Source organism: Martes martes (genome assembly GCF_963455335.1).
Source record: "Martes martes genome assembly, chromosome: 10".
In the NCBI taxonomy this organism is placed as follows: domain Eukaryota; kingdom Metazoa; phylum Chordata; class Mammalia; order Carnivora; family Mustelidae; genus Martes; species Martes martes.
In genome coordinates, this window is record NC_137898.1 from 15,642,656 (window position 1) to 15,695,848 (window position 53,193).

The 53,193-nt window shown below is 37.5% G+C and overlaps 4 protein-coding genes and 1 pseudogene across 5 annotated transcripts; all 5 read right to left on the reverse strand.

The window, feature by feature from the left end:
- Nucleotides 1-3,856: 3,856 nt before the first annotated feature.
- On the reverse strand, nucleotides 3,857-9,768 carry LOC308350732 (uncharacterized protein; the record flags this gene model as incomplete). The annotated part of the gene is made up of 2 exons (XM_080816240.1): nucleotides 3,857-4,799; nucleotides 8,837-9,768. 2 exons carry the CDS (start codon nucleotides 9,766-9,768, stop codon nucleotides 3,857-3,859), a joined length of 1,875 nt encoding a protein of 624 aa, XP_080672366.1.
- Nucleotides 9,769-21,778: 12,010 nt separating this feature from the next.
- On the reverse strand, nucleotides 21,779-22,717 carry LOC308351099 (olfactory receptor 5D14; the record flags this gene model as incomplete). The annotated part of the gene is made up of 1 exon (XM_080816578.1): nucleotides 21,779-22,717. One exon carries the CDS (start codon nucleotides 22,715-22,717, stop codon nucleotides 21,779-21,781), a length of 939 nt encoding a protein of 312 aa, XP_080672704.1.
- Nucleotides 22,718-28,840: 6,123 nt separating this feature from the next.
- LOC308350733 (olfactory receptor 5D13-like) lies at nucleotides 28,841-29,812 on the reverse strand (the record flags this gene model as incomplete). Its single annotated transcript, XM_080816241.1, has 1 exon — nucleotides 28,841-29,812. One exon carries the CDS (start codon nucleotides 29,810-29,812, stop codon nucleotides 28,841-28,843), a length of 972 nt encoding a protein of 323 aa, XP_080672367.1.
- Nucleotides 29,813-37,551: 7,739 nt separating this feature from the next.
- LOC308350734 (olfactory receptor 5D13-like) lies at nucleotides 37,552-41,214 on the reverse strand (annotated as a pseudogene). The gene is made up of 3 exons: nucleotides 41,164-41,214; nucleotides 39,781-39,919; nucleotides 37,552-38,471 (listed from the first exon to the last, which is right to left on the reverse strand). The product of its transcript is annotated as an olfactory receptor 5D13-like (transcript).
- An 8,164-nt stretch (nucleotides 41,215-49,378) lies between these two features.
- LOC308351056 (olfactory receptor 1165-like) lies at nucleotides 49,379-50,329 on the reverse strand (the record flags this gene model as incomplete). The annotated part of the gene is made up of 1 exon (XM_080816539.1): nucleotides 49,379-50,329. The coding sequence occupies one exon, from the start codon at nucleotides 50,327-50,329 to the stop codon at nucleotides 49,379-49,381; it is 951 nt and encodes a 316-aa protein (XP_080672665.1).
- Between the last annotated feature and the right edge of the window lie 2,864 nt (nucleotides 50,330-53,193).

Below are 53,193 nucleotides of genomic sequence, written 5' to 3' on the forward strand. Positions count from 1 at the left end.
TATATAATTATATATCCAAATTTGTGAAATCAAGTTGGTTTTAATTCATTACTGTAAATTTAAAATCATGTCACCATCCCAAATTACTTCATGAACCCATATAAGACTACCATGCACTTTATACATTACCTTCAACAAAAAAATAGTCTTTTTCTCTCAATAACTTACTGAACTAGTTTGGAATTTATCCAAAGATGAGTACAGAACAAAGGATATATACATTTTCAAGCAAAATTAATGACAGAAGAAAGATAAATGTGATGTCATGAAGTTTTCGAAAAGTAGGGACCTGTACCTATGAGGCTATCTTATAATAAATATTACTAGTACTAGAGAAATTTAATCCTTCCTAATAGTCACAATAATCTAAGTTTGACCACTTATTTGTATAGATTATAATTAAAAATAACAGTTAACTTAAAATGACATTTAAGAAAAGCAAATGGCTCTCAATATTTTTTAAATTTTTGTTTATTTATTTGAGACAGAGAGAGAAAGAGAGCAATAGCTGGGGGAGGGTCCGAGAGACAGGGAAAAGTAAACACCCCCCTGCTCAGGGAGCCTGAGACGGGGCTTTATCCCAGGACCCTGAGGTCATGACCTGAGCCAAAGGCAGACACTTAACTGACTGAGCCACACAGGCACCCCTGAATGGCTCTCAATATTTAAAAGAAATCTACTTAACTATTTTATGAAGACTACCTAAGGACTTCTGATGAAGGGAATTGAGATAGGAATTTTATCAAATGGCCATATAAATTAATAATATATTTATGTTGATTGATAGGTGATTAAAAGGAAGCATAAAACATAGGGCATGAATAGATTTTATTTATTTAATTCCCGATATTCTGAGAAACAAGCCTATATTTCTAAAATTCTTGTCAGTATTTGTATCTTCCACACTAGACTTTTCTGAAAGAATTAAGAATAATAATTTTGTCTTATGCAAATTTTCATTCCTTCAGGTGCCTATCATGTTACCTTGTATGCTTATGGCACAAAATAGTAGTTCAAAAATATTATTGAATCATTGACTTAACTGTATATGCTCATCTCATGAACATTGTTCATGTTCTTTATTCCCAAATAAATCTTGTGTGTTTCTCTTTTGTTTCTCCTAAAAATTTGCCCACCCTTCAAGGTCAAGCAAAAGATGCATGCAATGATGAAACAATATCTGATATCCACAAATGATTTTGAACTGTGTCTCCCCACCAACCACATTGTGATGATAATACTGGCTTGTGAGTTTCTTGAACATGAGACAATGTATATCTTTCCTTGTCATCTATTTCACTAAATTTAAAATACAAAAGTGATTATTTAACATCTACAACCTATCAGTTAGCAAGGAAGAAAAGGGAATAGAACTAGAATTTATTGTATACATTCAATATGCCAGATATGTTGTCTACATTTCATCTTCACCCACATACCACCTTATGAACTACATCATATTATATCCCTTTTGTAGATGATAAAAACTGGCTCAGATAAATCACCTGGTCTGGTTCATATTATCAGGGCCAGGTATAATTTCTCTGACCTAAAATTCATAACTTTCCATTGTAAATACCCTGCAGTGATTTTTCTTAAAATCTGAAGCGATTTTTTTTGAAGTGATTTTTTTAAAAAAATTTTATTTATTTATTTGACAGAGAGAGAGATCACAAGTAGGCAGAGAGGCAGGCAGAGAGAGAGGAGGAAGCAGGATCCCTGCTGAGCAGAGACCCCCGATAATGGCAGGGCTCGATCCCAGGACCCTGGGATCATGACCTGAGCCGAAGGCAGAGGCTTTAACCCACTGAGCTACCCAGGCGCCCCTGAAGGGATTTTTTTTTTTTTTTTTAAATAAAAAATGAGCTTGAGGTGCCTGGATGGCTCAGTCAGTTGAGTGTCTGACTTGAGCTCAGGTCATGGTCTTAAGGTCATGGGAGAGAGTACATGCTCCCAGCTCAGTGGGGAGTCTTCTTGTCCCTCTGCCCCTCCCCCTGCTCATGCTTTTATGCATGTGTTCTCTTTCTCTCAAACAAATAAATAAAATCTTTTTTATAAAATGAGCTTGATGCACAGGCTATTCAACAATCACAGAAAGATGGTCTATAATAACAGAAGTAAGTTTTACCAGTACATACATTCAAAATGAAAAAAAAAATGTGTTTTTATTATCTGACTGTGTCTTTGATGTCCTTATTTCTCAGGCTATGATGAGGGGATTCAACATGGGGATCACCACTGTGCAAACACAGATACCACTTTGTGTGCTCGGGGTTTTAGAGTTATGGCACACAGTAGAAGAGAATGGTGCTGTGGAAAATGCTGATGGCAGCCATGTGTGAAGCTGATAGGTCAAGAAGATTTTGTGGTGCCCAATTGCTGGATGCATCTGAAGGCAGGTGGCAATGAAGAACACATAAGACAGGAGAATGAAGAGCAGTGTGTTCACCTCATTAATAGTCGTGGCAGTGAAAAGAAGTAACTGGTTGAGATAAGACTCAAAACAAGAAAAAGACTTTAGTGGAGAGATGTAGCAGAAGAAGTGATGATTTTCAACCACAAAAAGATCATTTGAAAGCAGAACATGTGAGGATCAAGAGACATCCTACTCCCCGTGCATGTGATATGGCCACTAGTATGGAACAGGGTTTCTGGGACACAGAAACTGCATAGGGGAAAGGGTTGGGGATGGCCACGAAGCTGTCATATACCATTATAGCAGATAGAATTAGTGCAATAAGCACAAAGATGACTAAAAAACAAGTACATCATGTACCCTGAAAAAGCATTTTTACCTTTTTCTTCAAGTTTTTTTTTTTTTTTTAAGATTTTATTTATTTGGCAGAGAGAGCAAGAGGGCACAAGCACAGGGAACAGCAGGGGAGAAGGAGAAGCAGGATCCCCACTGAACAGGGAGCCTGAGGCAGGGCTTCATTCCAGGAACCTGGGATCGTGAGCTGAGCGGAAGGAAGGCAGACGTCCACCAGCTGAGCCACCCAAGCGCCCCTCTTCTTCAAGTTTTTATTTAATTTCCAGTTAGTTAACACACGGTATAATATTAATTTCAAGTGTAGAATTTAGTGAGTCATCACTTACATACAACACCTAGTGCTCTTCACAAGTGCCCTCCTTAACACCCTTCACACATTTAACGCATCCGCCCCACCCCTCCCCTCCAGCAACTCTCAGTTTCTCCTCTTTAGTTAAGATTCTGTGTTCTGGTTTGCTCTCTGTTTTCTTCCCTTACTATGATCACCTCTTTTGTTTCTTAAATTGCATGAGTGAAATTATGAAAATAATTCATATGAAAATATGAGTGAAATCATTAGATATTCATCTTTCCTTGATAGACTTATTCTGCTTACCATCATATATTCTATCTCCATCCAAATCACTGCAAATGGCAGTATTTCATCCTTTCTGATGGCTGAGTAATAGTCCATTTTACAGATATCCCACATTTTCTTTATCCATTTATCAGTTGGTGGGCAACAGGGCTCCTTCCATAATTTAGCTTGAAAAGGAAATACGTATGTTTTCTACAAGTAGGTTAGAATCCCAGTGACATGTGACAGTATTTTTTCCACGATGGAGAGTTAGAATGGAGAAACAAAATAAAAGCAAGCAAAAAACCAAAATGTGTGATGCGCGACCTAAGTCAGAAATGCGGGTACTGGTGGTAGTGGTTATTCAGTGATGGAAAGTTTGAAGAGGCACAAATGCAAGTGAACTAAAAGGAATCACTCAGAACTCTCTACTTCCTGGCTTTTCCCTCCACTCAAACACTATAGGCTACCCATTAACCCTTCCACCAGCCTCCATTTTGGAACACTGAGTTCTATTTAGAAAATATTTTCTAGGAAAACATTTTGGAGCTCAACAGTTTCCTGACAGCTTCTTTCACATCCTTGTTCCTCAGGCTATAGATGAGGGGATTCAGCATGGGGATCACTATGGTGTAGAATACGGTGGCCACCTTGTCAGTATCCACACTGTTGCCAGAACTGGGCCGGCAGTAAATGAAAAGAATAGTTCCGTGGAAGACAAGGATGGCTGTGAGGTGGGAGGCACAGGTGGAAAAGGCTTTGTGCCTTCCCTCTGCAGAGCGCATCCTCAGGATGGTGGTGAGAATAAGTGAGTAGGAAGTGAGGATGATCACGATGGTGGTGATCTCATTGAAGGTGGCCAGGATGTACAGCAGTAGTTCATTGACAGAGACATCAGAGCAAGCAAGTGATAAGAGAGGGGGCAGATCACAAAAGAAGTGGTTAATCACATTTGATCTGTAGGATGGGATCTCAAGAACTAAACACAAGTGGATCAGAGAACACAGCATCCCAGAGAGATAGCAGAAAGACACCAGCTCCATACAGAGATCCCGGGACATGGTGACCATGTACAGCAGTGGGTTGCAGATGGCCACAAAGCGGTCATAGGCCATCACAGCCAGCAGGAAGACCTCAGTGACCACACAGGTGCAAAACAAGTAGAATTGCACCATGCATCCCAGGAAGGAGATGGCTTTGTCCCTGTATAAGATATTGGACAGCATCTTTGGTACGATGATCGTGGAGTAGCAAAAATCCACAAAGGACAAATGGCTGAGGAAAAAGTACATGGGGGTGTGAAGGTGAGAGCTGACCTGAATCACTGCAATCATGCCTAGATTTCCCAAAACCGTGACTCCATAGATGAGAAGGAACAGCAGGAAGAGGAAAACTTTCAGCTCAGGTGCATCTGTTAATCCAAGAAGGATGAACTCTGCCATGGAGGTGCAGTTCTCCTTCTCCATGTTTCCACTTTATCGAGGTTGGAGAAAATATTAATAGTTACTCTCCATTATATGATCCCAAATTCATTTTTTGACTGTCTTCCAAAAAAGTATGATAACAAGTATGATAGCTAATGTTTTCAGTGAAGAAATAGGACATTGCTTTCCTGCAGGCATTGTGGCAAAGATGCACAAGACACCAGTTTACTTCACAGATCACACAAAGACATTCACATCCCGAACCGTTGATATGACTCCTTAAACGAGGCCTACACAATTCAGAGCTTGAAATTGAATCATTGGGAAAACATCAAACATTATTTAATTAGCCATATTGTTTTATGAAACTCAAATCCCTCTTTCCAAGCAGAATGTTTAATGAGTACTGGGAATATTGAGATCTCAGGAAATAATTTTTTAAAATACACAGAATTCTTCTGTTTTCCACAGAAATGATGAAAAGTCTATGTATTTAAGGTTGTTAATTCACAAGTGTTCATTTTTTTATCACTATGTTTTAGATGGAGAAGTAGCTTTTATGGTCCTTACTGGCATTTTTTCTGTAAATTTAACATAGTGATTTTGTTAATTATGCTATTCAATGCCAGCCATTGTTCAGGGAATTGGCCCTGGATTCAAACTTCTTATAACTATGACTCTGAAGCCTTATAATGACCTCTGACAAATACGTTCACTGCTTTAAATCTATTTGAAGAACTAATCAGAGATGTACCATGAAAGTCTTAAATGTTTAGTGGTGCATTGCCACATTATTTGTGACAGTAAAACTCAGAAAGAGTCAAACAAGAGGGAAATAGTCAAAGCTATGGTACCTTATATTATGCAAAACTATGCAGCTATTAAGGGGATATTTTTGAAGAACATTTAACGACCTGACAAATAACTATGATAAAATGGCAAGTTAAAAAACAGTAAGCCAGATGGCACAGATAGAACATTATATACATGTATACATAAGTTGCTTTGAGTTTTTAACGCTCATGAAATCCATGAAACCTAAATATTTTATTCTAATCATTTGAAAAAAAAATGTAGAAACTTGCCTTAATTCACGACATGGAGACACATTGATTATTCCTGGAGCAAACAGAGTCTACACTAAAATTCAAGGAGGTCAGGCATTTCCTCTGTCTTTTGTTTGTTAGTTTGTTTTTCAAAAAAGGTTTGAAATTTAAAATCATTTTTTTCAAATGATTTCAAAGAGGTAAAGCATATGTGCCTTAAGAAATCCTAATTTGAAAACAAATATTATTCTAATAATAGGGTTTTCTCTTTTCAGTAGCCAACAGAAGTCAGTTGTCTCTTTCTCAGTTCAACGTAGCATATAATTTTGAAAACCCCGCTCGTTTTCGAGACTAAAGGTGGAAAATCGAGCTGTTGATTACTATTTATAGAGAAGTGCCTCTTTAATCAGCAGTGATTTTGATCCCTCAGGGACATTGGGCTCTCTGAAGACATTATTGGTTTTGACAATAGAAAGGAGTGCTAGTGACATCTAGTGGCTAGAGACAAGGCTTGCTGCTGGACATGCTAAGATGCCCAAGGCAGCCCCAAACCCCGCCTCCCTTCACACACATACCAAGAACACATGCAAACACAAAAATAGTATGTGGCTCCAAAGGTCCATAGTTCCAAGGCTAGGACACCTGCTGTGGAAGGACATTTCTAAGTGTGGTGCCCAAGAATGAAATAATTCCTTTCCTTTCTGCTTCAGAGGTGGTCCCTAGTTCTGTGTCCCTCCACAAACAGTCCGGAGGACCCCTTCCTGCAGTTCTCAGCATCAGAGTGACTGTGAGGGGTATCTCCCTGCGGTCTTTGCCAGGTTCCGTGGATGGAGTCAGTGTGAGCGAGGGGAAAAAGAAAGGGGGGGGGGACAGACATTCTTCCCTACTTGCTTATACCCTTTTCCCTCTTATTCCAGCACCTATTACAAGGTATTTGGTCGTGCAGATTAGACTGTTTCCATTCCTCATTGAGACTGTTTCTCAATACACAAAGAAAAAAAAATGTTTTCATAAGGGAATAATCCAAACATGGCATTTCTTAAAATACTCTCTCATTAAAAAAGAGCAAAACACAGGTTTATTTTAATTTTTATTTATTTATTTAATTTCTTCTCAGTGTTCCAGAATTCATTGTTTATGCAGTACACCCAGTGCTCCACGCAATACGTGTCCTCCTTAATACCCACCACCAGGCTCACCCAACCTCCCACCCCTTCCCCTCCAAAACCCTCAGTTAGTTCCTCAGAGTCCACTGTCTAACATAGGTTTTTTAAAATATGTTTAATACTAGTGTCCTCCTCTACAGTTCCTTGTTCTCGTATACATGCCTACAATAACTTATTTTTTGAGAAAAAAAAAAAGAGAAAAATCTTCCAGCTTCCAGAAAACATCATTTAGTGGAGTGCAACTAACCTGTGTGTAAATATTGCTTCCTCCCTTTCTGAAGATGCTGTCATGGAAAGGTTTACGCTTTTGTGTGTATGTATCTCTGGGACTCATGTTCCTTAAGCTCCCCAAAATAATTACTGATATCTGTAGCATATAAATGAGATATCAAGAAAACCATACTATCCTGACACTCAAACAACTAATGACCCCTATGAAGTATAAACAAGAAGAAAGGCTATCCCAGCTTGGTACATATTACAATTAAATAAAGTTCCTTCCAGAGTTCATGATAAATTGCAGAGAAATGCATGCTGGATCCAAGCATTGCTCTGAGAACTGGGCATCATGCTGTAGTTATGAGATATATGAATACACCTTATAAACTTTGCCTGTGTTGTAGTCAAAAGCTCTTTCTTGGAAGGCATGGGGTCTGAAGTCAAACCCGGAATTCTGCCAAATGCCAGAAATGGGTGGGAATAACGAGCCTCCTTTACTGAGAATAGTAATAAATGCTCACATACACTGAACACTTTCTATGTCTTAGGTACTGTTCTGAATATAACTATTAACACATTTTGTTTATAAAAATAAGTGAAATCAGTATAGTTATGCACATTTACAATAAGGTGACTGAGACCCAGACTGTTTTAACTTGCCCAAAGTCACACCCAAAAATCGTGGATAAAATGAGGCCGTATGCTGCTTTTTGATCTGTGGCACCAATATGACCATGTGAGGAAGAGCAGAGCTTCTGACCGTGCTGGGACAGCATCTCCCTGCTGGATGCCAGACGCCATTAAACAGGACTGGCTCAAGGATTTCCCCAAGCTCTGCTCCTTTGCTGGCTGTAGAATGCCTCCTAAACCAAGGGGGTACAAACCACTGCCTGTGTTTGTACTCTTGCATATAATCACACATTTCAAGAACTCCATGGATGTAATTAGTTACAGATAATCAATTTTCAAATTTTCATTATCTTACATGCATTTTCCTAAGATGGATTCATCTGATAATTCCCTGAGTTTGAGGTATTTTTCTGGGTGTCTTTTCCACCTACCACTCATACCCTGTTGTCTCCTAAAACTCTGTCCATCCTGTCATCCAAAGTGAAGTTCAAACAATAGCTATTTTTTGAAGGCATTACTCTAAAACCCCAAAATGGACATGAACTTTTCTTTCTTTCAAACACTATGGCCTCCTTCACTGCCTTACTGTCAACACTGGATTTTGCATTCCTTGAACATGCAGACTGTGTCTCATTTTAACTGCTACTTGTACTTTTATGATATAAATTCACATGTTTATTGAGAGCCAAGTGTACTGCAGGTATAAGAAAGGGGAATTAAATTTATGTTTACTGAGATCATACAAAGTATTCCAGGTGATATCTATATTATTTTCTGGTCTTCACAATAAGATTAAGAGCTAGATTATGTTACAATTTTGTAGATTAAAAAACAAAGGTGAGAGATTTTTTTTTTTCCAGTAAGCAAGAGACAAGGGTAGTCTCTTTGAATCAAAATCCACGTCCTTCCCTTGTACATTAACTCTTCATTAATTTTAAAGTTACCTTTACAATCAACCTTCATATGGGCACACTGTATTTACATCTCAGGGATAAATGTTACTAAAATAATATGCTCAAAAAGAAAAGACTTTAGTGCCCATTAACTTGTTGACTGTACCCTTGACATCCTTATTTCTCAGACTGTAGATCAGGGGATTCAACATGGGGATCACCACGGTGTAAAACACAGATGCCACTTTGACTGTGTGTCTGGAGTTCTTGGTGTTAGGCACACAGTAAAGGAAGAGGATGGTCCCGTGGAAGATGGTGATGGCAGTCAGGTGGGAGGCACAGGTGGAGAAGGCTCTGCGTCGACCACTGGCCGAACGCATCTTGAGGATGGTGACAATGATAAATACGTAAGACAAGAGAATGATGAGCAGTGTGCTGACCTCATTGAAGGTGGCAAAAATGAAAAGCAGCAGCTGGCTGATGTAAGTATCAGAACAAGACACGGAGAGCAATGCAGAGAACTCACAGAAGAAGTGATTGATTGTGTTGAAACCCTGAAAAGATAATTTGATAGCAGAGCATGTGAGTATCAAGGAACATGCTACTCCCCATGTATATGATCCGACCACCAGCATGGCACAGAGTTTCCCGGTCATGGCAACTGTGTAGAGCAGAGGGTTACAAATGGCCACAAAGCGATCATAGGCCATCACAGCTAATAAAAAGGATTCAGTTACCACAAAGGTACAAAAGAAAAAGAATTGTACTACACATCCTGGAAATGAAATGGTTCTGTCTTCTACAGTCAGGTTTTCCAGGGCCTTGGGAGCAATGATGGAAGAGTAGCAGAAATCCACAAATGAGAGGTGGCTGAGGAAGAAGTACATGGGGGTGTGCAGTTTGGGGTTAATCTTGATTATAACTATCATCCCAATGTTCCCTACAACAGTTACACTGTAGATGGTCAGAAAAATCAAGAAGAGGGGGACTTGCAGCTCTGGATAATCTGAGAAGCCCAGGAGAGTGAATGTAGCCCCACTTTTATTTCTTTCTGACAGTAACATGATGGTTTCTGCTTGTCAGAATCTGAATTGGTCCTGAAAACAAAATTAAGGAGAGTGAGGATATGAGAAGTTTGCTTAGCTACCCCTTAGCAAGAGTAGAAAAGGAAGCAAAATATCTTTTCACAGTTTCTCTATGCTATGTGTTTATTATGCAAGGTATGCTAAATGTCTAAGGTTTGTTTTTTTTTTTTTTTAAGATTTTATTTATTTATTTGACAGAGAGAGAGAGATATCACAAGTGGGCAGAGAGGCAGGCAGAGAGAGAAGGGGAAGCAGGCTCCCCGCTGAGTAGAGAGCCCAATGCGGGGCTCAATCCCAGGACCCTGAGATCATGACCTGAGCCAAAGGCAGAGGCTTAACCCACTGAGCCACCCATGTGCCCCCAATGTCTAAGATTTTAAAACATGAAAATCACTTTTAAAATTTTCTTTAGGTAAAAAAGCAATACAATTACTAACTTAAAAATTTGTAAGTTCTCAACTGCAATATTTAATATTTACAAAGAAGAATATGAGATAAAGGGATTTATGGTTATTTTAAATCAAATCTTCCTATAGCACATTTAGCTGTCCTTGAACATTATAAATTCATAAACAGTATGGCTAGCATAATATGATTGATTCTGCTGGTCCTAAAAACAGTACAAAAATGAAAAATTTCCAAACAAATTAATTTTTTGTCATAGGTTCATACTGTGACATGAAGAATAAACACCCTCTTTGACCTTGACCGCAGGAACTTCTTGCAAGACAGGTCTCCAAAGGCAAGGGAAACAAAAGCAAAGATAAACTATTGGGCCATAATCAAGATAAAAAGCTTCTGCACAGCAAAGGAAACAGGCAACAAAACTAAAAGAGAACCTACAGAATTGAAGGAGATATTTGCAAATGGCATAACACATAAAAAGCTGGTATCCAAGATCCATAAAAAAACTTCTCAAACTCAACACCCCCCACCAAAAAAATAATCCAGTCAAGAAACGGGCAGAAGACATGAACAGACACTTCTCCAAAGAAGATACACAAATGGCTAGCAGACACATGAAAAAATGCTCCACAGCACTTGCCATCATGAAAATACAAATCAAAACCACAATGAGATACCACCTTACACCAGATAGTGAAAAGAAGGGACACATGTACCCCAATGTTCATAGCATCGATATCCACAATAGTCAAACAGTGGAAGGAGCGGAGATGTCCATATCAGCTGATGATTTATGTATATTGTATATATATATATGTAAACCATAAGATGTGGTTTATATATACAATGGAATATCACACAGCCATCAGAAAGGATGAGTACTGACCATTTGCATCGACATGGATGGAACTGGAGGGGATTATGCTAAATGAAATAAGTCAAGCAGAGAAAGACAATTAGTTTCACTCATATGTGGAATATAAGGAATAGCACAGAGGACCATAGGGGAAGGGAGTGAAGACTGAATGTGAAGAAATCAGAGAGGGAGACAAACCATGAGAGACTCTGGACTCCAGGAAACAAACTGAGGGTTGCAGAAGGGAGGAAGGTGGGGGAATGGGGTAACTGGGTGATGGCCATTAAGGAAGACAGGTGATCTGATGAGCACTGGGGGTTAAGCAACTAATGAATCGTTGAACACTACACCAAAAACTAATGACATACTATATGTTGGCTAATTGAACTTAAATTTAAAAAAATAAGAATAAACACCCCTAACACTTTATATTTGTGCCTTTATTTTTCATTTCATATAACACTTAAATCTTTTTCTTTCTGACTCAGTAAATCTGATATCCAAAATAAATTTTAATGAGTTTTTTCAGAGTAATCCTCTCAGCTGCTGGGCTCCTGTCAACCCTTCTGCATTGCTTGATGAATAATAAAATTATAATAGATGATAAATATAATAATGTCTACTTCCTTATTCTAGAGGTGACAAAACAGAAGCTAGAGAAAACTTGACTTTTCCAATGACATGTAAATAAGGATCAGTCTACACATCTGTGACTAGAGCCCTGATTGGAATCCTAGCCCATTCCTCCACATCAGACTCTGACCCATGTTCTAGATCTAGATACTAAGATATGTCCTTTATTAATGATCATACTAGTAATTATGACAAACCAGAGTCTTTGGACCTCTGGGAGAGAGTCTGCTGACAGTATTCAGACAACAGAGCTACACTAGAAAGTAGCAACAAGATGAAATGAGAGGGGCACCTGGGTGGCTCAGTGGGTTAAAGCCTCTGCCTTTGGCTCAGGTCATGATCCCAGGGTCCTGGGCTCTCTGCTGGGTAGCCTGCTTCCTCCTCTCTCTCTGCCTGCCTCTCTGCCTACTTGTGATCTTTGTCTGTCAAATAAATAAATAGAATCTTTAAAAAAAAAATTAAAAAGATGAAATGAGAATGGGATTTAGGAAAATATTTTTTCCCAGAAATAAGTAAGTGTAGTAAAGACAGATTTAGAAACTTTCCTTGCCTAGGATTCTCTCTCTCTCTGTCCATCTCTCCTCACCCTTCAAGACATGGAGGATATTCATTCTGTCCCAATATTATCTGTGAAGGAGGAAAAATTTAAAAGCTTGAGATAAGAATGCACTTTGAAGACATTTTAGGAGAAAATAGTAATACAAAAGAATCATCATATTTCTCCAGTTGGTGCTCACAACCTCTGAAATCCTTCCATACCAGGAAACTCTTTCTTTTTTTTTTTTTTTTTTAAGATTTTATTTATTTATGGTGGAGGTGTGGAGGTCTTGAGGTCATGAAATCAACAATTAAAATTCTCCCTCCCATGAAGGGAGAGGGAGAAGGAGACTCCATGCTGAGTGGAGAGTCTGAGAAGGGCTCGAATCCAAGACACTGAGATCATAATCTGAGCCAAAATCAAGAGTTAGATTCTTAACTGACTGAGCCACCCAGGTGCCCCGTATCAGGAACTCTTTTTTTTTTTTTTTTAAAGATTTTATTTATTTATCTGACAGACAGCGATCACAAGTAGGCAGAGAGGCAGGCAGAGAGAAAGAGAGAGGGAAGCAGGCCACGGAGCAGAGAGCCCAATGCAGGGCTCGATCCCAGGACCCCGGGATCATGACCTGAGCTGAAGGCAGAGGCTTTAACCCACTGAGCCACCCAGGTGCCCCCGTATCAGGAACTCTTAATCGTCTCTCCGGTAAGGTTACTTCTGGTCCCACAACCCAAGAAACACTTTTAGATGGTCCATCAATAAAGATCATCAATAAAGATCATATTGGAGACTGAGAACTCAATGACCTTCTTTGTCCCTACATTCATATATCTGAATATTAAAGACAATCTCAAAAGACAATCTGTCATGAAGACAGACATTCTAATTATCACATTTTTTTTGTTTAACACAATATTTTTTTAAATTTTATTTTTTTAAATTTTATTTTATTTTTTCAGTGTTCCAAGATTCATTGTTTATGCACCACATCCAGTGCTCCATGCAATACTATTTAACTCATCTAAAACATTTAAGAAGTTATTTTAAACCAATGTTCCATTTAATGTGATGGTCCTGGTATCCCAAATGCTATTATTAAATTGTTGGTAAAAATATCCTGTATCACTGAATCCAAGAAACATAAGAGCTGTAATCTTCTTACCTGTTTTTCCCCCATTTTGTTGTAATTTTTGCTTAGAGACATGTGTTTCCTGTTTTATAATCTTAATTAAAGCTGGTCCCTTTCAATTTTTTTCACAATAGAGTCTGTTCCAACTCTGCTATTTTCATTTTATTTAAATCTTCTCTATTCTACCGTGCCTATTTATTCAGTAAACATCCCCAGTTTTCACATTTCTTCTATTCTCCCACCACAGGTACTCCTTGTTCATATGAGCGAGCCCCTCTAACACAAAACTGCGTGAATAAATGCACTTTCTCTTCCTTGAATGTTTAGATATGTTACTCTTGCAGTGACTAAATATTTCTCAAGAACTATCTAGATCTAAAGGGTAAATTTCCACCTCCCATGTTGTTTTATAGATATCCTACACTGAAGTTTATATCAATCTGTCTCTAGAATCTTGAAACAAACCTGCTGATGGCACATGTAGGGCCTCTCCTGGCTGGGGCTGATGGATACACGCTTATATCTATAGTACAACCTTTGGGATATGAACTCTAGGGATTATGTCTTGCCCATTCTCTTGAGGTCATGAAATCCACAATTAAAATTAATCACCTTTCTCTGATGTAATTCTTAAAAACCTGGAGAATCACTGGGAACATTTCAGGTAAAAATTTTTATTTTATTTATTTTTAAAGTTTTTTTTTATTTATGTGTGTGAGAGAGAGAGAGAAAACACAGAGGGAGAGTGAGAGGAAGAAGCAGACTTCCCAATGAGCTGAGAGCTCAACATGGGGCTCAATCCCAGGACCCTGAGATCATGACCTGAGCCGAAGGCAGATGCTTAACTGACCAAGCCTGCCAGGCACCCCCAAAACTTATATTTTAAAATCACTTCCTCAACCTCTGATTACTCCCATACCATCTTGCAATTATCAATATTATGGAATTATAAAAATCCTCCTTACCAAATACTGAGTGACAACTATATGCTGGGCATAACCCTCTTCCTACCATCCACTCTAACCTGTTGGGTAAGTGTGAAGATTTATGTTTTAGGTCTTTATGATTCATTGAGAATTAAAGCAGAAATATTTACAAAGTTAAGTATCAAGTTGAGAAAATGACCTAGCCCCTTCGAAATCTTGTCCTATTCTATTACTTTTTCCCACCTCTGCCTCCTGCAGCTAGTCTGACCTCCTTGCTTTTGTCCCTTGCTTTGTTGTTGTTGTTGTTGTTGTTGTTGTTTTAATATTACCCACTCCTTCTCTATGGTCTTTTCTACCCATGTTTCCTGCACGCTGAAATGCTTTCCCTTAAGTTTTTGTTCAAATACCTTTTCAGTGAAATCTTCCAGGAACTTAACTATTTTCCTGCAGGACCCACTCCATTGCCTAATTGAGTGTTTAAAGTACTTCACACGGTTCAAATATATTTTAACCTTATTTATTTCTTTTTATTGTATATTGCTTGTTTTCCCCTACTAAGATAAAATTTCCAGGAAAGCAGAGACGGTTCATTGCTTTGCTCACTAATATATTCCGAGCTCCTAGGTGAATGACTAACATAAAGTCAGTGTACCATGAATTTTTATTGAATAATAAATATGACTTTCCAAAGGAACTGGAATAGAGCCAAACTACCAGAACTATGAGGAATTTCAGTGCAGAGAGGAGAGAGTTCACAAAGAATAAGAATGTTTCAGAAGTAATTATTGAAATGGTGGAGTCAAAATAAAACAAAACATAAACAAACCTAAATAAATGTCCACTCCACTGAACTTCCTATCTCTAATCAGGTTTATTATAACAAAAATCTTGAAATTTTCAAGATCATGTACCGCATGGTAAAATTTTATATAGATATACACATCTTTTTTTCCCCAAATTTTCATTTAAAATCTAGTTAATTAACACATAGTGTCCATATAGTGTAATACTGGTTTCAGGAATAGAATTTAGCAATTCCTTACTTCCATGTAACACCCAGCGCTCATCATAACAGGTGCTCTCTGTAATACCCAACACCCATTTGGTCCGTTCCCCACCTACCTCCCTCCATCAACCCCCAGTTTGTTCTCTATCATTGAGAGTGTCTTATGGTTTGCTTCCCTCTTTTTTTTTTTTCCCTTCCCACATGTTTAGCTGTTTTGTTTCTTAAACTTCACATATGAGTAAAATCATATGGTATTTGTCTTTCTCTGATTGACTTATTTTCCTTAACATAATACACTCTAGCTCCATCCATGTCAATGCAAATGGCAAGATTTCTTTTTTTGTTTTTTATGGCTGAGTAATATTACATTGTATATATATATATGTATATATATATATATATATATATATATATATATATGCTACCTCTTCTTTATCCATTCATCATTTAATGGACATTTGGACTCTTTTCATAGTTTGGTTATTTTTTATAATGCTTCTATAAGCATTGGGGTTCATGTACCACTTTGGATCTATATTTTTGTGTCCTTTAGATAAATAGGCAGTAGTGCAGTTGCTGAATCACAGAGTAATTCTACTTTTAACTTTTTGAGGAACCTCTATAGTGTTTTCCAGAGTGGCCTCACCAGTTTACATTCCCACCAACAGTGTAGGAGGGTTCCTCCTTCTCTGCATCCTTGCCAACATCTGTTGTTTCCTGTATTGTTAATTTTAGCCATTCTGACAGGTGTGAGGTGCTATCTCATCATGGTTTTGATTTGTATTTCCCTGATGGTGAGTGATGTGGGCATCTTTCCATGTGTCTGTTAACTATCTGTATATCTTCTTTGAAAAAAATGTCTACTCATGTCTTCTGCCCATTTCTTAACTAGATTGTTTTATGGATATTGAGTTTGATAAGTTCTTTGTGATTTTTGATACTAATCCTTTGTCAGACATGTCATTTGCAAATATCTTCTCCCATTCCATAGGCTGCCTTCTAGTTTTCTTGATTGTGTCCTTGGCTGTACAGAAGCTCTATCTTGATGAAGTCTCCATAGTTCATTTTAGCTTTTGTTTCCCTTGCCTCCAGCTATGGGTCTAGTAAGAAGTTGCTGTGGCTGTGGTCACAAAGTTGGCTGCCTGTGCTCTCCTCTAGGATTTTGATGGATTCCTGGCTCATATTTAGATCTCTCATCCATTTTGAATTTACTTTTGTGTACGGTGTAAGAAAGTGGTCCAGCTTCATTCTTCTGCGTGTGGCTGTCCATTTTCCCCAACACCACTTATTATTGAAGAGACTGTCCTTTTCTCCATTGGATATTCTTTCCTGCTTTGTTGAAATTTAGTTGACCATAGAGTTGTATATATACCATATCTTCTTCATCTCTTCAATAAATGGACATTTAGGCTCTCTCCATAATTTGGCTATTGTTGATAATGCCGCTATAAATATCAGGGTGCATGCATGCCTTCAAATCAATATTTTTGTATCCTTTGGATAAATACCTAGTAGTGTCATCACTGGATCATAGGGTAGTTCTATTTTTAACTTCTTGAGGAACCTGCATACTGCTTTCCAGAGTGGCTGCACCAGTTTGTATTCCCATCAAGTGTAAGAGGGTTCCCTTTTCTCTGCATCCTTACCAACACCTGACATGGATGAAGCTAGAGGGTATCATGCTAAGCAAAATAAGTCAGCCAGAGAAAGAGAAATACCATATTATTTCATTCATATGTGGAATTTAAGAAACAAAACAGAGGAACACAGTTGGGGGATAAAAGAAGCAAACCAGGATACAGACTCTTAACTGTAGAGAACAAACAGAGGGTTACTGGGTGGCAAATAAGTGATGGGTGTTCATGAATGCACTTGCAATGAACTCTGGGTAGTCTATTTGAATGTAGAATCACTAAATTCTATACCTGAGACTTAAATTACACTGTATGGAAATGGAATTCAAATAAAAACTTGAAAAAATATACACTCAGTTTTATTATGCATCTCAATAATTCTGCAATTGAGGTGATGTTCTCTGCTGTCTAAACCTGCTTGCAAAATTATAACTTGGATATTTCAAGGTGACATTATTTATGGCAGAAAGGAAAAGAAGGAGACCTACTTGGGTATATCTGTGGGTGTCCTTTAAAGCCCTATTTATGCCACTATGTTGGTATTTCTTAGAAAGATAAAATATCAGATGACATTTGTTGAGTACTTCTGTAGTACATTTTCACTAAAAAAAAAAAACACTGAGTAATTTCAGGTCTGCAGAAATAATCTGAGACAATAAAACATAAAAAAGACTTATTTGTGAAATTTTAAAACTTTAAGTCTTTGGGACGCCTGGGTGGCTCAGTCCATTAAGCATCTGTCTTTGGCTCAGGTCATGTTCCCAGGGTCCTGGGATAGAGTCCCGCATTGGGCTCCCTGCTCAGTGGGGAGCCGGCTTCTCCCTCTGCCTGCTGCTCCCCTGCTTGTGAGTGCTCTCTCTTTCTCTTTCTCTTTCTCTGACAAATAAATAAATAAAATCTTACAAAAATTAAGTCTTTTGAAAATATTCAAGGAAACAAAAATGTGAAAATATGTACCCATGCCAAAATAGCACCTCACAAAAATATATTCTTAAAAATTCCACACACATTTAGCTGTTACAAGGAATTTCCCTTTCTTATGAAAACAGTGTATTATGTAACATTATGTTGCATATATTATGTAACAGTTCTGTGTGTGTGTGTGTGTGTGTGTGTGTGTGTTCAGGCACATGTGTACTTACATGTATGTGTGTTCAGGTAATTTTGTGCAAAAATTGGACCATTTGTGGAATGTTGCATGTCCCTCATTTGGTTTACTGCTTTGTTTGGTGTCTTTTGACTTGTTCCTGATCCAGCTCTTTAAAACTGATACACCAAGAAATATTACTAGTTTTGGTCACTCTTGTAGTTTCCGTTAGGCAAGAATTCTTCATATGTGGTTCTGACGACTCCCATTGCATCAAATTTCAAAGCACCTGTTCACTGATTATCTGACTCCTAGTGATTCTCAGTGTGATCTTTGAACTCAGGTAGTGTTAGCTAGATTACTTCATTTTAGCATTTCCCACCAACATTTTGCTTAATGATTTTAATACTTATTGAAGCCATTGCCTTGATCCATAATTTTTATTCAGAGCTCAGAAATAGTGATTTTCTAATTCCATCCTATTTTCTACTTTCATTCTTTCTGAATTTCCCCTCATAGACCATTAGGTGACCCCAAAATACAATTCATAAAGGAAAGACAGAATAAATATTTATCTCTCTATTTACCAGTTTTAAGAGTAATACCTTGAACCCCCCAACAACCTTTAATAGTAGTCAATGACTTTTTTTTTAAGTATCTAGATTTTAATTTTTAGGCTTAAACACATTTGATGGCTTTAAATTAATTGCAGTCAATATTTATTTGCATGTCAACTATAAGCTAGTTGGAGCCATTTCAAATCGCCTCCTATGTCTCTTTGAAATGATCCAACTAGCTGTTAATACCATTCTTGCTTTCTGGAAAATCAAGTTGCTCAACGTTCATTAAATCTCTGCCTCGGACTTCAAATCAGCTATTTGTCTAAACAAACAAACAAACAAACAAACAAAAAAACCTACCACCACCACCAACAACAACAAAAAAAACAGTTCTGTTTAGAAAGCAAATATTTCCTTTCAGAGAAATTTGGGGAATAAGGACACTCATTGCTACTGAGTTGTCATTATTGGTGGTATTATTTAGAAGAGCAAAAATAAATAAATAAAAATTAAAATTAAAAAAGTAGTTTCTATCTATATTTCTAATTCAAATTAAGATGAAAAGTTTTTTTTTACTTACCTTTTCATACTTTAGAGCTGTAATTTTCCCTCATGCTGATAACTTTTGTTCCAATGGTGTTTTAATAGTTACTTATGTATATTAAAATAAACATCGTATATAGTGGGAAGGTATACTCAAAGTGCTGTCCTTTAGAAAAAATGTTTACACCGTTTGATCATGTTTCAGATATTATAAACAGATTCATTATCTGTTTTCAAGTTTTAAATATTTATTTTTACTTTTTTAGCTAAATATATGTCTTTTAAGACATGTCCAATATCTAATTTCCCCGAAGTCAAAGCTAAAGTAGGGGTGCTTGGGTGGCTCAGTGGGTTAAAGCCTCTGCCTTCAGCTGGGGTCATGAGCCCAGAGTCCTGGGATAGAGCCCCTCCTCCCCACCCCCCTGCCTCCAGCTCTCTGCTCAGCAGGGAGCCTGCTTCCCTTCTTCTCTCTGCCTGCCACTCTGCCTACTTGTGATCTCTGTAAAATAAATAAATAAAATCTTAAAAAAAAATAAAAAGCTACAAAAGTACATTCCTCAAAGTTTCCTTTCACCTCTTCCTATTTTTATTAATTTTGTTTTCTTTCCCTCATCTAGAAAAAATTTTCTATGTCTTGTCTTTATTCCTTTAAGAAAATGAACTGGAGAACATGGAAATTGTCCTTCACAACAATAAATAGAAACGTTCCTCTTTCCATTTTCATGACCCGAAACTTTTTATTATGACACATAGGTTACTCAGCTACCTTTATGCTGGATTGCATCCTATATGTTGTTATTATAAATAATGCTAGTGAGTATATCATTTACAGTTTATCTGCTACTGTCTTTGGGAATGATTCCTAGAACCATCAATGTTAGAAGAGGATGAGTGTGTATGTAAGGTTGCTTGTAGCTCCTATCATGTGAAACATGTGATTTTCCTGACCAAATGTATAAAATGTCTATTTCCCTGCAGATTCACTTACCTGATATATCATTAAACTTTAGGATTTCTGTCCTTCTAATAGGTGAGAAGTGATACCTCAGGGCAGATTTGCTTTGCATTTCTATTAGTTTGAGGCTAAAAAAGAATCCTCAAATATTTAAAGGGTATTTTTTATTCCTTTTATATAGACTACTTAATTATATTTCATGTCAACTTTCCTTTAAGACTGTCATTTTCTTCTCTACTATATGTGATATAAGTAGTGACTTTTTCTCAGTTTTGTCATTTTAATTTCCTTTATGTTGTTTTGCCAAGAAGTTTTGTATATTCATGTAATCCAAGTTTCAAACTTGCTTTTAGAACTCTCTTTTGGTGTGTGAAATAAGGAAGAGATCTAGTTTTATCTTTTTCTTCATGTGGTTCTCTATTTGTCCCAATATGACACTGCTTTTAATAATAATGACTTTAAATTTAGCCATCCTATTACCATTTAATTTAATTTTTAAGGTGTTTGTTACCAGATATTAGTTCTTGTTTAGTCACTCATATAAACATTAGAACAGAAACTTTGAAATATGATTCTTCAGTATGCCCAAATACATATGAACTAGACTAGATAATGCTTGTAGAGATTTCCAGACCTGATAATACTGAGAATGCAGCCTTCTGAGTAATCCTATCCAAGCATAATGAAAGAATATTGAAATGACTCTAGAGATTGTCCCAGACAATCTAAGAGAAAATGAACTTCTGTGACCTCTCAGACTAATAGCCTTGATAATACTGTGAAAGGACACTAGATTTATAGTCAACAGAGTTGAGACCCTTTCATCATAGATCAATCATTTCAATCATTTCTAGACTAATTTCTTGAAACTCTGTGTCATTATTTACACAACAGATATAATTGTCCTTGCCCTGGGTACTTCTCAACACAAGCTGTTTGAAGTGTAAGACCATCCATTCATAGAATTCATAAAGCCCAAGGTGTCAGAAAAGAATCAGCACCCTCTCCTTTTATCACACAGCATATCCATCTGCATCTCCCAAAAAAGACAGTGCTTTAGTGACTACACACACATAACTTTAAAGGCAAGTAACTATGATCTCTCTGAAATAAGGAATTTGAGAGGAAGGCAGGGGTCGTGGTGGGTAGAGAGGGAAAAAAATGAAACAAGATGGGACAGGGATAGGAGACAAATCATAAGAGACTCTTAATCTCAGGAAACAAACTGAGGGTTGCTTGGCAGGGGGATGGATAGGGTGACTGAGTTATGGACATTGGGGAGGATATATGCTTTGGTGAGTGCTGTGAATTGTGTAAGACTGATGATTCACAGATCTGTACCCTTGAAGCAAATAATACATTATATGTTAATTAAAAAAAAAAAAGGCAAGTAACTAGTCTTCATATGTAGTAACAAATCAGAAAGGCATTTTCTATGGCAAGTTAACATGATCCTTCAGTACCTTTATTCCCCACATGGAATCATCTCTTGGCCTTTGTAATATTTTATGTGTTTGCTTTTAGGCAATTTGAAGAAATAGAGGCTTTATGAATCAAAATCCAAATTATCTTGCATCTTCAGGGGATTTGAGTTTACTGATTCACAATATAGTAACATTAAAGTCATTTAAAAAACTTCCTGCAAATGTATGCTAAAGGTTTTACAAGCCTCTGTTCCCATTGTTCATTGGGATTAAAAACATCTGTTGAGATTAGTTCAGTGGAATGGGACTTTTGTGTCTATTAATTTCCGGAGGGCATCCTTCACATCTTTATTCCTCAGGCTGTAGATCAGAGGATTCAGCATAGGGTTGACCACTGTGTAAAATACAGAGGCCACTTTGACAGTGTGCCTGGAGTTCTTGGAGTTGGGCACACAGTAGAGGGAAAGGATGGTCCCGTGGAAGATGGTGATGGCAGTCAGGTGGGAGGCACAGGTGGAGAAGGCTTTGCGACGCCCGCTGACAGAGCGGATATTAAGTAGAGTCACAAAAATAAAAATGTACGAAGTGAGGATGATCAGGAGTGTACTCGCCTCATTGAAAGTGGCAAAGCCAAAAAGCAGCAGGTGGGGAATGAGTCTGTCAGAGCTCGAGGCAGCAAGGAGAGCAGTATATTCACAGAAAAAATGGTTGATTATGTTATGTCCGGAAAAGCTTAGCTGGAGAGCATAACAGAGGAGTACCAAGGGACCAAACATACCCCAGAGATATGAGCCAGACACTAGCAGGGCACAGAGTCGCTGGGACATGACCACTGTATACAGCAGAGGGTTACAGATGGCCACGAAGCGGTCATAGGCCATCACTGCCAGCAGGAAGGATTCTGTCACCACAGCGGTGCACGACAGAAAGTATTGCAACATGCAGCTAAAGTAGTAGATGCTTTTATCTGCCATGACCAGGTTCTCGAGCAGCTTGGGAGTCACAACGGAAGAGTAACAAAAATCGACCAAAGAAAGGTGGCTGAGGAAAAAATACATGGGCGTGTGAAATTTGGGGTTAATCTTGATGATTACTATCATCCCAAGATTTCCTACCACAGTGATAATGTACATGATCAGAAACACGAGGAAAAGAGGTATCTGAAGCTCTGGGTAATCGGTGAAACCCAGGAGGGCGAAGGTTGTCTCCACACTCAGATTTCTTACCGCCATCACCACAGTGCCCTCGAAAGGAGGGGAGGGGGGCAGGGTACAGGAAGAGGTTGTTTCTGTCAGAGAGAAACTTAATGGAGTTAGTGACAAAAATACTTGATGCTTTATGGTACATACAAACACACACACACACACACACACACACACACACACACACACACGGAGAGAGAAGAGAGAGAGAGAGAAGCAAGAGTTATCGATCTTAGTTTCTTCCATACAGAACGTGCCTCATGCAGATCTCCTATGGATGTAACTGGGTCTCTGAGCTGAATCTCTGAAATGTCTCTGAATTTTTACTGCGTTTTGTGTTTCCTTAGGAAATAATTACCAGGGGTGCCTGAGTGGCTCAGTCAATTAAGTGTCTGCTTTCAGCTCAGGATGGTCTCAGGGTCCTGAGATCAAGTCCCACATTGGCCTTCCTGCTCAGCGGGGATCCTGCTTCTCCCTCCCCCTCTGCCCCTCTCCCTGCTCCTTCTCTCTTCCTCTCACTGTCTCTCAAACAAGTAAATAAATAAAATCTTAAAAAAAGAAAAAATTACCGTATTGCAGTGTGTACATTCACACATTAGCTAATGGGGTAACATGTATGTAACTGATAGTAAATGTTTGCATATAAATGCATAAACTAGTGAAAGAGTCTTAAAAATCATGCAGTGGTTGCCCCAGAACTTATATTGCTACAATAACTTGCCTGTATACACAAATCAATAAACTCATTAAGAAGATATGTTTCTATTCTAAGGTCAAAGCAAAATATTAGAGAAATCTAGGAAAACAGCATTACAATCCCGTTTTAACACCTTTTGTTTAGTAAAGGCTACTTCTCTCCCTGAATGGATTAGCTCCTGAGGGGTTTCAGAAAGACAATGCTTCCTTTTGATTTCTGAAGAAGGTTTATTAGGTTTATGCCAGAAGGCTTAGTTTCCCTTAGAGCCCAGACATTATATAGATAAGTCTATGGTTCCCAAGATTTATCAGGTAGGAATCTCTTAAAACCAACTCATTTGTGAAAGTTTAAATGCCAGTTTCATGTGCACTTAAAGAAGAAGTGAATAAATATCCATTTCCAGCTGGTAAGTTCATTCTATTCTTTGTAAAACGGCTGGAAATTGACTTAAAGCTGAATATTTCCATAAGGATTAACCTTTCTTTAATATTGTTGGGTTCACAATTGGATAGCATTTACTGAGACTTAACATGAAAAGTAAAATAAAAGAAGACCCTCGTTACCATATCAGGAAAATAATAATCCCACAGTTTCATAGAAAACCTGAATAAACTTACCTACTACAGAGAAACAGGCCACCACCCCCCTGTTTCTCTGTAAGCTGAGTATGACTGGGCCACCAAGGCTGTTGTATCAAACACTTTAGCCCTAGGGACTCAAACTCTGGAGAATCACGAGCAACTCATTCCTCTCAAGCATCAAAACAGGTAATTAAGGCAAATGCCAGGTGTCATGTACAATTGTTAATGATTAAAATTTCCTCAAAATTACATGGAAAAATTGCAGCTTCAAATTGACTACCAGGCTTTGGTGGCAGGTAATTAAAATGCCCTCTGGATGAATAAAACTAAGGTGAGGTATTATTTTCCTAATCCTACCTCATCTACACCAAAATTCAGTGGGCTCCTTGATTTTGTAGGGCACATATACTAATTTTAGGCAAGTTACAAAAACCCATCTACAAAGCTACTCAAAAGTCTGTCCATTTTGAGTGCATCCCAGATCAAGAGAAAATTCTATTAAGTCCAGTCCTCTGTGCCAGCTGCTGTGTTATTTGGGCCATATGACCCAGCATATGTAATTGTCATTGGTGTATATTTGCAAATAACAAATTATGTAGAATTTTGGATGAGGCTTTATAGTGAATTACAAATCAGACTTTTGGGATTTTATTTTATTTTATTTTATTTTTTAAAGATTTTATTTATTTATTTGACAGACAGAGATCACAAGTAGGTGGAGAGGCAGGCAGAGAGAGAGGAGGAGGAAGTAGGCTCTCGCTGAGCAGAGAGCCCGATGCGGGGCTCGATCCCAGGACCCTGGGATCATGACCCAAGCCGAAGGCAGAGGCTTTAACCCACTGAGCCACCCAGGCGCCCAGACTTTTGGGATTTTAAAGCAAAGCATTGACTCCCTTTGCAGATAACTATTCACCTTCTTAAAAAGAGCTTCTGGTTTGTTCATGGACCCTGATAGAGACTGAATGATCTGACAATAGGCTACCAAGTTACCATTCAGTCCACACCTGTCATCACAAACTGGATGTTGTCTGACTCACCAACACATAACATAACAGCACTCCTGTTCCTGAAGACAGAAGTGAATGCAGGAGCAAGTGATCCAGATACCTACAGTCCGTACTCCTGTTGTATTGCTTTCTCCTTCAAAGCTTGAACTTGCAGCCTCATGACGTATTCCCTATGACAACCCAAATATGGAAGAAAATGCTAGGCCTTATTTTCAGATGATTCTACACAGCATGCTGGCACCACACACACACACGCACACACACACACACACACATGCACGCACATATACACATACACACACACCATTGTAGCTCTATAGTCCCGCCCTGGAGTGTTCCTGAAAAACAACATTGAAGGAAAGTTCATCTAATATTCAGAAATTCAAAAAGTATGCCTGGGACATTGGAATAGTCTTTATACTTGGTATGGGCCAGCTTTGTTGTCAATTCTTTAGAGGGTTGGAAGAATCACCTCCAAAATGTGTTATGTGCATTAAATCTGAAACCAGGAAACATTGCTATTTCTCCAATAATTTGTGAGACCCAAAACTGGTGGGTCCAGGGTGGAAATGGAGGTGGCTCTTCTGTGTATTATCCTTATTGATCCACCTGCTAAATCTGTTTCCAGTAAGAAACCATGACTCTGAGTACTTTAGAGGAGTAATGTTTCTACTAGGGAACACAGTGATGGATCCATGAAGCTGGAATCGTGACTTCTTTAACCCCCTCCATAATAACAATCAAATAAAAAATGCAGTGGGAACGAAGGCATGTAGATTCCGGAGGAGAGGCACGGAGATGCCTTACAGCTTCCACTTCCAGTCTTTACACGCTGTACTGAGATCACCATATAAGGAAGCCAGCATAACCTACCAGCAGATGAGAGACTGTGAGAGAAACTGAGGCACTCCAGCCAGGTCAGCACCAAGTCACCCAACAAAAGAGTGACTTCATTTACAGTTTTAAGCCCCAGCAGAGCTCCCAAGTGATTGCAGCCACATGACGAACCAAAGTGAGACTGGCAGAAGAATCCTGCGGTCAGGGGCACTTTGATTTCAGCTCAGGTTATGATCCCAGGGTCGTAAGATCAAGCCCCACATCAGGCTCCATGCTAGAGCATGGAGCCTGCTTAAGATTCTCTCTCTTTCTAGAGAGAGAGAATGGCATGTGGTTTATGACACAAGAGAGAACAGTAGAATCCCTCACCTTTTGTCCACTAAATAGACCCCTAAACAATTTCTACCTTTTCTACCCTTTTTCTCATCTCACAGCTTGTTCTCAACATCAGCCAAGGTTTTTCTTTTAAAATTTTAGTCAGACCAAATCACTCTTGTAAACCCCTGTGGTGTTTCCCCATTTCACTCAAAATAAAAGCCAAAGCTCTTAAAATGTACTACAAAGCTCTGCTTGATCACGTTTCCTGTCTTTCTGACTTCCTATCCTGCTGTTCTTCACCTGGCTCACTCTTACAGGAAATTTGTCTGCAAAGATTTGAATGATTCAGAGAAATTTTAAAAGGAGAGTATATTAGGAGCACAAGAATGATGAACACTTTATTTCTTTCAGGGTTTCATATGTTTACAAAATTGTGCTTGTTATAAAGTTTGTGCAGTTATTAAAATTTCATAATTAAAATCTTTTATTTAACATGATCAAAATGATTTTAATAATTATTCAAATTGTTGTCAATGGAAGAAAAGAGAAACGAGTTCATTCTATAGGCTCTCTACGGACTCCACACCCAGACATGAGTCCACACCAACTGAACTTCACTTAAAATAAAATCTGTTGGTTAAAGTTTTGCTACCCAGAGTCTGGTCCAATGCCTAGGATCACCAACATCACTTGGATGTCTATTAGAAATGGAGAATCTTGGGCCCCTCACATGCCCACTGCATCCAAATCAGCACTTGATAGCACCTCAGAAAATTTGTGTGAATAATAAAGTTTGAAAATCACTGGTGTTGATACTTTTGCTTTAATGGGAATTCTGGTGATTTGGCAAGAAATTCCACTAAACTAAAAATAAGTAAATGAATAAACTAACATATTTTTTCTGCCTTTCTCTTCATGGTTGATGATCACTTGTTTTCCTCTTTTATTCACAAACAACCTAAGTCCAAAGAGAATTCACCCTTTCTCTATTCACAAGCCAATGTACCACAGCATATGTCATAAATCAATTAGTTCTGAAGGGTAATGATGGATAATGATGACTTTGTCATAAAGGTCTTGGAAGCGGACGTGTATATATTTTGTATCCTTTATAAACACAATACCGCACTCACATGGAGAAAGAGAATCATACAGTCCTCCCGGGTAGAATTAAAACAGAAAGTTATTTCATTTACCAGAGTGAACAAATCTTGAATTGCATTATTTGGAAAGTGTGCAATATCGTATGTTAGTAATTGGTCAGAATAATATGGTAAAGTTATGTGGAATCTCTAATTTATAACTGAGGAAAATTAAAAGTAGGATCCTTATTTATTTAATGTTTTATAATTGTTTACTTTCACATGTAAGACAAAGGTTTGTATTACTTTTACAGCGTAAAATGAAGTTAAAAAGTCATATTTAAGATAAACACACTTGCTCTTGGAGATGTGATTATCATTCAATTATAGTAACAATGTTGCATATCTGTACTGTGCATATCCTGGGAAACTTGTGTGATACAAATAATGATTAGCAAGAAAGAAACAGAGAGAACATTTTGATTTTTTTTTTAAATTCAATCAGTGGGTTAAGACCAACGAATGAATAATTAATTTTTTAAAAATTTTATTTGTTTGAGAGAGTGAGGAAGAGAAAAAGAGAGCAGGAGTCAAGCCATGGAGGAGCAGAGGGAGAGGGAGAGGGAAAGGGAGAAGCAGACACCCCCCCTGAGCAGCGAGACTGACAGGGGGCTGGATCCCCCGGGACCCTAAGATCATGACCTGAGCTGAAGGCAGAGGCTTAACCCACTGAGCCACCCAGGCGCCCCAAACAGAAGAATGTTTTTCAAATGATGTACCATGCCAATATGCAATTCAAGAGACTTGGATGTTATGGTCTGATATTAACTGTTAAATAAGTTTCTTAGAAAAGCTGTAGTAAGTTACCACAAATGTGGTGGCTTAAAACAGTGGAAATGCATTTCCTCATAGTTCTTGAGACCAGAAACCTGAAATCAAGGTGCTATCAGTGTCATGTTCCCTCTGATGTTGCTAGGGGAAAATCCTTCTTTACATCCTCCTAGAGCCATCTGGTTTGTAGGAACAAAACACCAATCTTCACATAGCCTTCCCTGTGTGTCCTTTTTTCTGTCTCTTATAGGGACACACTTGTTGGATTTAGGGCCTGACCTAATCCAGCATGATCTCATCTCAATCCTTATCTTAATTGCATCCACAAATGTCCTATCTTCAAATAAGGTCACATTCTGTGCTTCTTGGATGGACATGGATATTTGGGGGTGGGGGACACTATTCAATCTGCAATACTATGTTACTTCACATATGATTCATAGCTCTTTTTTTTTTTTAAAGATTTTATTTATTCATTTGACAGATAGAGATCACAAGTAGGCAGAGAGGCAGGCAGAGAGAGAGGAGGAAGCAGGCTCCCTGCTGAGCAGAGAGCCCAGTGCAGGGCTGGATCCAAGACCCTGGGATCACAACCTGAGCCGAAGGCAGGGGCTTTAACCCACTGAGCCACCCAGGTGCCCCGATTCATAGCTCTTTTACCAAACATTGGGATGAATAGAAATAAAATAATCAAATACCTGGTTTATTACACCCAAAGATTTTAAAATCCAGTCAATTGACTAAATAATTTGAGTCCATCATCTCTACTAGAAACACTGGACAAGAGTCAATATAATAAATCAAATCTCTCTTGAAAATAAGAATCTCCGACAAAATCGTATTGAGTGACTCATTAACTTCCTTACACTCTCCTTCACATCTTTGTTTCGGAGACTATAGATCAGAGGGTTCAGCATGGGAATCACCACTGTATAAAACAAAGAGCCTACTTTTACTATGAGCCACGAGTTTTGGGAGTTGGGTACACAATAAAGGAACAGGATAGTCCCATGGAAGATGGTGATGGCAGTCAGGTGGGAGGCACAAGTGGAGAAGGCTTTTTGGCGCCCACCAGCAGAAGACATTTTTATGACCGTGACAAAAATGAAAATATAAGTCGTGAGGATGATGACCAGGCTGCTCACCTCATTGAATATGGCGATGATGAAACAAAGCATTTGGTTGATGTAGGGGTCAGAGCAGGAGACAGAGACAATGACAGAATGCTCACAAACAAAGTTATTTATGATGTTAGACCCACAGAAGGATAATGTCAGGAGAAAGTAGGTGAGGGTCAGGGAAGAGACTAGACCCCATATGTACGGCCCTGCCACTAACAATGCACACAGCTTTGGGGACATAACAACCGTGTAGAGAAGAGGGTCACAAATGGCCACGAATCGGTCATAGGCCATTACTGCCAACATGAACGTTTCTGCCACGGCACATACACAAGCCAAGAAGAACTGCATGACGCAGCCTGTGAAGGAGATGGTTCTGTCTTCCACCACTAAGTTCTCCAACAGTTTGGGTGTGACTGTGGTGGAATAACACAAATCCACTAAGGACAAGTGGCTGAGGAAAAAGTACATGGGCGTGTGGAGTTGGGGACTGACCCTGATGGTCATGATCATGCCCAGGTTCCCCACCACAGTCACTGTGTAGATGGTCAGGAAGACCAGGAACAAGGGAACCTGGAGGTGTGGGTATTCTGAGAAGCCCAACAGGGTGAATGTGGCTCCAGTACTCCTATTTCCTTCCGCTAACAACATGATTGTGCTTGGAGAAAAACCTGAAATAAAATAAAAATAATAGCAGTGATAATAATGATAGCACATTACTATGACATTTACCATTTGGCAGGCATTGTGCTAAAACTTTAAAATATATTGATTCAGATCCTCAAATAACAGGATATAATAAAATAAGTGGCCTCATATTTTACTTAAGGATGGGGAGGCGTGTATAAGGTCAGGAACTTGACTGAGGTTACACAGCTTATTAGTGATGAGCTGGGTACAGAAATTGATCCTGAGTGACAGAGCACAAATTAAGTTTAGGGACAGATGGAGAATTACTGTACGTTGTTGTAGAAAACACGTATCTTTCACAGCTCCATCATTCTGAAGATCTGTGCTTTTTCAGAGCACTGACATAACCATGAAGATAAATTTAGCACTCAAGTTTATAAAGGAAGGATCAGAAGTAAAACATTAGAGGCAATAATATCTCTCGAGCTAGGATGTTCAAACTGAAACTTATAGGAAAGATAACCTTTAGAAGCCACCATAAGATGTTGACACAATGTAGCCCTAGCTGCATATCCTTAAGCTTTCCACTGCTTCCATCCAATTGCTACAATAATCCCCTCAAGGTTCCAAAAACAATGTAACAACCTGGTAAAATAAATAAATTGGCCTTCGTGTCATACTGTTCCCTCACTCCTGTGTTTCCTTTCCTACTTAACTATTTTCTCACTTAGTGTCATGGATGCTTTCAGCAGATTCATCTAGATTCCATAATTATACCTTTTAACGTTGTATTGGTTTTTTAACCCGGTAACTTTACTAAGCATACATAATATTAAATACTCATAGAGTATCTGAATTGGAGATTAGCTTAAAATGTGTTTTGCTCAAGCTAGAGAATATGACAATAAATATGGTTACATAATCACCCTAGAAATTTCTAGTAGGGGCATTGGTTTCGATTAAGGCTACATATGTGATTATCTTGTTGTGAGTCATATAATCTTTGTTTATTTGTACCTGTTATTTTGAGAAACCAAAGCATATTGTATTCACAAGCAGTTTATAACCACAGAAGTCTCTTTAATTAGGGAGGCTGGGTGGCTCAGTTGGTTAAGCCTCTGCCTTCAGCTCAGGTCCTGATCCCAGGGTCCTGGGATCAAGCCCCCTACATCGGGCTCCCTGCTCTAAAGGGGGGAGCCTGCTTCTCCCTCTGCCTCTCTCTCTCTGTATGCTTCTCATGAATAAATAAATAAAACCTAAAAAAAAGTATCTTTAATCATTCAACAATAAAAATTGATACATGTTTGAAATGTTTAGATCTTTTTTAAAAGCCTATTAGCACGAATCTCATAAACAAAGACACTATTTTAATTTCATCTGACCAGATCAAGGTAGAAAGAAACTATTATTTCATTCATAGCTAACTTCTATTTGATAATACTCCTTAAAATATATTTTCTACGTGCAGAAAAATAATCTGTGGGAAAGCAACAAAGAGCTAATGAAAGAAGCATGTGCTTGAAACCTAGATTTAAATTCAATTTCAGGCTTTGTCACTTACTATGGGATCTTTGGTGACTGACTAAAATTTTCTGAGCTTCAATTTTGTCAATAATAATGATGGAATTATATATATTGCACTGATGTCCAAGCATTAAATTAGGAAATGATGTTCATGTACTTAGCACAGATTCTAAAAATTGTGGCATCCAGGAGATGTGGCCTTACGCACTCTCACCTTTAAAAAAAAAAAAAATTCTTAGGGTGATGAGTAATTAATATTATTTTCAACTCTTATATTATTAAAAATATAAAAAATGGATCAAAGGCCAAAGTGGGCAGCAACAGACATGTGGGTACAATTTGGGGCCCATGGAAGCCCAATTTTCTTTCCTGGATCTTCTTCTGACTCTGTTCATCTTATTTTGCCAATTACTGTCCTTCAGTAAATTCTCTCTGTTTCCCCCTTTGCTTTCTCATTATTGTCTGACTCTTTCTTGCCTCCCTTATCTAATCTCAGGTTGGCACATACAGAGACCCAGCGAACTGCAATCATTACTCTAGCGGACGATTTCAGCCAAGGCACAGCCAACTTCCCTTAGCGCTACTAATTTGCACTGGGAAAACATCAAATTCTTCTTCCTGTGATCACTGTGGCTATTGGGACAGTCATTAGCTCTGAAAACTTGGAGTTCTTTCCATTAGCTAATTTATCAAATCTCAGTGTCTCTGCTCAGCTTGACCTAAAGCCTTACCCTAGCCATTTCCTAGCATCCAACCTTCTTTAAAGCCAGGATTCCTGACTGATAATCAACAGCACATGCTCACTTATTGTGGCTTATTTAGCTTTTCTTTTCTTTGACCTGAAACAACCTTTTTTTTTTTTTTTTTCTGGTGTGCTGACACCGCACTTGCAATATATGAAGCATTAAATAAAAACTATTATCACAAAGAAACTGTCCCTTTTCACTCCAGCAATATTTTCCACAGTCTTGGTATGCCTACAGACATTACTCTCAGGAAATCAAAGTTTCATGATCTGTTGTGTTTACTATTACTTTATACATACTATTCTTACCCTTCTATAAGATTTTGAGATGTTGAGGACAATGTCAGATTTTATAAAATTCCTCTTAAATTTTCAGTGTGACTACACTATGCTAGGCACATGGTTGATATCCTCAAGTTTAAAATCAGGATGATACGCTATCTAGGGAAGGGGGAAGAAATCAAAGCTCAACAATGTGAGCTTGCAGAAAGACGGTCTCCAGAGATATCATGGAATTTAGACTAAGGGAGAGTGTTCCCCATCTAAAAGACTGTAGGACTTCAATGTCCCCCATATAAATGAAAGATGACACGAAAGAGATCAGCCAGTCCGAGACCAACTCACCTGAAGATTCTGTTCCTCTTATTAATGGATCCAAGGAAGTTCCCCTTTAGAATTCAAACGTTATTAAAAACCTTAAGGCATTTGTAAATATTGCAGCAGTAGACTACAATTTTTAATTAATGTGACGAGAATATATTTCTTTCTTAGTATCTAGAAAAACTCAGACATGTGTGAAAGGGAGGGTGAGAATCTGAGGTCTAGGTGAGTGAGAATCTGAGGGAGAATCTGAGTCCTAGGAACAAAGTGGGGTTTATGTATGTCTCCATGACCTCAGGGACTTAGCCCTAGAGAATTTGTACAGAACCGTTTTTTTTGTTTGTTTTGTTTTGTTTTGTTTTGTTTTTGACATCAAAAAACTGAGAAATTAGATTGAATTCTAGCTTGGGTGGCATTTTACAGGAATGTAATTTCTTCCAAATCACTGGAGACAATATTTCATCAAGCCTACCTCATGAATTTCCTCTAAAATATAATTACAGAAAATATACAATTTGACTTAGAAAATATGGTGACTACAGTAAACACAGGAAGGATAAATTATCTAATATACAACCATTCAGAGATAACTGCTGTTAGCATTTGCTGTGTGATTTTTCTCTTTTTCTCTGTAAAATGTGTTGTCTTGAGATGTATAAACAACATAATTCGGATTCTAGCCTTTTCATTCGACACAAAATGATCTTTTTTTCTTTTCTTTTTTTTTTTTTTTTTTTTTGGTCTGTGGAAACACTGATTTACTTCATTGAAACTAATTTGTGTTTTTTTTTCCAAATATGGTCAATCTATTTTTCCAAGGTTATATTAACATAATTGAATATTATAATCTTTTTGTGTCCATACATTCTGAAAACTGACAAATGTATTTTGGAAGTATGTTTCTTTCTAAAACCAGTGGATGTCAAGCAATCCATTGGTTCTACTTTACCCAAATAACACCCCATTAGATTCATTCAACACTTCCCCGGGGCCCCTGACAACCTGAAGAACTCTTGCCAGACACTACCAGGAACCCCTAACATAACGAGGCTATTTTATCACAAAGAGTAGAATTATTTATTGTAGATGACATGGCCTTTCTCCAGAATCACAGGGGTCTGCATTGTTTTTCTCCCACTGGGACTGGCATCTGTTCCCTACTCTCCCTGCTCCTCACCATTGGCATCTCTGCACTTAGGGAATGAGAATTGTTCCTGATTTCCTTTGAAAATTAGAAAGGGGGGCACCTGGGTGGCTCAGTCAGTTGAGCATCCAACTCTTAGTTTTGGTTCAGGTCATGATCTCAGGTTCATGAGATGAAGACCCACACAGTACTCTCTGCTCAGTGGGGAGTCCACTTGAGATTCTCTCTCTCTCTCTCTCTCTCCCCCTCTGTCCCTCCCCCTGCTTTTTGTCTTTCCCTCAAAAATAAATAAATCTTATTAGAAAGGAAAATCATACATTTGCCAAATCAATGATTGCCTACTATGTGCTTTAAGCCATATTCATCTGCCAAGGGCAACTATGTGGTTGAGTTTTCCATGGTCTGTGGTTATTCCCCAAGATCTATCTGTTTTCCCTCTGCTTGAAGAAATCTTCTTATGACTTCTTTTCCTGGTGGTCACCAGCTTTTTCCTTCACAATCACGTTTTTGCTGGTTTGGGGCACAGGCTGAGCACGTTTGGCCCTTGCAGAGAGACGATATGGATTAAACAATCTAGCAGGGCTTTGTGGACACAAGAGAAATTTATTTGATCAATTTGTTTAATAATTTAGTGATAAATTGAAAACTAAAGACACCCCAAACTCATGACCAATTTTCCCCACAGGGCATTTGTTGTGTTCTAGAGTGCTGTGGGAGGCTGGGTATCTGAACCAGAGAGGCAGATTGAAATGCCCTATAGAAATGTCATGGTGCTGGGGTGGCTGGGTGGCTCAGTGGGTTAAAGCCTCTGCCTTCGGCTCAGGTCATGATCCCAGGGTCCTGGAATCGAGCCCCACGTTGGGCTCTCTGCTCAGCGGGGAGCCTGCTTCCTTCTCTCTCTCTCTCTGCCTGCCCCTCTGCCTACTTGTGATCTCTATTTGTCAAATTTTAAAAAAAGAAAGAAAGAAAGAAAAAAAAGAAAAAAAGAAATGTCATGGTGCTTAAAGAAAAATAATTAAAAATCTCACCAGAGAATTGAGACCTTCCACAAAGGCTTGACCATCTCCCATCTCCCCTCTCACAATGTTTGTCTGGCTATTAGGGTGCATTGGGCAGGAGAAGAAAGAACTAAAGTCCAAAACTGGGGAGGTGGGGGGAGCACAAGCATTGCACTCTTTGAGATCTGAGGGAGGTACATAGTGGTTAGGTCTCAGTCAAAAGCCAACCCCTCTTGAGTAACAGGGATGAATCACAGGATGGCTGATTTTAATGGTTTCTTTGCTAATTTCTGAAATACCTCTCTTTTCCCTTTTATATCAGTAAGCTTTCTAGGACCATTACGACAAATCATTCTTCTAATTTTCCTCTGTTTAAAGCCAAAAATAACTGTTTTCTTGGGCTGACCTGACAATTTACTCATATATGCCATGTCTGTCTTTTCTCAGAGTTAATAACAATATGAAAACCATTCTGTTATAAACAAATTGTACCCTTACCTTGATTCTCAAAAGGACAATTACATCAGAACACTTACACCTCATCAGTACAGTTTTCAAAGTCTTGGTATAAGAAGGTCATCAAAGGGACAATGAGAAGATCATCGAAGGCACAATGCAAGACAAGATTTACATGCATTAACTAGTATATCTATATAGTATCATACTTTATTTATATATATATAAATATAAATTCCTCTATGTTAAAGTGACAAAGACTTCCCATATCTTTCCTGCCATCTCCTGTTTACCTTTTAGTGGCCGATAGAAAAAAACTTTTTATGAAAGCAAAGCTACTCCTTCTAGAAAAATCACTTTTTATTTTATTTTATTATTTATTTTAAAGATTGTATTTGTTTATTTGACAGGGAGCCCAGCAGGGGGAGCAGCAGGCAGAGGGAGAGGGAAAAGATGTCTCTGTGCTAAGCAGGGAGCCCGCTGTGGGACTCAATCCCAGGACTCTGGAATCATGACCCAAGCCAAAGGTAGAAGCTTAACTGACTAAGCCACCCAGGTGCCCCTAAAACTCAGCTTTTAAAGGAACAAAGTAAAAAAAAGTTCATAAAAGAGCAAAAATATCCTCTACACACTGCTTTTCTTACTCTTCCATTCCCTGTATTATTTCACATGCAATAAAGAACAATTTCTCTTCAGTTAAAATACGTTGGATTTCATTTCTCATGGATGGACACCTAAAGAGGGAATTGTCCAGGTGTGTGGGACATGTCCACATAACTTCAGAAAGACTCTGTTAAACTGTTTTCAAACTCATTTTACCTTTTATCCCCACCTGAAATGTGTGAGCATTCTCTTTGCTCCACATTCTCACTGATATGTGGCATTTCAGTCATTTATTTTGGCCATTCATATTGGTGTTCAGTGGTAGCTCACTGTGATTTTAATCAGAATTTCACTGATGATTAATAATGTTTATTGTATTTTCATATGTTTATAGATGATTTGTATATCTGGTTTTGTCAAGTGTCTGCTTAAAGATTTCACCTTTAACTAGATTTTTTGTCTATCTGTTTGTGTTTTTTTTTAAAGGATTTTATTTATTTATTTGACAGAGAGAGATCACAAGTAGGCGAGGGTGGGGGGGAAGCAGGCTCCCTGCTGAGCAGAGAGCCCCATGCGGGGCTGGATCCCAGAGATCAGGACCTGAGCCAAAGGCAGTGGCTTAATCCACTGAGCCACCCAGGCACCCCTTGTCTATCTGTTTTGAGCGTAAAGAGTTTTTTATAAAATGTTCTACAAACAAATCCTTTATCAAATGTGTATATACACATATATGTGGCAAACACACACACATGCACACACACACACACACACACACATATACATATATATATAAAATATTTACTCCCAGCCTGTGGTTTACAGTTTTATTTTGTTTATCAAGATCCTTTACCACTAAAACACTTTTATAACCAATTTTTATGTTGATGAAGTTCTTTTTATCAGTTTTCTGAGAATCCATCCTTTTTGTGTTTTATCTAAAAAAAAATTGCACCTCAAATTTCAAACTATATTTTTTCTGTGTTTTATTTTAAAATTCTTTAGTTTTAATTTTTAAGCTTAGAACTGTGATCCATTTCATTGAATTCAAGTTAATAATTGTGTGTGGTGTAAGATAAGAGTTAAGCCTCCTTTATCCATATGGATATCCAGTCTCTGCAATGCTTGTTGAAAAGCACCCTTTTTCCATTGAATTATGTTGACATGTTCACTGAAATTTGAATAACCAGATATGCTTGGGTCCATTTAAATTTTTCCTGAATAAAAGTCATCTTCTGCCATTCGATATAACAAATAGCAAAATGTTGATGCTGTATAAGGTGCAGTGAGCTGGAACACTTGTTAAAGCGATCTCCAGAACAGGAGCAGCCTGATTGCAATTCTAGAGGAAACTTTCTAGATCTGCACATATTTGATGACTGGGTGATTAGCTTTATTTTGGAAACATACATATACAATTACACTAAGTGATAAAATATTTTAAAATAACTTACAAATGTTACATAATACAATCAAATAATTTTATCTTTTAATTTTGGTTTACATGTCTGGAGATATTTCACTAAAATTAATGCACGGAATATCAATAATCATAAAATGTGCTGCTATAAGTATATTAACTAATAGCCTGTTGAAAAGTGATTTAAATCATCAACTGCTCAACAAGAATTGAACAATCTCTAGTATAGTAAATCAGGTTTTTTTCAGAAATAAAATAATGAATCTAACAATATTATATTGAGTGACAAAGCAATTTTGTGGCAACTGATCTTCTGAATGTATCTTTTATGTCTTTGGTCCTAAGGCTGTAGATCAAGGGATTCAGCATGGGAATCACCACTGTGTAAAACACAGAAGCCACTTTATGAGCCAAGACTTTTTAGGATTAGGGATAGAGTAGAGGAAAAGGATGGTCCTGTGGAAGATGGTGATGGCTATCAGGTAGGATGAAAAGGTTTTCCGGCACCCACTTATAGAAGACATTCTCATAACAGTGAAAAAATGAGTATATAGGACATCAGAATAATCATCAGGAGGCTCACCTCATTGAATATGGCAACAATAAAACACAGCATCTGGCTGATCTAGGGGGTCCAAACAGGAGGCAGAAACAATTACAGAGTGGTCACAGATAAAATTATTTATGATGCTAGACTCACAATAGGAAAATGCAAGAAGGAAATATGTGAGTGTCAGGGAACACAGTATACACCCCACGAGTAAGACCCAGCCACCAGCAGAGCGCACAGCTTCTGAGACACAGTGGTGGTATACAGCAAGGGGTTACAAATGCCACAAAATGGTCGTAGGCCATCGCTGCTAACTTAAAAGTTTCTGTTACTCCAGATATGCAAGCAAAGCAAAATTGTATAATGCAACCAAAGGAGATTGTTCTGTCCTCCACAATCAAGTTCTCCAACAATTTAGGTGTAACTATGGTGGAAAAACCAAAATCCACAAAGAACAAATGACTAAGGAAAAAATACATGATCTTGTGGAGTTCTGGATTGATCTTGATGATTATTATCATGCCCAAATTTCTCACAGTGATGACCATATAAATAGACAAGAAAACCAGGAAGAGTAGAACCTGCAGTGCTGGATATTCTGAAAATCCCAAGAGAATAAAAGTGGGTATGATACTTTGATTTCCTTCAGATTACATCATGATTCCTGTTGAATAAAGACCCAACAGTTAGTTCTGAAAAGTAGAACTGAATGGAAAAGAGGAAATGGAAAAGAGCAACAGCATGAGAGACGGAGAAGTTGTTAGGGATGCAAATTCTCTAACCCCATCACCAACTTTCGGAATCAGAAACTCTAGGATGGGGGCACCTGGGTGGCTCAGTGGGTTAAAGCCTCTGCCTTTGGCTCAGGTCATGATCCCAGGGTCCTGGGATCGAGCCCCACGTTGGGCTCTCTGCTCAGCAGGAAGCCTGCTTCCTCCTCTCTCTCTGCCTGCCTCTCTGCCTACTTGTGATCTCTCTCTGTCAAATAAATAAATAAAATCTTAAAAAAAAAAAAAAAGAAACTCTAGGATGGGGTTCACAGTTCTTAACTTAACCAGTTCTCCAGGTGATTTTGACGCCTGCTAAATTATTGGAACCATTGGTATATAAAACATATATTAATCATTATACTGTTTAAAATTTAACCCTCATTAGTATTATTACTATTGAACTAAAATATAAATTTAGAGCACAAAAGGAATTGTGTAAAACAGGAGGAAAAGAGGCAGAAAAGAAGCACAGAGAACTTCGTTATGGTTTTAAGAATTATACAAAGGATCAAGAGCACTTGGCATTGCAAATGGTGCCACATAAATCTTCGTATTAATTTTTTATATATTCAAAGTTTTCTAGGCATTATACAGAATTAAATACCCATGGAATTTAAGAGGAGAAGGGAGTTGAGGGAAACTGGAAGGGAAGGTGAAACATGAGAGACTATGGACTCTGAAAAACAACCTGAGGGTTTCAAAGGGGCTGGGGGTGGGAGGTTGGGGGAGCCAGGTGGTGGGTATTGGGGAGGGCACGTATCGCATGGAGCACTGGGTGTGGTGCAAAAACAATGAATACTGTTACGCTGAAAAGAAATTAAAAAAAAAAAAAAGAGTGGAAATAAACCTTAAAATGTATCTAGTCTATCCCATATACCTAATGCTTGAGAATGCATTACAGACTCTTATTTCTGAAGTAATCATCTAGCTTCCTTCAAATTTCCCCGAAGGGTATACTGCCTTCAGGGATAGTTTTGTAGGTCTTTTATTGACATTTTTCCTAACATATATTATTTTATCAATTACATTTAATTAGTTAACATTTCATTAGCTATTTATTAGTGTGTCTTACATCATTCATTCCATTATCTATTATAAAATTATAAATATGTAATTAATTTGAATATACACAGAGGAACAGAAATATCTCATATTCACCAACAGTGGCTCCATACAAAATACGTTCTATGATACAATGAAAATAACACATTTTCCGGACCAATAGAAGTAAGCCCTTTCCTAGGATGAGGAAAACCTGGGCAACATTAGGAAATAAGAGGATAGGCACATAAAACGAATAGTCTCGAGATTCAGACATGAGCTGCAACAGAATTAGATGAGTTATGTGTCCCACCTTCCTAGCTTTGCCCGGAACCAGTGTCAGCCTCAATATAAGTGCCTAGACATGTACTACAAGCAAGCCCACGCCTAGAGCATCCATCATCAGCATATTCTTTCCAACAGCCAGCGAGACCAGGCAGATACATTGTAAATATACATTATTACTCAGGACATTTTAATAAATGAGCTTCCTCCAACATTCGAAACTATTAGAAAAACTGTAGCTTATTAGGGAGATCGCTACACTGTTCTGGCTTAGTGGAACACTTATGAGGTCGATGAATACTCAGAAGAAGACTTGGTATCCCGACCCTACCAATTTCAAGTGATTTCGGTGAAAATTAATGGATTAGGATTAGGTTTGTATTCATATTGAGACTAGGCATACGGGATTACAAAATTAATAAATAACCCATAATTTTCTGTGACTTCCGCATTGCTCACTGCTGCCAGTTTCTGTAATACAAAATTTAGTTCTCAGAAACACTTCATGCTTTGTGAGTAAAAATATCTCTGACCTCAAAATGGGTTATATATAATTTTTGGAATAATCTATTTGAGCTGGAGTTCCATGTTTCCCACCTAAATTGAAAGCCACCAAAAGAGAAATGAACTGACCTGAAACCAGAAGTTCTTAATTTACTGAGAATTTCTTCTTATGATTAATAAATCTCAGGCATTTTTTTTTTCTTACTAATAAAACTGTGGGAGGCCACGCAGTAGCTTGAGAGTGAACCAAACCAGGCCCTGACTCGCGCCTCCTTGAAACCTAAGGGTTAAAGCAATCCTGTGGTTAATAAGTTGAGGTGCTTTTGAGAATGGGCCTGTGCTATGTGTCTCACACTCTCCTACGCGACCACCCTCTGGGGCTTATCTGGAACAGGACATGCAGGCCTAAAGCCGTGAATAAGTAACTTGACTTGCTGTCCCTGCAGGGGCCATAAACTGCACCGGATGCCCTTTGGCCCTTCTCTGTCTACTTATCTATAGGGAACTCATCTTTAAGCAGCCCTCTTGGCGTCAGGATGTTTGCACATGAGCCTTAAGAAACTTTCTAAGGGGAACCTGTGGAAACTATTCTAAGAATGCAATGGATCACTGCTTCCTTGTGATTGTCTCTGTACGATATTTATATCAGAGCACTCTTCTGAATAAACTGGCATTGCTTGGACATCATCCACTTTGCCCCTCCTGTCCTCATCACTTTGCGACTTCATTCTTCACCATCTTCTTATCCTCTCGACCCTGGTCGTGTTGTCGTGCCGGCCGCGACATAAAACATTCTTTCAAATAGCAACAGGCTTGAGATTTGAAATAAAGTAGCAGTATATTTCAGTATGTATGCCAGTAAAATGGCATTTTATTTCCAGGACATGAGAAATCTTAGGAAATACAAAGAAAAAAACCTGAGAGTTGAATCCACAATCTAAACTCTGCCAAACTCTGGGTCTTATATCTGCCTCCAAGACCATGAAGATATAGCTATAAAGAATTATAATTGGAGTGTTCCTCAGTGCACCACAAATCATACAGACAGTTGAAACACTGTCTCTTGTGTCATTGCAGTATGTGCATTTCCTTTTAAAGCACGGGGGATAGTTGCATCACCACATCTATTCCACTAATTGCTTTTAGATACTGAATTATTGAAATAATATGCATTTTTTATTTTTACAGGTTTTATTTATTTATTTGAGAGAGAAAGAGAGCATGAGAGAAAGCATGAGAGGGGAGGCAGAGGGAAAGATGGGGGCAGACTCCCTGCTGAGCAGGGAGCCCACTGAGGAACTATATCTCAAGATCCTGGAACCATGACCTAAGCCAAAGGCAGATGCTTAACAGACTGAGCTACCCAGGTGTCCCTGAAATAATATGTATTAATTGAAGAACACATGAACTGTTGAGTTCAAAATAAGAAGAGAGAAGAAGAACAATCCAAAAGTAGTTGTTATTAACTCAACTGCATTTCAAATTCCACATTAGTGTGGCATACTTGTTCAACACTACCTTAAGCAAAAGGATCAAGGTGACCATCAGCAGTGATATAATGAGGATATCATTTACCTCCTGATATTATATGAGGAGAAAGGTTTTATCTCTGATACTCTTTCTCCAAACCCATAATCCCAGCCTAAAATGAGAAAATCATTATGCAAACTCATATTTGGAAGCATTTCACAGGATACCTAGCCACTATTCCTTAGGATTGTCAGAGTCAAGAACAAGAAAAGAATGAAAAACTCTCACAGACCAGAGTAGACTGAAGAAACTCAGCAATTACATGCAATGTGGTTGTAATCCAAGCCTGGATTGGACCTCAGACAAGAAAGAAAGCACTGATGGGAAAAAATTGAAAAAATAAAGAATCTATATAAAGTTAAGATTTTAGTGATCATAATGTACTACTAATGCTTCTTTTTAAAAAGAAAATTAATTAATTAATTAATTTATTTATTTATTGGCAGAGAGATTACAGCAGCTGGTGGAGAAACAAAGGGAGAGGAAGAGAGAATCTCAGATTCAGTGTTGAGTATGGAGCCTGACACAGGGCTCAATCTCACATTCCTGAGATCATGACCTGAGCTAAAATCGAGTCAGAAGCTCAACCAACTGGGCCACCCAAGCTGCCCTGTACTATATTAATGCTTCTTTTCAAATTTTTCATTTTATCATGGCAATAACACTTAATGTGACATCTACCTTCTTAAGAGATTTTTAAGTATAGAATACAGTATTGTTGACTGCAAATATAATTTTATATAGCAGATCTCTGGAACTTGCTCATCCTTTAAACTGAAACTTTATACCCACTAATTTGTAACTCCTTTTCTTCCCTTCCCCCAGTCCCTAGCAACTGTCATTTCCTTCTCTGATTCCAATAATCTGGTTATTTTATATATCTTGTTTAAGTGGAATTTATTTTCTGTGACTCACTTATTTCATTTACATAATGTCCTCAGAGTTCATCCTTGTGGTCACGTATTACAGAATTTCCTTTATTTGTAAGGCTGAATTATATCCAATTGTATATCTATACCACATTTTCTTTATCCATTTATCTGTCCATGGACATTTAGGCTATTTCTGCATCTTGAATATTGTGAATGGTTCTTCAATGAACATGAGAATGCTAAAATATTTTTGAAATCTTGAGTTCAATTCTTTTGGATAAATATGAAGATGCAGGGTTATTGGATCACATGTTACTTAAATTTTTAATTTTGTGAAAAACCTCTATACGGTTTTCCATAGTAACTGCCCTATTTTGCATTCCCATCAACAATGCATAAGGGTTCCTATTTCTTTATAGACTTATCAACATTTGTTATATATATAACAATATATATAACGATATACACACACACACACACACAGAAGTTTGAGGTGAGTCATTGTTTTGGTTTGTATTTATTTCCCTGATAATTAAGTGACATCAAACTTTTTTTTCTTTTTCTTTTGGCCCACATTTTGGCTGTTTGTATATCTTAGAAAGGATGTCTAAATTCAGTCCTTAGCCACCTTTCTAATTGGATTATAAGTTGTTTTTTGTTTGTTTGTTTGTTTGCTTGTTTTGTTTTTTGTTTGCTTGTTTGTTTTTGCTATTGAATTGTATGAGCTCCTTATTTGTACTATCAGAAATTAATCCTTTATCAGATATATGGTTCATACATGTTTTCTACCATTCTGTAGGTTTTCTTTTTATTATTTATTGTCTCCTATGCTGTGCAGAAGCTTTGACAAATGCATCATGTTAATTGTATAAGATCTTAACAATATGGATAATTGAGTAAGGTGTGTACGGAAACTCTGAAGTATTTTTACAATTTATTTTGTAGAGTGGAAATTATTTAAAAATTTAAAACTTATTTTAAAAATATCAACATTCACATTAATAGGCTCATTTCATGGACTTTCCACCATCACAACCGTTGCTGCCAAGGCACTATCACCTGAAATAGTATAAATGTAACAATTAGCCTTTCAACATCCACATTTGCTTTCACTTTGAGTCGTTTTGCTACACCTTTTGTCACTTGCTTTTTTAATGTCTGCGACTGTGGATGTGGAGGGAAAGGTGGGAGATGTAACAGGTAATAATTAGCATCTCCAAACACTTAATTACTAAAAAAATAGAATTTATTTAGTGAATCCAAACCTACATACCATTTTCTAAAACTGCACATGCTTCACAAAGAAATAAACTAAACACAAAAAAATCTAATTTTCTAGGTCACAAAATTGGTATGTAGAATAATCAGGATTCAAATTTCATCCCTTCATGTAAAGAGATACTAGAGTCACAACAGTCTACAGACATTTCATTATATCGATTTTCTTCAGGTGGTGCTTTAATTTGATTGTTTTCCTTGTGTATCTGTATTTTATTTGGTGTCTAGCTTAGTTATATATTCAATATTTGTCAAATGAAAAGAAGAAAATAAATATCTCATAGTATAGTTTTAGCCATTTATATTTGCAAATTACAATTACAACTTACAAAGCAATTCTAGACATATTATCTCAGTTGTTTCTTGAAATAAAAATGGAATTAGCATGAGATTCTAATATCTACTTTGTCATAGGATGTGATTTTCATAAAGTTAATTGTATTCTGGATATTAACAATCTGGGAGTTATTTTAAGTACTCCAAGCCTGTGTTGCTAATTAGAAGCAGGAATTGGACCATTCCCCAGACCATTAATTCTCTGTAGTATTTAAAACTCCCTGTAACTCTTCACACAATACAGTACAATGAAAAATTTCTGAAATTCTAACCTAATTATAAGCAGCAAAATAACTAAAACCTGAAAACAGGTCAAAAGTTTATAATTTCAAGAAATAAGCTGAGTGTAAAATATGAACATTGCCAGAAATGGTTAAAGTAATTTTTGAAGCAAAGTGTTGCATCATATTACAGTTCAAAGAAGGCAATAGCACTTCTAAAATTATGGAATAAAAGGGTGATGATGAATTCTCAATGAAATTTTAATTAATTTTTACAAGTTCAGTATAATCTGGCTCTCAAAATAATATACTGATATTTGTAATATAATATATTTACAATCTGAAATACGTATATTAAATATATAAATATTGAAATACAAAAACACAAAAAATATTAATATATATTTATATCTGTTATCTGTATAACATTTATTTATATCTGTACCAATCTATAAAAAAGAGAACGATAGAAACAGATACCTTGGTGATTATAAAATTGAGAGACCATGCCAACATTTTGAGCCATCAATTTCTATATTAAAACCATTTATGATAAATTAAATGTAATGGTCTTTCTTTACATGACACATTTACCTAATGTGATTCCAAAGATAGTTTAAAAAGAAAATCTCCCTCCTTCCCTCCCTTCTGCCTGTCGTCCCATCAACTTTTCCACTTGCCACCTATTTTTGCTTGTTTGTTTGACTCTTTTGAATCCTCAAGAAATAATATTGCATATATATATTCATATATAGAGAGACATGCATATGCACTTCTTACATAAATGATGTTAAATTGGGACTACTGTGTGGTTCTTGCTCAATTTTTCTGGAACACTTTATTTGGTCCAAATGAGTACATATAAAATGACTTAACATTTTTAATGGCTACATGGCATGTTCTTTTTAAAAAAAAATACTACAATTTATAAGCCAAACACATAATAATGAGTATTTCGAATTCTATATTCTTTTGCTACCATAAATAATACTTCAAAAATATCCAACTGTGTATCTTTTTCCTTTGTTTTTCAAAGTAACTCTAGGAAGAATTCTCAGAAGTAGTATTGCTATGTGTATTTTCTTAGGATAGCTATTACCAAATTGCTCTCTAAAGTAATTCTGCCAATTTCTGTCCTCACCAACAATGTAAGAATATAGGAAAAAACTAACTAACTAATAGAATAATTTATTATATAACATTTAAAATTCATGTTCTCAGGACAATAACCATTTGATTTAACATTAGAGAATCCAAAAAATGTAAGTTTCCATGTGAAAATATTAAAGGAACTCAGATGAAGAGAAAGAAGCTTAATGAAATTCCACATCTACTCTCCAAAACATTGCAAAAACATGGACAAATAAAGCAGATAACTTTGTTAATCTGGAAAAAGGAGGAATGTACAAAAAAACCTATCAGAAACAGCATTCTATTTCTTTTTTTAAGATTTTACTTATTTATTTTTTTTGAGAGAGAATGTGCAGGAGCGGGGAAGAAGGGCAGAGGGAGAGGGGGAAGCAGACTCTCCACTAAGCAGGGAGCCATCCAGATGCAAGGCTCCATCCCAGGACCCTGGGATTCACAACCTGAGACGAACGCAGACACTTAACTGACTGAGCCACCCACGTGTCCCTAGAAAACATCTTAAACATGAAATATTAAATGCTTTCCTTATTAAGAGGGAAAATCAAGGATGGCCACTTTTACTATGTTTATTCAAAATTGCACTGAACTTCCTAGGAAGTTAGACAAAAACAAAAAAATAATGGAAAGGAATAATATTGGAAACAGCAAAATCAAAATATATTTAATCAGAGATTATATGATATACATGTTAAAAATCCAAACTAATCAACAAAAAAATATAAAATTTTCATGAGATTTAGTAGAGTGTCCCAAAGTAAAATTAATATAGTAATAAATTAGATTCTGATCTAAAAATGATACACATCTTACAAATGAAATTTGAAATAGTATGAAAAAGATCACACACTCAGATTAATTTCACAAAATATTTGCAAGAACTTTACAAAAAACAATGTGGTAAAATGTCTATTGCAAAAATTAAAGCAAATCTAAACAGATAGATATAGCATTCTCATGATTTGGAAGACTTAAGGATGCAAATTGTCATTTCCTTCAAAATGGATCTATACTTCTGCTGTAATTCTGCCTTAAAACCAAAGAAGAATGATTCTAAAATTTGTTTGAAAAGCTAAGAATCAAAAGACATCTCAATTATCGTGCAAGAAAGGGAGTAACTTCTCAGGAGTGACTTTACTGGATACCGTATCTTATTAGTTATGTATAGTTCTGACTATGAAACAGAGAGAAGCATATAGAAAGTTTGTATGCTATACATATAGTGACATTTACATGTGAAAAAAACTGCACTATAGGTCAGTCTAATGGAGTGATTTTGCAATAAATATTTCTGGGAAAATATACATCCATAGGTTAAAACATAAAATCAGCCAATTTTCATATCACACCAAAATTTAATTCCAGTTTGATCTTAGAATAAATTTAAAAATCAGTGTAAAAGGAATAAAATAAAATCTAGAATCCAAGACAAAATAGAATATAATATCAAAGATAATAATGTATGAAATTTGGGACAACTTAGCACATAAAATGTGGGAATATCTTCATTCATTTAGAGGAAATAAACATATCCTGAATAGGACATTAGAAGCACATCACTGTAAAGGAATAGTCTGATAAACCCTGCTTCAGTAAACATTAAGAAATCTGTGTCACTAAATACATCATCAAGAGAGTGGATAGACAACCACAGTCTAGGAGAAAATACAGCCATGGTACATCTATCAAACAAAGGGCTTTTATTTAAAATGTATAATGAACTACATATTTATGACAGAAGACAAACAACCTATAGAAAAATGGGCAAAAAAACAAAATAGGTATGTCACAAAGGAAAAAGAGCCAAATGACTACTAATAATCATATTAAAAGAAATTCAAGTTTCACCGGGGAGGCTCAGTCAGTTAAGCATTGAACTCTAATTATTATTATGTTCAGTTAGCCAGCATGTAGGTTATCATTAGTTTTTGATGTGGTGTTCAATGATTCATTAGTTGTGTATAACATCCAATGCTCATCACCACATGTACCCTCCTTAAGCATTGGACTCCTGATTTTGGCTCAGGTCATGATCTTATGGGTCATGAGAATGAGCCCTGTGTCCAGCTCTGCACTCAGTGGGGAGTTTCCTTGAAAATTCTCTCCCTCTGTCCCTCCTCCTACTCTCTCTCTCTCTCTCAAATAAATAAATAAATAAAATAAAGGAAATTTAACCACATTGATAATAAGAGGAATTTAAATTATAACCAAAGTGAGATAACCACTACTCACCTATCAACATTGAGGATATTAACATATCTAGTGTGACAATATTAAATGTTGGTAAGAATGAGCAATAATTAGAAGTCACACACAATATAGGGAGAATTTAAATTAATCCACTGACTTCGGAATATTGTTTGATGGCATCTAATAAAAGAGAAGAAATCAGCTCCTTGTGATTCAGAACTTTCAGATACAGGACAGATCTCACAGAATAAGAGCTTGCTTATGTGCAGAAAAGCAGATGTCTGTGCAAAAGTGTTCATAGCCGCATTTTCATAAAGGTCAAGAAGATGAAATAACCAAAAGTTTATTAATAGTATAAATAAACCAACTATGACTTTTTTTAATGGAACGTTCTTCACTGAAGAAAATGAACTGTTACAGCTAATAATTTCAACATCCATTCAAAATAAATGTTGAGCCAAAGCCAGGTAAAATGGAATATATACTCTAAGATTTCACTTATATGCACTTTAAAAGGAGGCAAGGTTAGCATTTATACTCTCATAACCAGTTCTTAGGAGTTGTAGCTAAAGAGAAAGAGTTCTGAACACCACAAATTCCACAACGAAGTCTGCTCCTAGTGGTGCTAGAGAGGCAGTGATTAGAGACTACTTACGGATATTTTGAAAAGTGCTGATAACGTTTTGTCTTTACTGTCTTGGAAAAGGGAACACATGGAAAGGAAAAAATTTTCAAAGTTACTTTTTTATGTGTTTGTCATATTTCATGATTTGAGAAAGAGGAAGAAACGAATAAGGAGAAAGGCGGAAGGGAACATGGAAGGGTAACATATTCATAGATTCTGCGGTTAGGATGAAGGCTTCTTTAGAGGACCATTATTTAACATACTGTACTCTGAGAGTAGAACTTGAGCAGAATTTTCCTTCTTTCTTTTCTTTTAATCTGCAAGAGATTTCTTTTCTCTCTCTCTCTGTCTCTCTCTCCTTTTTTTTTTTTTTTTTTCAGATTTTATTTATTTATTTGTCAGAGAGAGAAACAGAGCACAAGCAAGAGGAGAGGCAGAGGCAGAGGGAGAAGCATGCTTCCCATGGAGCAAGGATCCTGCTGTGGGGCTTGATCCCAGGGTTCTGGGATCATGACCTGAGCTGAAGGTAGACACTGAACAGACTGGAGCCACCCAGGTGTCCCTGCAAGTGCAAGTGTTTTGTTAAAGTACAGTGAGACTTAATAATCACAGTTGTATAAAATTAACTAATTTTCTGAATAAATTTTCTCCAGTTATTTGAAGAAAAGAAAATGAATAACCATCAATGCAATGTATAAAAAGTATTTAAAAGTGTGTGTGTGTGTGTGTGTGTGTGTTTGTAAAAATCAAAATTACATTGAGTGAGAAAGCAGTTTGGTATGGATTAACTTCCTGGCCGTGTCTTTCACATCTTTGTTCCTCAGGCTGTAAATAAGGGGGTTCAACATGGGGATCATGACCGTAAAAAACACAGTAGCCACTTTGACCAGGAGCCACGAGCTTTTGGAGTTGGGCACACAGTAGAGAAGAAGGATGATCCCATGGAAGATGGTGATGGCCGTCAGGTGGGAGGCACAGGTGGAGAAGGCTTTCTGGAGTCCACCAGTAGAAGGCATCTTGACGATGGTGACAACTATGAACAAATAGGAAGCCAGGATAATCAGAAGGCTACAAGCCTCATTGAATGTAGAAATGACCAAACATGTCATCTGACTGAAGTAGGGGTCAGAGCAGGATAAAGAGAGGATCGCAGAATATTCACAGCCAAAGTGATTTATAACATTGGGACCACAGTAGGATAGTTCCAAAAGAGAATGTGTGAGTGTCAAGGAACATATTCCACCCCACACATAAGTTCCAGCCACCAAGAGGGAACAGAGTTTCTGAGACATAGCAACTGTGTAGAGCAGAGGGTTACAAACAGCCACAAACCGGTCATAGGCCATAACTGCTAACATGAACATTTCCGTTATCACAAATGCACAAACAAAGTAAAATTGCACCATGCATCCTTTGAAGGAGATCGTTCTGTCTTCCATGACCAAGATTTCTAACAGTTTAGGTGTAAAGACACTGGAATAACAAATATCCAAAAAGGACAGATGGCTGAGGAAAAAGTACATAGGCGTGTGGAGTTTGGGATTGAACCTTATGACCACAATTATGCCCAGGTTTCCCACCAGAGTGACTGTGTAGATGACCAAGAACACCAGGAAGAGAGGTATCTGGAGGTTTGGGTATTCTGAGAAACCCAGGAGGACGAATGTGGTCACAGAGCTCTGGTTTCCCTCACCCAGGGCCATGACTCTTAATTTTAAAAAAATAAGTAAAGGAGAAGAAAAGAGAAGTGAGCAGCAGAACGTGAGAAGGAAGAGTAAAAGACAATCAGGACAGGTCAGTGTAAGCCAGTGAAGGCAATGCCATCAGCAGATACTCGTGAGCTGTCAGCGGGTACTCAGGAGCCTTCCGCTTCACTTTGGAATCTTACTCGATGACTTTACTGACTTTTTGATTGTGTGCAATTAGCTGTATCCTTCAGTACTGTAGTTTCCTCATCTGGAAAATAAGAAAAAAAAAATAGGACTTACCAGTAGTATGTGTTATAAAAGATCTGTAAATACACATGATTCTTAGAGCGTTCAATGCCCTCAAGATAAAATAGAATTCAATAAGAACAAAGGAGACACAGAGCATAATCTGAAAAACACTGAGCATATCTTAGTAGTCATATGACCATGGCAGAAGTGGCTTCGGGAAGATTAAACACTTTTAATACATAAAGAAAATCATAATAGGACATTTTTGGGGGGGAAATATATCGTCAGACACTCACAAATCTGTTTTGATATATAGAATGTTTACTATTCTAGGTATATCCGATTATCAGGGATGCAAAAAACGTCTACTTAAGAGACTCTCTAAGTGGTGTGGTCCAAAATTCCACAGATAACTACATTCTGCCAATTACATCCACACCATATCGTCATTTTTAAAGCTCAAAATACTCTATGATTTAAAATTGTTTTCTGAGGGGGTGTCTTTGAAAGTAGTTTTGCACGTTTCACATCAAGTATCATCTGTCGGTTATGCAATCTGTAGTGCATATTATATTGAAATGGAAAAAAAAGCCTGCTTATTTATCAGTGATTATAACACACACACACACACACACACACACACACACACACACACATACAGTACTGAAAGAGAAATATCTTTTAGAAATACAACCAAAAACCTTTCTCTGATGTGGCAAGCCTACGTGTGGTGGTCCATGAAAAATGGAAACAATGAGTTAGATTAAGAAATATAAACATTTTGGGGCACCTGGGTGGCTCAGTGGGTTAAACCTCTGCCTTCAGCTCAGGTCATGATCTCAGGGTCCTGGGATCAAGCCCCACATTGGGCTCTCTGCTCAGCAGTGAGCCTGCTTCCCTCTCTCTCTGCCTGTCTCTCTGCCTACTTGTGATCTCTCTCTGTCTCTCTCTCTCTCTGTTAAATAAATAAAATATTTTAAAAAAATAAACATTTTGTTTCTGTAAGCCAACAGAAGTTCAAATAATACAAATTTCACATGATTAAATCTAAAAAATGTCTTCACATGATTAAATCTCGAAGTGGAACTGGAGACACAGTAAATATGCTAGCATTATCTTGAACACATCCATGAACCCACACAACTTTTAGCTTTGTCTGTAACAAGCAACAGCTTATCATTAAAGCTACCACTAATCCAGGGATAGTGCATCAGTCATGTGACCACATTTTCCGTTACATAGAAGACTGGGTCGACCTGTTGTGAGCATCATGTATTTAGTTATATATATTGCCTGAAAAAAAAAAAAAAAAGGCTTCTCTATTCAGGAACTTACATGGCTTTTATTAGGTCACATTCATGCATGTTAAGGATTCTGAGATATGGGGGCACCTGGGTGGCTCAGTGGGTTAAGCCTCTGCCTTCAGCTCAGGTCATGATCTCGGGGTCCTGGGATCGAGCTCCGCATCGGGCTCTCTGCTCAGCAGGGAGTCTGCTTCCTCCCCCCTCTCTCTCTCTGCCTGCCTCTCTGCCTACTTGTGATCTCTGTCTGTCAAATGAATGAATAAAATCTTTAAAAAAAAAAAAAAGAATTCTGAGATATGAACTGCTGTTACTGCTAGAACATTAGAGGATATCATCACATCATCTTTCTGAAGACTCTAAACCAAGATTAAGACAAGACTTGGTGCAGTTGAAAGGCAGAGGATGCCTGATTATTTCCATGTGTTATTATGTGCTGTCTTTAGCGATAACTCCCACTGCGCCTTCCTCATATTAAAGCTCCTATCCTCACATCTCATGATCTCTCTTCCAAGTCTGTCAGTGGAACTTACCAAAACAATAACCATCCTAGTCAATTCTATGTTTGAAAGTTTATTATGAGTAATATTATTCCTATTATATTTTCTTGTGCTTTAAAGGTCCAAATGGATCTGACTCTTTCTGGAATTCACAGAATTAAGGCTAACCCTCTATATAAAGAGACTTTCAAGTATCTGAAGACATTAAAATAGATCTTTTGTTCTTGTACTCTCTAGGTAAACATTTTTAGTGTTGGTCTTTTGTTTTGTTGTGCTTTGTTTGTTTTTCATTTTCTTCCTCACTGATTTCTAAATATTCCGGAGGACTTAGTATGCTGGGTATAGCATTGACCCGTTTGAGCCAATATTGAAACTAAGAACTAAACTAATCTTTTCAGAGATACCTGGTCATGCCAGAAGGTAATGAAGTCTGCAATCTTCTTTCATTTGCTATATATCTAATAATAATGCTGCAGTCCTGTAGTCACATAGTTGAACTGTGTTAGGTCAATTTACTGCCCTGCCGAGCTTTGTCCAGGATTTACCAGTAAATAACAAATCTCAGACTTGGAATATTCAAAGTTGAGGATTGTGCATTTACTATTAAATTTCATGCACTCTTGAGTCCTTTCTTCTTTTCACTGCTGGCATGGACTTTCAGCCTAACTGAAAGACGACAGACTGTGCTAAAGATGACACTACTATTTGCCTTTCCTCAGGCCATTCTGTCTGCCCAGTATGCCCTCCTGTTCTGTTCTTATTACCAATCACCAGTGCCCATCCCATTCATGTTATTATTGGGGCTATTTGTTAAATTTTTGGAAAATAT